The 72,089-nt window shown below is 45.7% G+C and overlaps 1 protein-coding gene across 1 annotated transcript; it reads right to left on the bottom strand.

Annotated features, from left to right (window-relative positions):
* Nucleotides 1–26,312: 26,312 nt before the first annotated feature.
* LOC140375965 (complexin-1-like) lies at nt 26,313–71,980 on the bottom strand. The gene is made up of 4 exons (XM_072461959.1): nt 71,932–71,980; nt 69,923–70,031; nt 31,581–31,756; nt 26,313–26,606 (listed from the first exon to the last, which is right to left on the bottom strand). The coding sequence occupies exons 2-4, from the start codon at nt 69,951–69,953 to the stop codon at nt 26,412–26,414; spliced, it is 402 nt and encodes a 133-aa protein (XP_072318060.1). The 5' UTR covers nt 69,954–70,031; nt 71,932–71,980; the 3' UTR covers nt 26,313–26,411.
* Nucleotides 71,981–72,089: the final 109 nt, after the last annotated feature.

The following is a 72,089-nucleotide window of genomic DNA, read 5'->3' as shown; positions in this document are numbered from 1 at the left end:
GAGCCACTCCCCCTGAGCCACTCCCCCAAAGCCATTCCCACAGTGCCACTTCCCCACAATCAGAGGTTGTTACGATTTCCATCGACATAATTTTTTTAGCCGCAGTGAGCCCGCAAATAGTAGGCGATGCTCATTAATCGTTAGAATCATGTCAGAAGTATCATTTAATACAAGTAACCTCGGAGTGTGGAGTATGGCCCGGCCTATGATCCTTGACAAATGTATTGAAATGTTTTCCCAGAAACTATTGACCTCGGGGCATTGCCAAATCAAATATGGAGAAAGGTTCCAGTGGTATTGTCTGAGCAGTGCTCACAATATGGATTATCTTTATCTTCATTTTGTATAGTCTCCTGGGGTGTAAATAAGACCTGTGAATACATGTATAATGAATCATTTGGTGATTTGGATTTCTTGATGTTAAGGATATGTTTGACAAATTTTTTCTGGAGCTGCTGAGCGATGCAGCTGGACCCGGGTGTCAGCGTGATCCAGTGGAGAGACGCTGTGGCGCGGGAGGAGCCACGTGAAGGAGACGGCCCGACGCTCGATGCGGAGGAGAGGCGGCGCGGTGCCGCGGCGTGCGCGGGAGCGGCTGATGATTTCCTGGTTCCTGCCGCGGGGCGCGCGGCTGGGAAGCGTTTCGAGCGAAAGTGAGGAGTTCTCGTAATGAGAGAACGCGGCGAGCCGGCTCAGCTCTTCCACCGGGTCCGGTGGATGCGCTCTTCCGAGCCGGAGGACCACGGGAGAACCCGGGGCCCCCCTGAAAGGACGGGGAGCCTTGAGTGGAGGGTCCTCTGATTTGAAATCTGATTTGAAATCTGACATAATATAAGTCGCAGATACAGTTTGAAGCGACTGAGCCATCTGCCTGAGGGCTTAAATGCGACCGCCTGGGCGCTGATTGGGAGCGGGGAGGAGTGACTTGAGCGTTGATTGTGAATGAGGAGCAGGTGCGGGGGCCATGATGCAGACGTCCCCTGTCCTTTCACCCTCCTTCTTGGCCGGGAAAAACTGCATAACCTCTTTGGGATAAGTGCAGAAACCTGGAAGAGTCCATGGTGAAGTGAGGGATCTGACTCTCACAGACGGAACAGGCGGACGCCGCTTGAGTGCGATGATGGAGCTGGGGAGAGGGGTCCTTCCATGGAGGCCGACGCAGATTTAAGTTAGGTCTTCCAGGTGAATTTACGCAGGCTTCATTAGTTATGGAGTGCAGAGTGCTATCACAATTATCATTGACCACAGTGTTTCATTTAGAATGTATATAGACACCCAGGTATTTCATATTTTGCACAACATTGAAAGAGGACAGATCATTTGTACTTTCACAGAGGCATCAAAGCAGATTTCTTCCAGTTCACCTTATAGCCAGATATTTTCCCAAATTGTTCAAAGGTATTAAGAAGAAAATAAATTGATTTAGTTGGATTGCTTGTGTAAATTAAGATATTATCCGCATAGAGTGAAATGTAGTGAGAGGTTTTTTTGTAATAATTGGCTCTAGGCTCCTTGACTGTCTGATTAATTGTGCTATGGGCTCCAATGAGAGACAGAAAAGCAATGGTGACAACAGGCAACCCTGACGGGATGAACGTTTGGCGTTTTCAACAAGTGTCCTCCACCGTACTCCAGTCAGTGGTTGTACATCTTCGTTTTTAACACTAACTAGATATATTATGCAGTCATAGTCAGGAGAAATTTGGCATTTTCTTTTGCATTTGGCTGAACCGTGCTCTGTGGGAGCAGCCATGTTTGTTATGGTCACGCCTTCGCGATGGTGAGAACGACTCGCTGATTGGTCGCCGTGCTGTTGGAAATGCAGTACGGATTTCTGTTTTAAAACTCTCATACTACAAAAACTAGCAGGAATTAAATGGAGAATGTTTAGATCTTGGATGATATAACGATGGAGAATTAATTTCAATAGTTAGATTTTAGACCCTCTGTCATGATCCTGTGTTTCTGTTCTTATTTGTGTTTTCCCTGGTTCAGCTTTTTTCTGCTCCAGTTCATGTTTTGCTCCTTGTCCTGTTTTCCCTCTCTCTGCAGCTGCCCTTCATTCCAGATCAGTTTGTGGATGCAAAACAACTTTCTCCAGCTGAACTCAGACAAGACAGAAATAATCGTTTTTGGCCCACAGAAAAAAAGAGAAAGTGTTAGCGGTCACCTCCAGAGTCTCGCTGTAAAACCTACAAACCTACATGCTCCCTCTCTCCCTTCATTCCCTCGTTAGTCTATGGGAGGGTATATGTGCTCCCTCTCTCCCTTCATTCCCTTGTTAGTCTATGGGAGGGTATATATGCTCCCTCTCTCCCTTCATTCCCTTGTTACTCTAAGGGAGGGTATATGTGCTCCCTCTCTTCCTTCATTCCCTCGGCTATGGGAGGGTATATGTGACTCGCCACGGCAATTGTCGGACCATGTCGGCCTCGGTGAAACTGAGAAAAACAGCATTTTACTTTTTTCCCCCCAAATTTGTGATTTTCGTTTTTTTGCAGAATGTGCTAGTTGAAGTTATGAATAAGCCCCTGTGTGCGTCAGATAACACTATTGGTTGTCTTAAACGTATACATTAAGCTGTTAAAAATGTGGAGTTTTCGGGTCTTTTTCCTGCTCTCCTGGGGGGCGTCACCTTTTTCTAGCCAACGTATTGTTTACATTTTCCACCAATCAGCTGTGATCCGCATGGCAGCTGCGTGCTCCGTGTTTTCCTCTCATTACTCCAGACCGTCTGCAGAGCACAGTCTTCAGAGCTTACATTTCCTGGACTACATTGCAACGGAACTGTTTACTCAGGTACACTTTTACTTTACTACTAAAATATTGCTTTAACGCTGTGTTTTAAAGCGGTCTCGTGATCACTTTAGAATCTTACTTGTCTGCTCCGGTGGAGCTAATGCTAAGCTAACATGTTGCTTCATTGCACTCTGCAATATGGGCTTAATGTGACTACTTGCTGTTATCACCATGTTATCGGGTTATTTTTCGGCGTGGGTTGGCCCGTGGGTTGTGTGGGTCGTGCTTTGTGTCTATTTTATGGTGCTAAACCGGCTGTTAGGCCCGGAGGTAAACGCAGCTATTCGGAGCTAAGTTGTAATCTAAACTTTGCTATGTTATCGGGTTATTTTTCGGCGTGGGAAGAGAAAAAAACTACAACTCCCGATACCACTTCTGGTCACGTGGCTTACGTACGTTGCACGTCACGCACGCACTGCGTCACTCGAACCAATCACACGCTTGCCTGGCCATTATCAGCTTCCTGTGTGTCTCTCTGTGCACTGTGTTGGGAGAGACAACAGGACGGCTGAACCAGGTAAGCTTTGCGACTAAAACACCCGCTTTTAATCACTTTAATGTGCGCCAGTTTTAAACTCGACTGTATGTTCATGTTTTGCAAGTGTTTTGCTTTTACGAGCCGTGTTATCTCAAGTGAGCTAGCTAGCCCCGCTAGCCGAGGGCAGATGTCCCAATATCTCCGCGTTTTGCATCTTAAATACACAGTTAACGTCACAATGTGAACTGTTGTCTGTGAAGCGTGTTATTCCCATTTTACTGTTAACCCTAATCCTTTTTTTCCACTTTTCAGAATTGGCAAAGACACCCTGACTGACATGACCTGTCTCTACGTGAAGTCTGCTAAGGAGCGTGGTAAGTGTAAAACATTATTTTGGTGATTTTCATGTTTTAATGATTAGAGTATAATTAACCATAAGCAACATCTGTTTCTCAGGTGAGCCTGCAGTTTGTAAATCAAGCTTCAGATCACTGTGGAAACAGCTTCTCCCACAATCAGAAGCTGCAGGCCACGCACAGATCTCTACAACAGAATCTAATGTGCTGTCTTTGGACCCTCACCGCCAGCAAGCAAAGACATCAGGATGCATTACAGCTTTGACTTTGCACAGCAGGTACTAATAATAGTGATAATGCATAATAGCAATTATAGAGACATATACGTCTTAATCAAATGTCATATGTATTAATCTAATCTCCTTTTCTCTCTCTGTCTACTACCCTCTGCAGATGGGGCCAAGCTTCACTACACAATGGACATCCACTTCCTCATTGCTGGCCACACCAAATTCTCCCCTGATTGCGGCTTTGGACTTATCAAGCGAGCATACATGAAGACCAGGGTTGACGCTTTGGAAGACATCAATGAGGTTAGTTTATATTATTTGACTACTGTAATGTGTAAACATTAGCCTGGCAAAACTTCAGTGCTGCTCTCTGCTTAAGATATGTTTCTTCTGTTCTCATTTTTTTTACATTGTCGCCCTTGTCATCAGGTAGTGGAAAACAGCTCTCCTGAGTCTCACCTCAGTATCCCACAGCTTGTTGGAACGGCGGATGGCAAAGTGTTTGTCAAGAACTTGGACTGGCAGAAGCATCTGAGTCCCTTCTTCAGACGGCTTCCAAAGATCAAGAGTTATCAACACTTCAGGTATTTATATTGAAACTCTCACCTTGTGTTAAAAAAAAAAATAGTTAATGAGTGTTTTATGTGAAATAGTTGGCCATTTCTTAAATGTCCTGTTATTTGTTTACAGCTTTGATGCCAAGAGCCGAGAGTCACAGCACAGAAGAGTACATAGACGAAGAAGAGGATGAGGATGTGATCTCTGATGTAATTGGACTCTGGTGGTGTACATATCATATCTATTATCTCATATCTCATATATTCAAAGCCATGGACCCGTTGCAGTTCGTATACCTGGCCCTGGCATCTGTTTATAAGAGTTCTTCTATTAAGAGTGTTTTTTAAACTTCCTATAAGTTACTGTCCTTTCCCCCTGTATCTACTGCGTTGTAACATTAAAGGCTATCTTATCTTATCTTTTGTTGTTTGTGTTGAATGAATCACCTGTGAATTATGTTTATCGACAAATGCAATGAACCCTATTCTCATTCTGATTCTTTGATTCTATTCAGGGCCTTTTGTAATCCAAGTATTTCCATTTTAATATAGTAACTTCTAATTCAGATTCAAGTCCAGTTACCATCAATAACAACACTCCTCTTGAGTCTTCAGTGACAGCTGTAGGGGGAGGTGGTGTCAGTGTTACAGGGGGGAGGGCTTATCTCAATGAGATGCAAATGAGCCCCCCTGTGACTCTGGGCTCACTCCGGTGAGAAACTTTGGAGGCCGTTTTCTCAGTGAATGGGTTTGAGAGTTGTATACATTCAAATGACCACAACTTACTCAAATATTATCAGATCTACATGAGTGAGACATCATTGGAAAGCTTTGAGACACACTTTCAGAATCTGTGAATAACTCAAAATGTCTCCGGGTAGACATGTAACTGGATTAGCCCACACAACCCACGGGCCAACCCACGCTGAAAAATAACCCGATAACATAGCAAAGTTTAGCTTACAACTTAGCTCCGAATAGCTGCGTTTAGCTCCGGGCTGTGGGGCTAACAGCCAGTTTAGCACCATAAAAGAAACACAAAGCACGACCCACACAACCCACGGGCCAACCCACGCCGAAAAATAACCCGATAACATGGTGATAACAGCAAGTAGTCACATTAAGCCCGTATTGCAGAGTGCACTGAAGCAACATGTTAGCTTAGTATTAGCTCCACCGGAGCAGACAAGTAAGATTCTAAAGTGATCACGAGACCGCCTTAAAACACAGCGTTAAAGCAATAATTTAGTAGTAAAGTAAAAGTGTACCTGAGTAAACAGTTCCGTTGCAATGTAGTCCAGGAAATGTAAGCTCTGAAGACTGTGCTCTGAAGACTGTGCTCTGCAGACGGTCTGGAGTAATGAGAAGAAAACACGGAGCACGCAGCTGTAGCCATGCAGATCACAGCTGATTGGTGGAAAATGTAAACAATACGTTGGCTAGAAAAAGGTGACGCCCCCCAGGAGAGCAGGAAAAAGACCCGAAAACTCCACATTTTTAACAGCTTAATGTATACGTTTAAGACAACCAATAGTGTTATCTGAAGCACACAGGGGCTTATTCATAACTTTAACTAGCACATTCTGCAAAAAAAATAAAATGCTGTTTTTCTCAGTTTCACCGAGGCCGACATGGTCCGACAATTGCCGTGGCGGGGCACATATGCTCCCTCTCTCCCTTCATTCCCTCGTTAGTCTATTGGAGGGTATATATGCTCTAGAGATTGAGAGAGATCCAAGATGGCGCCTGTGTTTGGCCACGCCACTGCTCGACTCCTGTTCTTATTAGTGATGATCGTTACAACATATGCAGTCTGTTGTGTTTCTGCTGTACGGGTTTACGACCGAGGCTCACTTTTCCGCATCAAAGTGTCAATGGAGTCGCTTTTTGAGTCATGGGACCGATACAAACAAGCCTTTCCACCACCCCTTGTTTGTCCGCCCACCTCCCCTGATTTTTTGCTGCTGTCCCGAGGCCCGGGGAAAAGAAGGAAGAAGAGGAGAAGAGGCACAAGGTCTGGTGTGCAGGTCAAGCGCAGACAAGCCTTGTGTTCGGAGTGCACGAGCCTGGACAGTAGGAAACGTGCCAGGTGCTCACGTCTGATCCCTCTTCTTGATGTTTGCGTCTGTTCAAGACGCGCACGCCCGTTTCCCCGCTGCTGCACGTCACGCCCAATCCTTTAATCGCAAATACACATTTTAAAACCATTTGCCACTGTTCCTCCAGAATAAGGGTGCACACTTAGAAGCGTCAGTTCTACCAATGAAAAACACGCAAAATCTACTGTTTCACTCACCTGCACGCTGCGTTCCCTCACTCTCCTCCTCACTCTCCTCTCGTGGTGCGTTTTTGGCAAACCATGCATCTATTATATTATCCCGGACACATCCGCGTTTGGGTTTAAATGCCTCAGTCTTTAGTGATCAAATGAGCCACAAATTATTTACATGCACTGTTTTAGCCATATTCCAAGCTTGTTTATTTAGTTTTAAATTTTTCTAAGATAATTATTACATTTTTCTATCTGTTATACTGTGAAAAGTTATCCATTTATTTGTTGAAATGGTGTAAATATTATTTTCATGTCTGTTTTGTAATGTGGGAGGGGCTAACGGGGGTTTAAAGGCGAGCTCTTCAGCTCTGCCTCAGTCTGTGCTAAGCTACAGTGGAGGTAACGTCTGCGTAATGGTTTTGAAAGACTTTGAAGGAGAAGTCTAGGCAAACCTATAAATGCGTGTTTTGTTCCTCAACTTTTTTTCACTGTAAATATTGTCAGAGCACCGTTTTGCACTTGATTTTAACACAATTAAATCACAGAAAAACCATAATCGCCTGATTTTGTTGCCGGACCACAGCCACAATTGTACTGACGCTATGTGCCTATGCGCGATGCATCATGGGTATTTAAAATGGCGTCACCAAAGTGGCCAGCGCTCAGAGCGCTCAGTGCGTGGTTTCGCATAAACGTACTATCTGGAGGCCATATTGCCTTGAAAAAATATGCAAGTGGTGATGGGGATGATACAGTTGAAGATATACTAAACAGACACCTGCCCGACAAAATATGTGACCACGATGTCATGGGAATCACCTGCAGCAGCACCCATGACCGTCTCTGGAGTGGACGCTGTTGAAAATGTCAACTCCGCTGTTCGTGCTCAGAGACTTCGGTGCCAAATTCATCAAATGCTTTCTTTGACATTTATATTTTTCCTGCCTGTCGCCATATTTCCTTGAATTATTATATTAATGTTTTATGAAGAAAAAATCTTCTGAAATTGAAATTATATTTATATTTCATCCGCCTGTTCAATATGTTTCATTTAAAAATCCGTTAACCAAGTAATAAAATAACTGCGGCCTTGTTTAGTGCAAATAAAACAATGGCTGAGTAAAAACTCTCTGTTGCTAAATGCTGACAAAACAGAGACACTGATGATTCCAGGGATAAACCAGTATTTGTGTGTTTTATGCCAGACTGCTTAACCAAGTCTTACAAACTTGGGGATTATCTTTGACAAAGACATGTCTTTAGAGCACCACTCCAAGCTGTTGACGAGGACCTGTTTCATCCAGTTGGGAAAATCTCATAAATCAGGAAAATGCTGTCTCAAAATGATCTGGAACTCATATTTCATGCTTTTGAGTCTTCACGTTTAGACTATTGTAACAGCTGTCTCGTCTGCAGCTGGTTCAGAACTCTGCAGTGAGGATCTTGACCCGCACAAATAGAAAGGCCCATATTTTACCCTTCACTGGCTGCCTGTCTCCATGGATACAGTTTAAAATTCTAGTCCTGACTTTTAGAGCTTTGCATGGTCAGGTCCCTCTGTACATCAGTGATCTGATCACACCTTACACTCCCCCTCGCTCACTGAGGTCTTTGGATCAGGACCTCAGACCGTACACTCCCCCTTGCTCACTGAGGTCTTTGGATCAGGACCTCAGACCGTACACTCCCCCTTGCTCACTGAGGTCTTTGGATCAGGACCTCAGACCGTACACTCCCCCTTGCTCACTGAGGTCTTTGGATCAGGACCTCAGACCGTACACTCGCCCTCGCTCACTCAGGTTTTTGAATCAGAAACTGCAATTGGTTCCTCACACTCGTTTTCGGACCAGAGGAGACAGATCCTTCCAGGCCGTTCCAGACTCTGGAATGATCTTCCGCTCTCCCTACGGTCACTGGATTCTGTTGTTGCTTTTAAAGCTCAAAGCCTTTTTATTTAGTTGAGCCTTTTAATTACATTTGCTTTAGGGGCTGATTTGACTGTATATTGTTGTATGTGTATTGCTCACTGTAAGTTCTTTGTGTTTTTATTGTTTTATTCTGTGTTTTGGTATTCGTGTTACATTATCCATCAGAGGAGATTTAGTTATACATTTTGCCTTTACATCTGACCTGCGTGATACCCTCGTCAGCGGGAACAAACTTGCATGCTAGAAAAACCTGCTTATGGCCTATGAATGTCACTGAATATTGGCTCCATTATTTCTTTGAACAAAAATAGATTGCTTTAAAAAAAAAAAGTAATATTGTTAGTTTAAAGGTATTTACAAGGGTTGCTGAAAGTGATCAGAAAGTGCAATAAAAATATTTCATTTTTTCAACAGCAGACCAAGCCATTAATATATATATATATATATATATATATATATATATAAACTCTTCCTCACCCTCCGCGGGCGGTCTCTATTTTCTCCCCCTTTAAGCTTGGGTCCTCTACCAGAGGCCCCTGGGAGCTTGAGGGTTCTCCAGTTTGGGGGTCACTGCTCCAAGTGCTCCGATCACTACAGGCGCCACCGATACCTTCACGCTCCAGGCCTTCTCCAGCTCCTCTCTGAGGCCTTGGTATTTCTCTAGTTTCTCATGTTCCTTTTCCCGGATGTTTCCATGGCACTGCAATGTCCACCACCACGGCTTTCCTCTGACCCTTGTCGACCACCACTGTGTCCGGCTGGTTCGGTCTGTCTGTATCTGGAAGTCCCAGAGGACCTTGGCTCGGTTGTTCTCCACCACCTTTGCGGGTGTTTTCCACCTTGTCCTTGGGGTCTCCAGCCTGTACTCTGCACAGATGTTTCTGTACACTATGCCAGCCACCTGGTTATGGCGCTCCATGTATGCTGTCCCTGACAGCATCTTACACCCTGCAGTTATATGCGGGATGGTCTCAGGGCCCCCTTTGCACAGCCTACACCTTGGGTCTTGTCTGGTGTGGTAGATCTGGGCCTCTATTGATCTGGTGTTCAGGGCCTGCTCCTGTGCTGCCATGATCAGGGCTTCTGTCCTTCAGACCGGCTCTTTCTAGCCATTGGGAAGATAAGATAATCCTTTAATATCCACACAAGGGGAAATTGTGTTGTTACAACGCAGTAGAACAGGAGGAAAGGACAGATTATAGGAAGTTTTAAAAAAAAAAAAACACTCTTAATAGAACTCTTGGGAATAAAAATATAATAGATAAATAAAAAAATAAAAAGATAAAGATAAAAATAAGACAATAATAATAAAATAATGATAATAGAATAAAGTGAAAATAGCTAGCACAAGACTAGGTAATAGGTAATACTATTAGCAGGTAAGTAAACAGAATAAAAACAAAATAGAACACTCTTATTTACAGGTATTGCACATGGTTACATCAGTCAGCACATGTTCAGGGCTAGCAGTGTTTGTTATAAAGTCTGACAGCAGCAGAAGGAAGACAAAACCTTTCCTTCACACAGCGAGGGTGGATCAGTCTCTCACTGAAGCTGCTCTCCAGAGCGGACAGAGTGTCCCGCAGGGGGTGACACTCATGGTCCAGCATAGATGTGAACCTAGCCAGGACCCTCCTGTCCCCCACCTCCTGCACCGAGTCCAGAGCACAGCCCAGGACGGAGCTGGACTTCTTGATGACTTTGTCCAGCTTCTTCCTCTCCCTCTCTGTGATGCTGCTGCTCCAGCAGGCCACACCGTACAGGAGGGCTGATGCCACCACAGAGTCGTAGACGGTCTTCAGGAGTGGCCCTGTCACTCCTGAAGACCGTCTGAGTCATCTCAGGAGGTAGAGCCGACTCTGGCTCTTCCTGTACAGTGTGTCTGTGTTATGAGTCCAGTCCAGTTTGGGTTTCAGATGAACACCCAGGTACTTGTATGAGTCCACTCTCTCAATGTCCCGTCCCTGGATGTTCACTGGTGAGGGGCCAGCAGAGTGGCGTCTACGGAAGTCCACCACCATCTCCTTGGTCTTTCCCGCGTTGATGAGGAGGTGGTTCCGCTGACACCAGTCCACAAAGTCCTGCTCAAGGCCTCTGTACTCCGCATCATCGTCGTCCGTGATGAGTCCGATGATGGTAGAGTCGTCAGAGAACTTCTGCAGGACACAGCTGCCCGTGTCGTGTCTGAGGTCTGCAGTGTAGAGGGTGAAGAGAAAGGGCGCGAGGACAGTGCCCTGGTAGTATTTCGTGATATCAGCCACTTCAGTTATGTTGCGGTGGTACAGTAGGGGCGTGTCCTCCCATGATGGTCCCTCCAGCACCTCATCATCCTCTGTTCCCCATTGTCTGAGACATTCACTGAGCACGTCATCTGTAGGAGCCTTGTCCTTAATCCTAAATCTCAAAATAAAATCAAAGACTACGTTATCACTTTAGGGGAGCGAATGCAAAAACTTATTTTTTTGGGGGTCGCAACTGAAAAAGATTGAGAACCACTGCTCTAGGCAATATCAGATAGCACCCGGGCGGCAAATCCAAAACCTACTTCCGGCTATTTGCCAGTGTCCTATTCCTGTTGACCTGGACCGTATTCATGGAATACCTCTGGATGTGGTTTCTGACCATGGTCCCAGTCTGTTTCCGGAGCCAGCAAACATTTTTGCTCAGCCTGGGGAGCCAAGGTGAGTCTATCTTCTGGGTTCCATCCTCAGGCTAACGGCCAGTGCAAGACCTTGAAGCTGCTCTCCGCTGTGTTGCTGGTCAGGAACCGAATAATTGGTGGAGTATGCTCATAATTCTCTTACCTCATCTGCCACTGGCTTGGCTCCTTTTGAATTTGGGAGCGTCTACAGAGCCGTGGCGCGCGGCCAAAACTGCTAGGGCAGGGGCGCCTTTCAATCCGGCCCGCCAAGCTTGTCCAAGTAATATTAAAAAAAAAATCCTTTTTTGCCCTCAGGCATCTGTCTGCACTTGTATCCTTAAAAAATATAACGTGTAATGAATTAAAGAATATATTCAATAGCCTATAGTTGACAGAAAAGTGATATTTTATTTGATATTTAATTTTTGGGATTTTTTTTTTTTCACACCAATGATCGCGGGCCGGCCCTCCGCTACTTGCCTGGATTCGAATATGGCCCTCGGAGGAAAATAATTGCCCACCCCTGTGCTAGGCTATTTTGTGCCGCGGCTCCTGAAACTGCTGGGCTAACTGACCGCGCCGGGTTAGACCGCGCCGGGTTAGACCGCGCCGGGTTAGACCGCGCGGTTAGACCGCGCCGGGTTAGGGTTAAGGTTAGGGTTAAGGTTAAGGTTAGGGTTAGGGTTAGGGTTAAGGTTAGGGTTAAGGTTAAGGTTAAGGTTAGGGTTAGGGTTAGCCATGCCGCGGCTCCTGAAACTGCTGGGCTATTTGACCGCGCCGCGGCTCTGTAGCCATGGCCTTTGAATTTAGGACACTGTCTAAAGGACAAGGTCCTCTGCTTGATAGAGGACATTGCAGTTCTGTCAGTTAAGAACAACCTGCTCTGCTGTCGCTGATTTGGGCTGCTTTACTTTGTTCAGCTGAACAAAATTACAGACAAACAATGTGGTTAGAAAGTTTGGCTTTTATCCAGAGACATTCCTTCAAAGGTGGATTCTAAGAAACTTGTTCCACGCTATATGGAACCATTTGAATTTGAGAACGTTCTCATACCAACTGTCATATCTTTGAAGCTCCCTTCATCTCTTTGCATAAACCTCGGTCCAGTCAACTGCATGCCTTGAATCCTGTCTGCCTGCCCTGTTACCTGCCTGTACTGGTTCTTTCCTTCTCACATTCACAAACCAGAAATCCTGACACATCCAACTCCACCTGCAAAATCATTATCTTCACCCTTTTTTGTAACTGTTTACTTACTGCTGTCTTGTTCCTCTGAATCATTTTGCATTGTGACAAAAATAAGGTGTAATAAAAAAATGCAGTATCATTAAAGTAGCAAGAATAGAAAAATGTTCAAATAAGACAAAAATAAATATGCACAAGCAGAAAAGTAAATAACATATATTTCTACATATACTACGACTCTACAAGCTGAGGGATAAGAAGAGACAGTGCAAATATGAAAATGGTGCTTTAACCTGACATTAGGTTATCAAGGACTGAATATCAGATCTGCCACACACCCAACAACTGAGTAATGTTACATCACAACCACAAGCTCATTCCCCACTCTATTTAACTGTGGTGGAGCTCAGATTTGCCCAAAATCAGGCCTTGTCTGCATTTCTGCACTCCAACTGCATCCACTACAACAGTCCTATATTAACAGGATAACCCAGCCTAAATAACTGCTAAATTATTTTCTTTTCATAGAAAAGAATCAGAATCAGCGAACAATTCACAAACCAGGAACTTACCTTTGCATTAAGGTGCAACATAAACCAATATATAATAATAAAAGTATGTAATAAATAAATGTAATAATACAATCATGTAAATGTATATGAGCATTAAGCAGCTTTAGTGCTGTCTCTTGCAGGTGTAATTCGCTGGAGGTTTTTGTCAGACTAGGCAAAGTGTCTCCAAATGGTCATGTTTCTGGGCAGGGAAACTGTGCAGGTCTCTGAAATGACTAAACATAAGCTGTTCCCTATTCAAACTGTCCAAAGTAAAGATGTGTTGTTATACGGGCGTTTATTCCAGCCTGATCTGAGCTGTAATCAGAAGCGTCCTGAATGTGCCATAGCAGCTATCAGCAGTAGCAGCTGGACTATAGTTTACTGTGCTTGGCTCTTTCGGAGCTGGTTTGTCACAGGCGCTGAAAGGTGCTCTGTGCTGCCCTTATCTCTACTCTGCAACACCGTCTTGGCGTTGTGCCATTTACTGATGTGTTCTGTTGATTTGTGAGACAAACCAGACTGACCGACTTTTACAATTTTTCTCTTTTTTCCCTCTTCTTGTTTTTCCTCAATTTGCTCTTTTGCTTTTTTTTGGGGCCCCAAATAAAAAGTTATAACTGAGGAGTAAACAATGACAAATATGCAGTACTCGTGTACTATGGGTTACAGACTCAGTACTCGTATACTACGGGGTACAGACTCAGTACTCGCGTACTCTGGGGTACAGACTCAGTACTCGTGTACTCCAGAAATGCATCTATGTGAGAAGATTCCTCTGGGCCTCAAGTCTGAAGGGGCCTTCACACCAAAGAGTCCAGTTTACATTCAAAGTCTAACACCTCCTGCGTTTTCCGCGGCGCAATTCCTGCTTTTTTGGCGTCGAGCGCGGTGCGTCGGGGGCGTTTTGGCATTTTCCGCTCTCGACGCTTTGACGGGCGTCCGAGGCTTCGTGGCGTCCAAAGTGTTCGCCGCAGAAAAGTTCAGCTTTGTCCAACTTTTCTGCGGCGAGGCGGCGCAGTAGCCAATCAGAGATGACGCTCCAGTGACTTGTACGCATTTCTCCCCGGGAAGAAGTTCCTCATAGGGCTAAAGTGAAGGTGCATAGACGGCATCGGGATGTAGTCAGTCTGTAAAGTGCGCCCGAAGCATGAAGACGCGCACTGGGGCTCGTCACAACGTTTAGTGTCCCAGCTGCTCACAGGTGGCACCCCAAGTTGTACTGTGTATATAAAAATAACAAGGGAACATCTTGAATTCGCCACTCTATGCCTTCATTTAATCATAAGTATAGAAATACGCGTGATCCGATCACCGTAGATTGGTAGTCAATAAGGCAATTCAGCTTTTGAAGAATGCCTACTAGAAAACAGTTTAATCAGTTCATTAATTGATTAATAATACAATAAGGAGCTCAGGCTATGCAGAGAAACAAGTCGGTTATGGAAAATACTTGAGTTTAAACATAAAAAGTGCATTAAAAAGCCAGTATGAAGGGCAAAGGGAGGCGAGGAGAGCCCGCTGAGCCGACACACACATGTGCGTAGACAGCGGACACGTGTCTGTTCATTTATTTTTGACTCGCTTCCGGGGCGTCGAGAATGCGCAGGCGTCCAACTTCTGCGTCGAGCGTGAATTTGACGCCGCGGTGTGAAGGCTCCTTGAGAGCTCATGACTGCAAACAGCCCCTCTCCCACCTGTGCCCGCTCTCACATACCTGAACCCCCCCTTCATCGCCCATGTCTGCTCTTGCACACCTGCCCCTCCCCTACATCTGCCCTCTCTTGCACACCTGCCCCTCCCCCACATCTGCCCTCTCTCGTACACCTGCCCCTCACCCACACGTGCCCTCTCTCGCACACCTGTCCCTCCCCCACACGTGCCCTCTCTCGCACACCTGCCCCTCACCCACACGTGCCCTCTCTCGCACACCTGTCCCTCCCCCACACGTGCCCTCTCTCGCACACCTGCCCCTCACCCACACGTGCCCTCTCTCGCACACCTGTCCCTCCCCCACACGTGCCCTCTCTCGCACACCTGTCCCTCACCCACATGTGCCCTCTCTCGCACACCTGTCCCTCCCCCACACGTGCCCTCTCTCGCACACCTGTCCCTCACCCACATGTGCCCTCTCTCGCACACCTGTCCCTCCCCCACACGTGCCCTCTCCCGCACACCTGCCCCTCACCCACACCTGCCCTCTCTCGCACACCTGCCCCTCACCCACACGTGCCCTCTCTCGCACACCTGCCCCACCATTATAGGCTGCATTCACATTTTAGAATAAAAGTCATAATCCCAGATGGAGGCGGGACCTATGAAATCATTATTAGTTTATTAAAGTCCTTTCAGCTGACAACAATCACATCTTTAGAGTTGAATACTGGCACCAACTTACGTTTTATTTATGCTAACAGAAGAGTGATTTTTTTTGCCAGTTTTTGTTTCATCTTAATTAGCCCAATGATTACAGAGATATGGACCATGAACCAGGACAATAAATCTGCAATCTCAGTTAAACTGGGGTTTAAACTGGAAAATCTGCAATATTGACACGATATTTCTCCAAGTGCCCTTATTCACCAATAATGTAAGCCAACCGATATATCGGTCGAACCCCTAGAGAGGAGACAAAAAATGGCAAGCTTATCAAGTGGCTTGATTTGCTGACGAGCTGATGGCCAGGAGAAAAGAGCCCTCAAAGTGGGCGGGACAGTAGAGCTCCTTTGTGTCCACTTTTCGTGTGTATTAAGCCTTAACTCCTCGAACACACGGTGATCAGATTGTCAGTCGGCACTAAGGCCACTGCAAAGTCCAGGAAGAGCCTGGGGCACCTGCCCACTGGTCAAGAGCCAGTTTTAACACTAAAAGCTTTGATCGAGTTTTGTCTGGGACACTTAGTTTAGCAAAAGCTAAATCTAGGGAGGGGCAGATGAGACTGGGTTTTGTCGTTAAAGATACAAAAGCTCCACACATAAGGTGTAGGCGTCGACCAGAGAGTCATGGTAAAAGATATATACGCTCAGCACAGACGTGTGCAGAGGCAGATAGCGCGCTGATTTCTAGGGAAGGTCAAGCATAGGAAAGAATCAATCTAAAAGCGATCTGCCCATCCTGGAGGCGCCTGTCATACTGGCAATGTCAAATAAATATGAGAAAGAATGTCTGGAGTGTCTGCCAGTTTGGGCCAATAGATTTGGTTTTCCATCTGGAAAATCACGAAGCACGGACAAAATGCATGATTCATGTCAGCAAAATTGTTAAATTGAATGAATAGAAAGAAAGGTTTTGTGATTTATTTCATATCTTTATTTATTTGCATGTGATTTCAATATATTTTTTTTCCTGTTGTGTTAAGCACTTTGAATTACCTTGTGTATGAATTGTGCTCTACAAATAGCCTTGCCTTGCCTTAACTCCATCACAGAAACATAACCTGTCCTCTGGTCTGCATGTGTGTAATGCAGTCAGTATGCAGGTGGGGGGGTGTCTGGTGGAGGCATGGGACGCTCTCTCACAGCTGTTATCCCTTTGGAGCTCCCTTTGAACATGATGCCACAGTTCAGACACGGTGGGGTCCGGAGAAATGAGGTCTGTCCAGAACAGTCCAAGACTCACTCAGGGGACAAGCTCAGGCTGTGTCCCCGGCTGACATGGGCCTGCACTACTATTGGATGACAGTGAATCTGCTCTGGGGAAGTCAGCTTTGAAGTATTTGGGCTCATCCTCAGGGAGCTTCTTGCAGATTAAGCCTCTCTGAACCGATTCGAAGCTCTGCTGGATTCAAACTAGCGTGTTGTTCATCCGGGGTTTTATTTTTGGATGTTATTTAATTACAGAACCCAGGGTAGTTGTTAAGTTTCCATCATCCTATTGATAATGTGCATTTTGAAGTATGGCAAAGTAACGGGAGGTGGAAATACCAAACATTGCATTGTGCTAACTCTTCCAAAATTAACGCCTACTTTCTAAACACTGTGGTCATTCCAATCCATTTTCAATGGGAGAGTTAGCGATAGCTGCCAAACATTGCAAACTATGAAAATGTAGGTAAAACCGCTCAACCATACGAAAGTAACACCAGAGCCTCATTAGATTGTTTTGTTTATTGATATTAATATAAATGATCAAGATCATGTAATAATAATGATAAAATAATCTGCGTCTTTGAGTGTCTTGAAAAGTGCTAATTAAAGAAAATGCAATATCATTAATAATAATAATAATAATATTTGTATGTTTTCTCCATGCGCAAAATGACAATATTCATGTTTTTATTTTCCATCCATCCAGCCTGTTCCCTTCGGGTAACTGGAGCCTATCCCAGTGACTTTGGGCCTTAGGCGGGGCACACCCTGGACAGTGGCCAACTTGTCGCAGAGCTGACACAGAGACATAGACATTACAGACAATTATTCACTCTCACATTCATTCACTAGGGCCAATTTAGAATCACCAACGTTTACCTAACACATGCATGTCTTTGGACGGTGGGAGGAAGCCGGAGAACCCGGGGAGAATCTGGAGAGAACCCACGGTAACACGGGGAGAACATGCAGACTCCACCCAGAGAGATCATGTGATGATGGTCTGGTCTTGCCACCGTCCAGGCCAAATATTTTACTGTTACTTGTACTTCAGTAGTAGTTTCACCAAATATCTTTTTACTCTCGCTTTAGTCATTTTGGACCACTAACTTGTACTTCTACTTACTTCAGAAATATAATTTTGAAGTGACAGTAAAATATTTTGTCTTCTCTAACCAGCTCTGCTCAGATGTCACTATTGTGTTCAGGCTATCATCACCGCAGCTCCATTCAAACATGGGCTCTGCTGCCCAGTCCACAGGAGCCACAGGAGCCACAGGAGCCACATGAGCTGCTCAGCTGAACCTCAAGGGCCCTCCTCTAGTACAATGAGCCCAGGCTTCATGCAGACAGCTCCATGTCGAGCCCCAGGGGCCTGGGGGCCTGGATAACCCGGCACCATTACTTATCGGATGTGACTTCATGTCCTGTGAATGAAAAGCAGATTTGATCCAGATTTGAAAGCTTGTGCTGGTGTCTGTGTTCAGCAGCCCGGTGTGTCCACCTGCTCAGTATGTCTTTATATGTCAATAATCTGAAGTATGGGTGGGAGGAAGGGCCCCGCGTTAAGTTAGGCCCAGTGGGCAGTGGGTAATGGACATCGACTGTTGGTGGCCTCAGGAGTCACAGGGGGCTCAGAGCTGTGAATACTAATGCCATCGATCCACTGCTCCTTCCTGCAGCAACCTGGGCTTTCACATCAGTGCACTCGACACTGCTGCTCGCTGCTGCGAGTAGCTGCTGCTCGCTGCTGCGAGTAGCTGCTGCTCGCTGTTGAACTATACTCCAAGCAGTCATTTACAGAAAGTTCATATAATGGGAATAAATAAAGAGTGACTTTATCAAGGTAAGAGGATAGAACAAACATAGCATCAGCTGTTTCCTGTTTATCTACGCATAGCACTTGGGTCAAGAAAACATTTCCAGAGCAGAAAGAAAGGTTGAAACACAGAAACATTAAAACATTAACGAAAACGTACAAAGAGATGCAGACAAGTAAAATAAATGCAGGAACTAAAGCTTGACTAAATATCTTTCTTTGAAAATCTGCCTCAGGGTGGTAAAGTATAATTTAGATTTTTTACAGAGAATAAACCTTTGTTATGTTTGGATTACGTCAGTTGTTCATGTAGCAGAGCCAGGACCATAAGCATAGAGCAGTCTGCAATGAACTGAACCATTCCAAAGGGCCCAAAAGTGAACTGGTCCTGGGGGCCAGGGCCCATCAAAACATTTGTTGTTGACCATGCCCTTGTGTACAGTACAGTAAAAGTGCAGTAACAGTGCAGTAACAGTGCAGTCAGTAACAGTGCAGTAAAAGTGGAGTAACAGTGCAGTAAAAGTGCAGTAACAATGCAGTAACAGTGCAGTAAAAGTGCAGTAACAATGCAGTAACAGTGCAGTAAAAGTGCAGTAACAGTACAGTAACAGTGCAGTCAGTAACAGTGCAGTAAAAGTGCAGTAACAGTGCAGTAAAAGTGCAGTAACAGTGCAGTAAAAGTGCAGTAACAGTGCAGTCAGTAACAGTGCAGTAAAAGTGCAGTAACAGTGCAATAACAGTGCAGTAAAAGTGCAGTAACAGTGCAGTAACAGTGCAGTAAAAGTGCAGTAACAGTGCAGTAACAGTGCAGTAAAAGTGCAGTAAAAGTGCAGTAACAGTGCAGTAACAGTGCAGTCAGTAACAGTGCAGTAAAAGTGCAGTAACAGTGCAGTAACAGTGCAGTAACAGTGCAGTAACAGTGCAGTAACAGTGCAGTCAGTAACAGTGCAGTAACAGTGCAGTAAAAGTGCAGTAACAGTGCAATAACAGTGCAGTAAAAGTGCAGTAACAGTGCAATAACAGTGCAGTAAAAGTGCAGTAACAGTGCAGTAACAGTGCAGTAACAGTGCAGTAACAGTGCAGTAACAGTGCAGTCAGTAACAGTGCAGTAACAGTGCAGTAACAGTGCAGTAACAGTGCAGTCAGTAACAGTGCAGTAACAGTGCAGTAACAGTGCAGTAACAGTGCAGTAAAAGTGCAGTAACAGTGCAATAACAGTGCAGTAAAAGTGCAGTAACAGTGCAGTAACAGTGCAGTCAGTAACAGTGCAGTAACAGTGCAGTAACAGTGCAGTAACAGTGCAGTCAGTAACAGTGCAGTAACAGTGCAGTAACAGTGCAGTAACAGTGCAGTCAGTAACAGTGCAGTAACAGTGCAGTAACAGTGCAGTAACAGTGCAGTCAGTAACAGTGCAGTAACAGTGCAGTAACAGTGCAGTAACAGTGCAGTAAAAGTGCAGTAACAGTGCAATAACAGTGCAGTAAAAGTGCAGTAACAGTGCAATAACAGTGCAGTAAAAGTGCAGTAACAGTGCAGTAACAGTGCAGTAACAGTGCAGTAACAGTGCAGTAACAGTGCAGTCAGTAACAGTGCAGTAACAGTGCAGTCAGTAACAGTGCAGTAACAGTGCAATAACAGTGCGAGTGGAGCTCCGAGCCCTTGCGCTTTAGGCATTTCACATGTTGAAACTAACCTGTGATGTATTGTAACGAGTTTATGCATTTGTGAAACAGTCCATATGAATGTAATAATCCAATAAGCTGTGAATACACTGTTATTACGGTATTTGCTTGGTCACAGAAGTAGTATTAACTCTTTGTGCTAGCGCAGGAAGTTTAGCTACTAAATCTCAAGTCTACTCTTAGGATCCGTGTAACTTACCCATTACACACGACACGGTGACAGGACCTTTCTGTGTGGAGTTTGCATGTTCTCCCCATGTCTGCTCCAGTTTTACCACTAACAACATGTTCAAGTGTGTGGTGTGTTGTGAGAGTGAAGGTGGGATTAAGGCTGGAAATGATCACATGATTAACATGTACTGTCCACACCAACATGAAAACGGACAAAAGTACTTTATACTTTAACTTCACTGCATTTGAGAGACGTTATCTGAACAATCTACTTCATTACGTGTTTGAACTGGACTGAAAAGTGAAGTACATGTCTTAACGAGTTGTTTCGTTCTTGCAGGTTCATGGTGATATCCTGTCTTAAAGTTGTGAGGGAAAGTGTGGTTTGAGCAAAAAATATCAATAAGCTGCACACTTAAACAGTTATCACAATGTATGTCAAATACATTTACCTTTTAAGGTAGATGGTACTTCAATATTTTTGCCTCAGAAGATTTTATGATTGTGATATTTTTACTTGAGTAGTTTTTGCTCCTGTATCTGTGCTCTGTACTGTCTGGAGGACCACTGTGCAGGAGTACATGACGCACTGAATTGTTCATGACATTGAATTCACGCCTTAAAGCAACAGAGCATGAAAAAAGACGTGTTGTTTCATTTCTCATAAATACCCTCCTTTTCATGGCTTTTACACACAGGTCTGTCAGCAGCGTCTGTGGAACACCAGGACTGAGGAGTTGAAGCGTGTGGAGGAACTGATGTGCTGGTGAAAGTTCAGAGCTGTTGCATGAATGCACATGTCAAGAACAGAGTGATTTGTGCGTCTGAAGCTCCTTCCTCCCATTACACCACTGTTCTCCTTTAGCACAGGGAACTCGGGAGGACAGACTTCACTTCTGACAGATCCACGGCCGCCTCGCTGAAGCTGTCCACACTGAATACAGACTGGAACTGGACCGATCCACATACGATGCCATTGGAGAATGTTTCCAGGTGAAAAGTGGCAGCTCCCGTCAGAATGCTGCGTGTCAAGTAAATACACCATCTGCTCTTTAAAACAGACATTTAAAGGTTTCTTATGAAATGAAAACAATATTGTATTATGTCCACAGAAAAGTCGCAAACATGGCAAAGAATATCATGGGGAAAATAAACACTCTAACAAGAAGATGGGATTAACATCCCATGTTGTTAATCCCATGATCTCAAATCAAAACACATTTAACATGTATTTTGATTTGAGATCATGTTTTGTCAGTGTAATATGTTTTTAAGATGTGGCCCTCAAGAATATAGCCATGAACCTGTGATGTATTGTAACGAGATTATGCATTTGTGAAACAGTCCATATGAATGTAATAATCCAATAAACTGTTAATAGACTGTTATTACGGTATTTGCTTAGTCGCAAATACCAAACATGCTGAGCAGTTTCAGCAAATGGGAATGAGTTTAATTGGAAATCAAAAACAAAATGCTGCTTATTCTAAAGAGATAATAATTAATTGCTCCCTTTCTTCATAAGTTAAAACAAAATTACTTCCTCTTTTTCATTTATTTTTAATACATTTAGTAGACTGACTGTCCAAATTGTTCATGCATTTATATAATTTAGATCTTATCCCGCTTGAAAGTTCTGATTTATAAACCTTTGGAATTTTCTTAAATCTTTAAATCTAATGCGGGTTAGGCTCAAAAAGTGTCGTTGTTTTATAATTCTAGCTCTGGTGGAAGCTTCAGTTGTGTGAAAATGATACCCATGTTATTAAAGAATAGCTAACGTTTAAGGTTTATGATTTATGATTTCACTTCCTGTTTGTAATTGATGACATCACACTAGGAAATTACCCAGCCAACACCGGGCCAAAGCTAACCTAGCTCACCTAATTGACAAATACAAATATATGAGAGCGACTTTATTTGGTTTAATTAATGTTTATAGGTTATAGAAGTTGTTTATTTGTGTAAATTCTAAACTTTGACTGGAATGAGGAATCCTGGTGTGATGTCACTTCCTGTCACAAATACCTGCTTGAATGGTGTAAAACTATAATTCATACGGTATGTACGACAGGTATTAATACACCAAATAAAGCCACAAATAGACCATCGTAAAAACCTGTCAGAGGCACTTTAAATAAGGTAGGATACTATAAAATATAAAATAAATATAACTATTTATATTATAAATCATCAAATCTAGAATGAATATAAATATAAACACAGCAAAAAGCAAGACAAAAGCACAAAGAGATTCTATGAAATCACTTTATTCTGAGCGTGAGGTGATTCCACTTTTGCAGTATAGTTACACACTGGATCCTGGCTCTACAAGGCATGCAGCGAGGTGGACACACGGGACAAAACACACCGGTCTACAGCGCACAGCAGAGCATGCACACGTCACATACGGAGAGACTGTGCACAGACTGGTATCAATACACAACACCAAGACAGAACCACGACCAGTACAGACAAAAGAACCATCTCTGCAACTACAGCGACAAAAAAGAGAACACACAACGTTCAAGTCACAGCAAAAGTGGCACGTTTCTGGGCAGTTGGACGTTAGAGAGTGGACAGACAGAAATCGGTCATGATCTCGACAGAGTACTTTGGCAGTGAATAATAACGGGGCATTCATGTGGTCTTTGTAAACTCTGGAAAAGGTTTTTGTTGTTGAAAGTCTGGCCGACCTCCACGCTTCGTAGAAACATCTAAAATGTCACTGAACATTTCACTTTTCAGAAGGCTAGGAACAGTCGATCTGATTAACTGGCTGAATAGCAATCACAAACCAGTGAGTAAGTGAGTTTATATTCAACAAGAAATCCAGACTTTATTTATAATAACCCATGAACGCTCACAAATCGGAGCAGCAACTTCTCATATCAGACACACACATGAATGAGCCCAAAGCCTTTCGCGGTGCATTTCAGGATCATGACAATAGTTTAAAAGGCAGTGGAGGATGGACATTCAGAGTTTCACCTATAAATGGCTCCATGGAGGACATTGAAGATGGAAGTACTTTTCTGAGGGAACGATTTAGTCTTGGACAGTACATTTTCAGACTTCAAAGTTCCAAAGTTAAGACAACCTGATAATGTCTAAAATGGTCCACAGATGCGAGACAGGCGAGGTCTAGCTCTTTGGTCCAGCTCTCTGGAGATGGTTTGGGCAGTGGTTTTGGCAGAAGACACAGAACATGTTTAGGGCATTTCATATAGAAGTCAGGACGTGTGCAGTTCAGTTGAGAACACTGAACTTTTTCACCAAAAGTGACAGAAATCAACTACAAACATTGTCAGCCCTTTGCCGCCACAGCACGACACGGTCATCGATCATGGCAGCTAAAAGCAGTTTGAAATACTCCGGCCTCGTGCGGGTCCAACAGAGTGGACTTTCCAGCACCAGAGCAGTGGAATGTCTCGAGTATGTGGAATGTAAGAACTCACAGTGGAACAAAGCCTGGCCAGAAAGTCTTGTGAAAAGAATCTGGAGCTTTTGTGCCATTGCAGCGTCTGCCTGTAGCCTGGACATGTGGGGGCGCTAGTGTCCATGTCAGCACCACTACAGGTGTAAACTCGGGGGCAGCTTTGTGCTAAAATCTTAAATACATAATTGATTTGAGGTACACTGGAAGTTTACTGTTGACAGCCTCGCAAAGCCATTTGGTAACCTCCGGTGCAAAGGCCGCAGCTCGAATGGAAGGTCACATTTGTAACATCATTTAGACAATGTTAGTTGAATGTAAATATGATGTTCATGATGCAGGGCGGGGTGATGTGCCACAAAAAGAGCACTGATCACAATCTGTAGTTTATTATATTTCTGGTACACTTTGTAGCTTTTTATTGCCTTTCAGTGTAACTTAGTTCACACTTTCACAAAAACGGCATCAAAAATGCAACTAAACTGGAACTAAACCTGGAACTAACATAACAAACACTAAAGCCACTTACAGACATGACTTTCTGGGTGAAAGCTTGGGAGACAAGCAACAGTAGAACAGTAGAACTGTAGACAACAAATACAGTAGAATGTCCACCGAAGAGTCACAATGAGAGAACGCTCTCATCCAACAGGCCCATGTGGAATCCAGCCAGCACCAAACAAAGTGTGAACACACCAATGCAAAAGCTTTTTTTCTCCAAATCATCTGTGACTGGTTAAATCCGCCTTGGACACTAACCAATAGGATGATCCTGTTATCGCCTTGCTCCTTCATGACAAGCAGAAACACCATGAAGATCGTGTTATTGCTGTTCCACCAGGACCACGTACTTTCATTCTCCGGACCCTTCATATTGCACCACCAGGACCACGTACTTTCACTCTCCTGACCCTTCATATTGCACCACAAGGACCACGTACTTTCACTCTCCTGACCCTTCATATTGCACCACCAGGACCACGTACTTTCACTCTCCTGACCCTTCATATTGCACCACAAGGACCACGTACTTTCACTCTCCTGACCCTTCATATTGCACCACCAGGACCACGTACTTTCACTCTCCTGACCCTTCAAATTGCACCACCAGGACCACGTACTTTCACTCTCCTGACCCTTCAAATTGCACCACAAGGACCACGTACTTTCACTCTCCTGACCCTTCATATTGCACCACAAGGACCACGTACTTTCACTCTCCTGACCCTTCAAATTGCACAAGGACCACGTACTTTCACTCTCCTGACCCTTCATATTGCACCACAAGGACCACGTACGTTCACTCTCCTGACCCTTCATATTGCACCACAAGGACCACGTACTTTCACTCTCCTGACCCTTCATATTGCACCACAAGGACCACGTACGTTCACTCTCCTGACCCTTAATATTGCACCACAAGGACCACGTACTTTCACTCTCCTGACCCTTCAAATTGCACCACCAGGACCACGTACGTTCACTCTCCTGACCCTTCATATTGCACCACAAGGACCACGTACTTTCACTCTCCTGACCCTTCATATTGCACCATCGTCGCTCTCGTCACACTTTGGATGAAGATTTCCCATAAGTTGATGGAAGCAAATGAAAATGGAATGAGATTTTATTGATCTCAGCCAACAGGCTCTGGACAGACTTTAGTGGAAGAACATTTGAGTTCGCTTTTAAGTTCAAGAGAAAATGGAAATCAATTGTTATTGCTACCAATATCTGGCCATAATTAAATGTACATACATCAGCTGTACTTGACATTTACATGCGTGGACATGAGAGGGTCCATGAAGTGCCCGTCACAGTAAACACCACAGAACATCTGCCACAGCCGTGTGCAGGACCAAACAGCACCTGCCACAGCCGTGTGCAGGACCAAACAGCACCGGCAACCACGCACAGCAGGAGTCACATTCAGATATGATTTGGACAGTTGTATCAAGATAAAAATATGGCTTATAATCTTACTAATATTGATATACATCATATTTTACCCATATACATAAAACCGTTTTCATATGTACAAACTCAAAAGTGTGAGTGTTACGGAGATGAACACTGCAAACAGGAAATGCACTGGAGTTCAAATCATTTCACATTATATTTGATGACATTGAATGCATTTAGTGTGCAGGTCGAGCATGTTTTATTTGCTAATGTCTAACTTTATTTCATTATTATCACATTTGGAGTGGAGTAATACATTTTAAGTTACTCCATGAACAGAAGACAGCGAATAACAAGACAAGCTGCAAAGTGCCAAAGGGAAAACTAATCTTGATTTGAGGGTCTTGCTTTTTTAAACAAACTTCCAATATTTGTTTTTCTAATTTTATGAATGAAAATGTGCACTTAAAATGAGACAAAAGATGAACATGAACCGATGATTAAGCCAAAAACAAGAAAGCAAAGAGTTAAAATGACTCAAATATATTTAAATTGTTTGTTTGTTTGTTTGTTTGTTTGTTTGTACTTCCTTATGTTATACAATTTCACTTAAAATAAGACAAAATAGCTCAAATAAAGAAGTACAAATACAAAAACAGAAAACAAATAGACCAAAAGAAACTAAATAAATCAAAGTCAAAAATAGAACTATCAACTCAAGTAAACGTTTGCTTTTTGGAGTTCTGAGAGTGCACTAGAGCGCCCCCTGCAGCCCAGCAGAAGACAGGAGGGTGCGGACGACTGCTGTTGTCTTTTTTTACTTTTTCCCGAACATGTCCATGAGTGGGGCGGGGATGAATTTCATGACGGTGTCCACGATGCTCTCCTCCTCCTCCTCGTCGCCACAGCCGGTCGGGACAGCCTTCTTGGGGCGGGTCAAGCTGCCCTCAGAGGCCTGCTCCATGGCTGCCGCCGCCTCAGCCTCCTTCTCCTCCCTCTTCTTGATGCCGTACTGTAAAAACAAGGCTTTGAGTGAAATGAAACCCCTCCCACTTCCATTCTTCCAACTTTCATTGCGCGGCTCAAATGGTGCCCCAGGGAAGCTTTTTTTATTTATTTGACAAAACGCATATGATTTCATGTAATCTGATTTTGGGTGATCATTTACTATGTTTAGCCGCCTCAAACACAGGTAGAAATAAGGATGCACAGATTCAGGAGATAATATGGTTTTGACATCGCTTCCTTTCTACAGTTCCTCATGAGAACACTAATACCTCATACCTCAGCTGAAATACTTTTATAGTTACCATCAACATTTTCATATGTATGTTTCGGTGCGTAGGCTTAATTCAACAAGAATGGAAATGAGACTGGGGACTGACATGCAGCAAACTGACGAGAGCCAGACTTGAGCTCACGTCGCCGTGGTCTGCACCATACAGCAGGCGCATGGGCTTTCCATGGGCAGAATCGTGGTTAGAGCGCTCTTCTACACTCCAAAGTGGTATTCATTGCAAAATGTGTACATTCCTTGTTTTATGTTAGATAATACAGATGATACATTATATTTGTCCTTTAGCTTTATTGGGTTAAACATCAGCTTGTAGGGCTCAGATTAAGGATTTTCACTTGTATAGCGGTGCTGCTAAACAATCCGTTAATTTTCCGAAATTTGTATAGCAATTTCATAATTGCATAGCAAAACACGAAAGTGACTAACAATCAATATTTTCCAACACTATCATTTATTTAAATGTATTTGTAAACATTCTATTAAAGAAAACTCTTAACAAAATAACTTTTAAACACTTTTAAAACATTTTTTTTTTAAATAAAACTTGCAAATAAAATTAATTGTTGAACAAATTAATCAACAGAAATTCAGATGGCCTTATTTACAACTTTCTTCCATATCATCATCAATCAGATGACTATTTGCAGGAGTCTCATTTACATATTAATTGTCATTACACCCACAAAAAAAATGTGTTAAGCTTCTGATGGAAAAATAAAGGTTGCTGTGGTGACCATCATGGTGTATTTTATGTGTTATTCAAATTGTACCGCTCTATTTGACGTTCCATTCCATTTTTCATTTTTCTACTTGATGACAGTCCCTACGTACTCTCGTCACCGCTCCGGCTGCACATTTGATGACGGTCCCTAAGCGCGATACCGCTTATTCTGAACCCTGGCTTGAGCCTTTACTTTAGCATCTCGGTTTAAACAAATGCTAGCTTTTCTCTGACATCCAATGCAGCCACGCAGTTGTAATTATTGTGATTAGACAGTAGAAGTGTGTGTGAGTGTGTGTGTGTGTGTGTGTGTGTGCGTGCATGTGTGTGTGTGCGCGTGTGTGTGTGTGTGTGTGCGTCTGTGTGCGTGTGTGTGTGTGTGCGTGTGTGTGTGTGACAGGCCTAAACACAGTGAGGTGATTGTTTTACATGATCCTGTGTGAATAAGAGACATCAGAAGACAGAAAAAAACAATAAGTTGATGTTCTCTAGTCCTTGATAAGCCTCATTTAATCCATTCATCGCTCCATTTCCATTGTCGTGGTGCTGCCTTCTGCCTCACTCTGTGACTAAAGCATTTGTCTGGCTCTGTCGGGAGAAAGGAGGGGAATGGCCCAGATCATTGGAAAAACAATTGAATTGTTTTTTGGTTGGATTTAGAATATAATAAAACACTAAAAATGAGGAATATGTTGTCAGACCCTAAATAATTCTGGGTAATCATGTCCCATAATGCTTGAAAACAGATTTAGCATCCCATGTCAGGGTTTTTTAGTGCTATATAAAAAAGACACATGTAATGGTCAGTGTATGCCTCAGGCCAGTCCCACATATGTAATGGTCAGTGTATGCCTCAGGCCAGTCCCACATATGTAATGGTCAGTGTATGCCTCAGGCCAGTCCCATAGATGTAATGGTCAGTGTATGCCTCAGGCCAGTCCCATAGATGTAATGGTCAGTGTATGCCTCAGGCCAGTCCCACAGTTGTAATGGTCAGTGTATGCCTCAGGCCAGTCCCACATATGTAATGGTCAGTGTATGCCTCAGGCCAGTCCCACAGTTGTAATGGTCAGTGTATGCCTCAGGCCAGTCCCATAGATGTAATGGTCAGTGTATGCCTCAGGCCAGTCCCACAGTTGTAATGGTCAGTGTATGCCTCAGGCCAGTCCCACAGTTGTAATGGTCAGTGTATGCCTCAGGCCAGTCCCATAGATGTAATGGTCAGTGTATGCCTCAGGCCAGTCCCACAGTTGTAATGGTCAGTGTATGCCTCAGGCCAGTCCCACATATGTAATGGTCAGTGTATGCCTCAGGCCAGTCCCACAGTTGTAATGGTCAGTGTATGCCTCAGGCCAGTCCCACACCGTGATCACACGCTTTAATCAGGTGCACGTGTGAGTGAGTGTATGACACACACATGTCGCATGTGTATGTAAGACGAGACAGGCAAAACCCTTTTCAAGACATCAGTAGGTTTTGGAAAGTTTGAATTCTTACTATAAAAGTTTTGTTAGACATTGGCCCTGCTCTGCAGACTGACTTTGAAACAATGTATCAGCTGGACTCATCTGCAGATCTTAGTCTAGTCTTGGTCAGGACCTCAGCTTTACCCTACAGCAGATCTTGGTCTAGTCTGGGTCAGGACCTCAGCTGGACTCATCTGCAGATCTTGGTCTTGTCTGGGTCAGGACCTCAGCTGGACTCATCTGCAGATCTTGGTCTAGTCTGGGTCAGGACCTCAGCTGGACTCATCGGCAGATCTTGGTCTAGTCTGGGTCAGGACCTCAGCTGGACTCATCTGCAGATCTTGGTCTAGTCTGGGTCAGGACCTCAGCTGGACTCATCTGCAGATCTTGGACTAGTCTGGGTCAGGACCTCAGCTGGACTCATCTGCAGATCTTGGTCTTGTCTTGGTCAGGACCTCAGCTGGACTCATCTGCAGATCTTGGTCTAGTCTGGGTCAGGACCTCAGCTGGACTCATCTGCAGATCTTGGTCTTGTCTGGGTCAGGACCTCAGCTTGACCCTACTACAGATCTTGGTCTTGGACTCATCTGCAGATCTTGGTCTTGTCTTGGTCAGGACCTCAGCTTTACCCTACAGCAGATCTTGGTCTAGTCTGGGTCAGGACCTCAGCTGGACTCATCTGCAGATCTTGGTCTTGTCTGGGTCAGGACCTCAGCTGGACTCATCTGCAGATCTTGGTCTAGTCTGGGTCAGGACCTCAGCTGGACTCATCGGCAGATCTTGGTCTAGTCTGGGTCAGGACCTCAGCTGGACTCATCTGCAGATCTTGGTCTAGTCTGGGTCAGGACCTCAGCTGGACTCATCGGCAGATCTTGGTCTAATCTGGGTCAGGACCTCAACTGGACTCATCTGCAGATCTTGGTCTAGTCTTGGTCAGGACCTCAGCTGGACTCATCTGCCGATATTTGTCTAGTCTTGGTCAGGACCTCAGCTGGACTCATCTGCAGATCTAGTCTGGGTCAGAACCTCAGCTGGACTAATCTGCAGATCTTAGTCTAGTCTTGGTCAGGACCTCAGCTGGACTCATCTCCAGATCTTAGTCTAGTCTTGGTTAGGACCACAGCTTCAACGTACTGCAGATCTTGGTCTTGTCAGGGTCAGGACCTCAGCTAGACTCATCTGCAGATTTTGGTCTAGTCTTGGTCAGGACCTCAGCTGGACTCATCTGCAGATCTTGGACTAGTCTGGGTCAGGACCTCAGCTGGACTCATCTGCAGATCTTGGTCTTGTCTTGGTCAGGACCTCAGCTGGACTCATCTGCAGATCTTGGTCTAGTCTGGGTCAGGACCTCAGCTGGACTCATCTGCAGATCTTGGTCTTGTCTGGGTCAGGACCTCAGCTTGACCCTACTGCAGATCTTGGTCTTGGTCTTGGACTCATCTGCAGATCTTGGTCTTGTCTTGGTCAGGACCTCAGCTGGACTCATCTGCAGATCTTGGTCTAGTCTTGGTCAGGACCTCACCTGGACTCATCTGCAGATCTTGGTCTTGTCTGGGTCAGGACCTCAGCTTGACCCTACTGCAGATCTGGGTCTAGTCTGGGTCAGGACCTCAGCTGGACTCATCTGCAGATCTTAGTCTAGTCTTGGTCAGGACCTCAGCTGGACTCATCTGCAGATCTTGGTCTTGTCAGGGTCAGGACCTCAGCTGGACTCATCTGCAGATCTTGGACTAGTCTGGGTCAGGACCTCAGCTGGACTCATCTGCAGATCTTGGTCTTGTCTTGGTCAGGACCTCAGCTGGACTCATCTGCAGATCTTGGTCTAGTCTGGGTCAGGACCTCAGCTGGACTCATCTGCAGATCTTGGTCTTGTCTGGGTCAGGACCTCAGCTTGACCCTACTACAGATCTTGGTCTTGGACTCATCTGCAGATCTTGGTCTTGTCTTGGTCAGGACCTCAGCTGGACTCATCTGCAGATCTTGGTCTTGTCTTGGTCAGGACCTCAGCTGGACTCATCTGCAGATCTTGGACTAGTCTGGGTCAAGACCTCAGCTGGACTCATCTGCAGATCTTGGTCTTGTCTTGGTCAGGACCTCAGCTGGACTCATCTGCAGATCTTGGTCTTGTCTTGGTCAGGACCTCAGCTGGACTCATCTGTAGATCTTGGACTAGTCTGGGTCAAGACCTCAGCTGGACTCATCTGCAGATCTTGGACTAGTCTGGGTCAGGACCTCAGCTGGACTCATCTGCAGATCTTGGTCTTGTCTTGGTCAGGACCTTTTTTTCAAATTGGTGGGGCACCTGACCAATCCTGCGTCTCCACCTGCAGCACCTCCCACTATCCAAGGACACTTTTGAAATTTTACAATTCATGTCATCAGTTAAACTTGTTAGCTGTTTAACTTGTATATAGCTCCTGTTTTTTTATTCATTCTTATTTACATCCAGTTCGTTTACAGCTTTATTTCACATTTAACATCTGTGTTTGTTACTTGGTGTACCTTGTCGCGGATGCCTTGGCGGAGGTTCTCTCGCTCGGCCTCCATGCGTGCGTACTTGGCCTTCCTCTCCTCTTCCTGCTGCCTGAGGGCCTCCAGCCGCTCCTCTTCTTTCTTGGATGCGTCGGGGTCCTTCTCCTCCTCACCTCCCAGCATCTTGCCCATGTCTTTTGTGGCCCCTGTGAGACAAAGCGGCACAAACATCAACACACCTGGTAGTGAGAGGGCATTAGACGAGCATGCCTATGTTGCTCTGAGTACGCTCTAGGTGTCTCGTTTCTCCTGAGAACCGGTCAAACCACTTTCTAAATTTGGTCTTCTGATGATTGATTTAAAAGGTTCTGACTTTTTGCTTTGTTTACCTGTTTTGGCTGCTCACTTGCAATCTTCTTCACTGTCACTTGATGTTGCTGTGACCTGTCTGGTCACGACAGCACCATCTGCAGTCCGAATTCTTCCCGACAGTATCCCAGGTGTGCGAGAGTAAAAAGGCCCCATCATTTTGGTTTATAGTCATATGGGCACGTTTCCTCCTTAGAGTGTGTTCAGACTATGGCGTCCAAATTTGCGCTGGATCAGACACTTGTACATTTGAGGGCAAGTGCTTTGGGTCCTTTGGATCCTGGGTGTCCTGACGTCTTGGACGCGTGTCCAAAGAATAAACTCCACAGCAGACGCACGTCTGAAGTGTCCAGCACACATGCTCAGTGGAGGAGTTGTTGTGTTTCCTGGTGTTGCTGTCCTCTTGGTGCGATGGCAATGAATATCATCATATCCAAGAGTTGCGTCTGGATGATTTTTTCTGATGTGGGGTTTGATTTGGTCCTTCTTCCGGGTAGTGAAATGCGTAGGTACGTCACTAGAACGGAATCTCTGATTGATTGCTGCGCTGCGTCATCCGCAAAAAGTTAATCTTTTTCCAATTGTCGGCGCAAATGTTTAAGAATGTTCCATAATGTGTACATTTGGTTCGTGGAGATGCCGTGCGAGCGACATAATAATGACATTTTGCTGCACGGACCCTTGCGAACCTTGCGGATGCATCAAGCATAAACTGAACTTTCCTCTCTTTCCTCTATATGGAGTACTGTCTTGAAGATGTTGGACTGCAGATGGCGCTGTTGTCCAACCTTTACTAGTGGGAAGAGGCAAAACCTGTGTAAATCAGTTTACACGACACGCCACAGCAATATCACAACACTCTGATGAAGACTGCAAGTGTAAGTCCGGTGCTACATTCAAGTTATATGCACTCCTCCCTGGAAACACAAGCTCGTTCAGCAAGGAGGGCACACATTTGAGCCACTGCTGCTTGAACAGCATTGAGAACATGGCCAAACACATTTACTCATTTCCTGGATACTTCTTGCTCAGTGCAACATGCCTTTTGTAAATCCTTGAAATGTGTTTTTCTTATCGTATATGTGAACATAGTGATAATATCCTTATATTTAGCTGCTTCTGTCAGGATTTGTCAAAGGACACATATTTTGCAGCATTGTCCTTGTCCTTTAAACCTGCTGTTGTTAGGTCTCGGTATTGCCAAGACACTCGCGATGCGATACGTATCCCAATACTTGTATATTCCGATACAATTCCCTCATTACGATACGTATCCCGATACATTTTTGAAAAAAGGGTCTTAAAAATGTACCAAATGGGTCATGTTTTTAAGAAAATGTATGAAATTTCATGTTTATCCACAAAGCACTTATTTATAAATCCATTCTGCTCTAATAACTTCATACATTCAACCAACTGAACCAAATAGAAATATATGGAACACATTCTAGTAAAGTATTGCATGTTTCTTGCCAAACCATTGGCCTGGTCTGAACATGCTGCAGCAGCATCTCTGATCAGATCCACAGCTCCTTCTAACCTCGGCCCAGAGGGGCTTCTGATCAGGTCCACAGCTCCTTCTAACCTCGGCCCAGAGGAGCTTCTGATCAGGTCCACAGCTCCTTCTCACCTCGGCCCAGAGGAGCGCAGCACAAACAGCATATCAAAAGTACTATTCCACCTCGTTTAAAGCCTACGGGCCACAACAATCTTTAATATATATATATATATATATATATATTAAAGATTTTTGTGGCCAGTTTTATATATATATATATATATATATATATATATATATATATATATATAATATATAACTATATATATATATATATATATATATATATATATATATATATATATATATATATATATATATATATATATATATATATAACTGACGATATATTGCTGTATTGATATTTTGAACACAACCCTAGCTCTTGTAAAACTCCATCTCCTGGCAACAGAGAGGATTACCAATGGCAAATAACAAAAACCAGCTCCCCTGACATGCTAATGTAAGTATGCAATTGTAATGAACGTGATTTGATCAGAAATGTTCCGAATGAGCCTGGTGATGATTTATGGACAGCACAGGAGGCTTCTGGATCTCTGCCTCTGACATCACAAATCTGAGTTAAATACAACTGCAGGTGTGTTTTTGATAAGTGAACAATGTTTTTACATGGATAAAAGAGAGGAAAAGTCAATATTTAATGATATAATGTTAAAATCATAATGTAAAGAGAAAAAAAAAGGTTTGCCTGAATAAATTTATCTAAATGAGAATAAATTCCACTTTGAAGTCATAACCAGTCGCACTTTCTAGACACTTGCTCCTACATTTTCAGCATTTTTCATAAAATGAGGCCCAAATTCAAAAATGTGTGTTTTTTCCTAGCCACAAACTCAGCATAACACCACAGAACACTCACTGTATCATAAATATCAGACTTGGGTTCAAAAGCGTCATCACAAAGACCACCATGTCACATATAAGTTAATTCAAAGTCAATACAATTGGATTTTTCTTTTCATATTTGAAATAAGCACATACTTGTTTTATTATTTTTTTGTATGGCATTTGTAGCTGAACCAGTAATTATACTGAACATATATTAAAAGTGCCATAAATGTGAACATATTGAAATGAAATTACTTCTAGATATCAATTAAATCAGAGTGAAGAGCAAAACATTTCGATTTATGCATAAACCATTGGTAACATCAATCCATCTTCTTCTGCTTATCCGGGGCCTGGTCACGGGGGCAACAGTCTAAGCAGGGACTCCCAGACTTCGTCCTCCCCAGACACTTCTTCCAACTCCTCCGGGGGGATTCCGAGCCGTTCCCAGGCCAGCCGAGAGACATAGTCCCTCCAGTGTGTCCTGGGTCTTCCCCGGGGCCTCTTCCCGGTGGGACATGCCCGAAACACCTCCCCAGGGAGGCGCCCAGGAGGCATCCAGAACATATGCCCGAGCCACCTCAGCTGGAGGAGCAACGGCTCTACTCCGAGCTCCTCCCGTGTGACTGAGCTTCTCAACCTATCTCTCAACCTCTTGTCCTTAGTCATTACCCAAAGCTCATGACCTTAGGTGAGGGCAGGAACGTAGATTGACCGGTAAATATATATAAAAACAGAAAGTAATTTCTACACGATTTTGCCTTCAATTTACTTTGCTTTAGATTAAAAAAATCCTATTTAAGGGCAGACCCAAAAACACCCTTTTGTAGTTATGGAATTGGATTTTACTAACTTTAATGTTTCTGAAATTGGTTCAAAATGAAAAAATAAATAAAATATAAAATAGCCTAAACAATAATCTGCAACGATGGACAGACTGATACTGATACTGACATATTATAGTTGTTAAAGCTGGGGAAATTTCCTTTTTCTTTGAATTTGTAAATATGTTTTTTCCTCAAAGGGCCATTTGTAAAAGCAGGACTGTGACAAAAATGGGGCTGATCTAAAAACAAAGTATTTTATTTTTAGTAAAGCTGGAAGTAAGAAGGGAGCACCTCTCTGATTGGCTGCGCTTGGGCGGACCGCCGCGTTTTACTTTATTGTCTGAATAAAGCATTATTTGCACATCCCTAAAATGAATACATGACGATATTAACGATGTGCCAAAGGGTTAGAGAGAACTAAGAATGGTTTAAATACCTACTTCATCTTTTCACCAGTTTTAACGTCTCTGGAACACAAAAGGCATCGATTTCGCAGAGTGAGTTGGAGAGCTGGCATTAAAAACAGCCGTGTGATAAAGCAGGAACACTCCCAGCAGGCGGAGGTGAGGTGTCAGAAAAGGCAACAGATCTGGGGCTAAAAATGGAGGTGTAATGTTCACTGTTAGCAGGTCTTGGAGGTGCTTAACCCTTTTACTTTCAAATTCACTTCTATCTTGCATTTGAAGAAATCTTGAAATCCGTTCCTGTATTTCCATCCACACTTCATGCATATCTTTTCAAACATTTGCATTTGAAAAGTGTGCAACAATCGTGAATCTAAATCACCAGCCGACATGTTGGATCCACAGTTACCTGGCTACGGAAGCAGTCTGTCGGATCTGCTGTTGTTTAGCTGTCGGCTGCAGACATTAGCCAGCCATGAATAACAATGATTTACATTTACATGTACAGGTCTTCTCAAGATTCAGATTTCAAATGTCATAAACTTGAACAATCTGTGATCCGAGGTGAAAAGGTAAAATCAAATGCACTACAACAGCTTTAACTGATAAAAATGTTAAGAATTAATTCATTCTTAATTACATTACAAAGGTTTGCTGAAACTCCAAAAGAGAGGATTTATCTCATAAAGCCTGAGCAAACCTCCACGACAAGGCGGCCTTCATGGCCTGAATCAAAATATGAAAATGTGCATTCCTGGTTCACAACCGATCCTTTCAGTAAAAAGCCTGTGTATTTGGAGCAGAATTTAGACTTTGGAGGAAGACATTCAATTATTTGTGTTTTAAAACATAAACGTTTATTTTGATCAGGAAATTAATATTGAAAGCTATGGATTTTTTTAAAGGAAGATAAAATATGTTTAAATTAAACCGCGCGCGGCGATAAAGGCCCTACTACTTCATTCAACATTTTACATTTTTTGTTTTCAAAATGGTAAAAAGGATGTCTGTGCCATGTTTAATCTATGCCAAACAAAATTTGTTGACTTACTTCAAAGGGGGGAGCTGTAGAGCCTTTGTAAAATATAGCTATACATATTATATGTTATGTCATTATGCACAAAACGTATATTAATTCCGGAAAATAGGACATCTCATGCCAGAGAAATGCAAGTTTTGACACTTAAAAATTGCTATTTTTGTTAACGAGCGGCAAGCTCGTTCCACATTCGGAATTAGGCTCCTACTGATGAAGTGTTCAGTGAATGTCTCAGACACTGGGGAAAAGAGGATGAAAAGGTGCTGGGACCATCATGGGAGGACAAGCCCCTACATGGGATGTACCACCGGAACATAACTGAAGTGGCCGATATCAAGAAATCTTAGCTATGGCTAGAAAGAGCCGGTCTGAAGGACAGAGGCCCTGATCATGGCAGCACAGGAGCAGGTCCTGAACACCAGATCAATTGAAGCCCAGATCTACCACACCAGACAAGACCCAAGGTGTAGGCTGTGCAAAGGGGGCACTGAGACCTGAGGCATAACTGCAGGGTGTAAGATGCTGCAGGGACAGCATACATGGAGCGCCATAACCAGTTGGCTGGCATAGTGAACAGAAACATCTGTGCAGAGTACAGGCTGGAGAACCCAAGGACAAGGGGGGAAACACCTCCAAAGGTGGTGGAGAATGACCGAGCCAAGGTCCTCTGGGACTTCCAGATACAGACAGACAGAATGGTAATGGACATAACCTACTGGACATAGTGGTGGTCTCAAGGGTCAGAGGAAAGCCGTTGTGGTGGACATTGCAGTGCCATGGGATGGAAACATCCGGAAAAAGGAACATGAGAAACTAGAGAAATACTAAGGCATCAGAGAGGAGCTGGAGAATGCCTGGAGCGTGAAAGTATCGGTGGTGCCGTAGTGATCGGAGCACTTGGGGCAGTGAGACCACCCGCGGAGGGTGAGAGTTTTTTTTTTAATATGTACATATAGTACCTGATAAACATTAGAATGCCCTGGGCGTGGACAAAGATTGCCTCCTGAAAGTGGAGTTTTCGCCGATTTGAGAACTCAAGCGACTGTTAGTCCCTTTTTAAAAAATGCGTGTGCCGCACATTCACCCCCCATCCTCCTGTTCTTTCCAAGAAAACCTTGTGCGTGAGCATGCAACAGCCCCGCTGCTACACGTGCGATCGCATCATCTCGTCGTCTCCGCAGATTTCCGTCTCTTCTGAGCTTGAACACAGTTTTTCTCTATGGTCATGTTTGTTCTGTACACTGAAGCAACTCACTACACACACACCGACATATCAACCACGCATGTGCAGCCAGGGAAATGTGATGCTATCCCGGGAACGAGGCTGCAGGTATGCAGTAGCACGCAAGGAATGATTGACATGTGGGAGAACTACTCGGCTGTCCACAAGGAAATGAGACTCAGATTGCGCGCCAAAAAATCTCTATTATTCCTTTAAGGAAGCAATCTTTGTTAAAAAAGATAATCCTTCCTTAAACCGAAATGGAGGTTTAAGATTCAACCTTGTGTGGTATATAATAGTGTTTTGAAATCCTGGAGCGGGAGACGCCCGGGGAAACTGTCGGCAGTGCATTATTAATTTCAGTCCAAAACTTGTGACCAACAGGACAATCCCAAAACACATGATAGTGGTTTGCCTCCTGCTGCCACATCCTCTCCAACAGTCTGCCTCCTGCTGCCACATCCTCTCCAACAGCCTGTCTCCTGCTGCCACATCCTCTCCAACAGTCTGCCTCCTGCTGCCACATCCTCTCCAACAGTCTGCCTCCTGCTGCCACATCCTCTCCAACAGTCTGCCTCCTGCTGCCACATCCTCTCCAACAGCCTGCCTCCTGCTGCCACATCCTCTCCAACAGTCTGCCTCCTGCTGCCACATCCTCTCCAACAGTCTGCCTCCTGCTGCCACATCCTCTCCAACAGTCTGCCCCCTGCTGCCACATCCTCTCCAACAGCCTGCCTCCTGCTGCCACATCCTCTCCAACAGTCTGCCTCCTGCTGCCACATCCTCTCCAACAGTCTGCCTCCTGCTGCCACATCCTCTCCAACAGCCTGTCTCCTGCTGCCACATCCTCTCCAACAGTCTGCCTCCTGCTGCCACATCCTCTCCAACAGTCTGCCTCCTGCTGCCACATCCTCTCCAACAGCCTGTCTCCTGCTGCCACATCCTCTCCAACAGTCTGCCTCCTGTTTCCACATCCTCTCCAACAGTCTGCTTCCTGCTGCCACATCCTCTCCAACAGTCTGCCTCCTGCTGCCACATCCTCTCCAACAGCCTGCCTCCTGTTTCCACATCCTCTCCAACAGCCTGTCTCCTGCTGCCACATCCTCTCCAACAGTCTGCCTCCTGCTGCCACATCCTCTCCAACAGCCTGCCTCCTGCTGCCACATCCTCTCCAACAGCCTGTCTCCTGCTGCCACATCCTCTCCAACAGTCTGCCTCCTGTTTCCACATCCTCTCCAACAGTCTGCTTCCTGCTGCCACATCCTCTCCAACAGTCTGCCTCCTGCTGCCACATCCTCTCCAACAGTCTGCCTCCTGCTGCCACATCCTCTCCAACAGCCTGCCTCCTGTTTCCACATCCTCTCCAACAGTCTGCCTCCTGCTGCCACATCCTCTCCAACAGTCTGCCTCCTGCTGCCACATCCTCTCCAACAGCCTGTCTCCTGCTGCCACATCCTCTCCAACAGTCTGCCTCCTGCTGCCACATCCTCTCCAACAGTCTGCCTCCTGCTGCCACATCCTCTCCAACAGCCTGCCTCCTGCTGCCACATCCTCTCCAACAGTCTGCCTCCTGCTGCCACATCCTCTCCAACAGCCTGTCTCCTGCTGCCACATCCTCTCCAACAGTCTGCCTCCTGCTGCCACATCCTCTCCAACAGCCTGTCTCCTGCTGCCACATCCTCTCCAACAGTCTGCCTCCTGCTGCCACATCCTCTCCAACAGCCTGTCTCCTGCTGCCACATCCTCTCCAACAGTCTGCCTCCTGCTGCCACATCCTCTCCAACAGTCTGCCTCCTGCTGCCACATCCTCTCCAACAGTCTGCCTCCTGCTGCCACATCCTCTCCAACAGCCTGCCTCCTGCTGCCACATCCTCTCCAACAGTCTGCCTCCTGCTGCCACATCCTCTCCAACAGTCTGCCTCCTGCTGCCACATCCTCTCCAACAGTCTGCCTCCTGCTGCCACATCCTCTCCAACAGTCTGCCTCCTGCTGCCACATCCTCTCCAACAGCCTGTCTCCTGCTGCCACATCCTCTCCAACAGTCTGCCTCCTGCTGCCACATCCTCTCCAACAGTCTGCCTCCTGCTGCCACATCCTCTCCAACAGCCTGCCTCCTGCTGCCACATCCTCTCCAACAGTCTGCCTCCTGCTGCCACATCCTCTCCAACAGTCTGCCTCCTGCTGCCACATCCTCTCCAACAGCCTGTCTCCTGCTGCCACATCCTCTCCAACAGTCTGCCTCCTGTTTCCACATCCTCTCCAACAGCCTGCTTCCTGCTGCCACATCCTCTCCAACAGTCTGCCTCCTGCTGCCACATCCTCTCCAACAGTCTGCCTCCTGCTGCCACATCCTCTCCAACAGCCTGCCTCCTGTTTCCACATCCTCTCCAACAGTCTGCCTCCTGCTGCCACATCCTCTCCAACAGTCTGCTTCCTGCTGCCACATCCTCTCCAACAGTCTGCCTCCTGCTGCCACATCCTCTCCAACAGTCTGCCTCCTGCTGCCACATCCTCTCCAACAGCCTGCCTCCTGTTTCCACATCCTCTCCAACAGTCTGCCTCCTGCTGCCACATCCTCTCCAACAGTCTGCCTCCTGCTGCCACATCCTCTCCAACAGCCTGTCTCCTGCTGCCACATCCTCTCCAACAGTCTGCCTCCTGCTGCCACATCCTCTCCAACAGTCTGCCTCCTGCTGCCACATCCTCTCCAACAGTCTGCCTCCTGCTGCCACATCCTCTCCAACAGCCTGTCTCCTGCTGCCACATCCTCTCCAACAGTCTGCCTCCTGCTGCCACATCCTCTCCAACAGTCTGCCTCCTGCTGCCACATCCTCTCCAGACATGTGATCCTGTTGTTCTCCAGTGAGTAGTATATTCATTTTCCCATTATTCGTCAGTCAAATTGAAATGACCCTCTCTTTCCCATTGATTTAATTGGCCTCATTATCAAGGAGAGAGACACAAAAGAGTGAAAGAATGAAAGTGCAAACTGAGGTCAATGTTATAAACGGGAGCATTAGAAGAAACATTTTAAAAACACATCAAATAAAACCGCATCATGCACCTAAGTAAATGGGCAGTGGCCTGGTAAAGACGAACCTCGAAGATTCACCATAATTCACCTCCAACTTCAGGAAATCACAATAAGAGGATTCAACTGATTCAAATGAGTAGATGCCAGTGACCTAACGCAAACATACGTGTTAAAAATCGGAAGCACACGTAGTAAAACAACATCTATTTATTTTCAATTTTAGTTTGTGTCATATAGAAAGTAAATTGAAACAACAAAACCAACATCATCATTAAGATAATAAAAGAGTTTATCTGGAGGCCTAAAGTGAAGCCTGTGCTTGTATTCCACTACAGCCTGGGGCCACACTCTTGTATTACTGAGCCCAGTGGTGTCCAGCCGCTGGTAAAAGCGTGGCGGCGTTCTCCAGATCTCCCACTGCACTGAGCACCATCTGAGAGCAGGAACACGGTACTTACACTGAGCTCAACCACAGCTTAGTTGAGTGTGTAGGTTATGGAGCGTCCATATTACAATCCACCAGCAGTTATCGTACAAAAAGATTCAGTTGTAGTCATTTGGACGCTGTTTTTGAAGTTCAGACGATACAACCGATTCTTTTTGTACAATTAAACACTTCTGGACGAATGAGGATTACACCGACCATCGCTTATTGTATTGTTTTTAACAAGGCCACTCACTCCAGTCTCATCCTCATGTTGCTCCGCCTCCTCATGTAACAACAGCAGAGACAGTCTCTCCTCCTCAGACTGTGATCACGCACTCAGTCTCTCCTCCTCAGACTCTCACACACTCAGTCTCTCCTCCTCAGACTCTCACACACTCAGTCTCTCCTCCTCAGACTCTCACACACTCAGTCTCTCCTCCTCAGACTCTCACACACTCAGTCTCTCCTCCTCAGACTCTCACACACTCAGTCTCTCCTCCTCAAACTCTCACACACTCAGTCTCTCCTCCTCAGACTCTGATCACACACTCAGTCTCTCCTCCTCAGACTCTGTATCACACGCTCAGTCTCTCCTCCTCAGACTCTGATCACACACTCAGTCTCTCCTCCTCAGACTATGATCACACACTCAGTCTCTCCTCCTCAGACTCTGATCACACACTCAGTTTCTCCTCCTCAGACTCTGATCACACACTCAGTCTCTCCTCCTCAGACTCTGATCACACACTCAGTCTCTCCTCCTCAGACTCTGACACACTCAGTCTCTCCTCCTCAGACTCTCACACACTCAGTCTCTCCTCCTCAGACTCTCACACATTCAGTCTCTCCTCCTCAGACTCTCACACACTCAGTCTCTCCTCCTCAGACTCTCACACACCCAGTCTCTCCTCCTCAGACTATGATCACACACTCAGTCTCTCCTCCTCAGACTCTGTATCACACACTCAGTCTCTCCTCCTCAGACTCTCACACACTCAGACTCTCACACACTCAGTCTCTCCTCCTCACACTCTCACACACTCAGTCTCTCCTCCTCACACTCTGATCACACACTCAGTCTCTCCTCCTCAGACTGTGATCACACACTCAGTCTCTCCTCTTCAGACTCTGTATCACACGCTCAGTCTCTCCTCCTCAGACTATGATCACACACTCAGTCTCTCCTCCTCAGACTCTGATCACATACTCAGTCTCTCCTCCACAGACTCTGATCACGCACTCAGTCTCTCCTCCTCAGACTCTGATCACACACTCAGTTTCTCCTCCTCAGACTCTGATCACATACTCAGTCTCTCCTCCTCAGACTCTGATCACGCACTCAGTCTCTCCTTCTCAGACTCTGATCACACACTCAGTTTCTCCTCCTCAGACTCTGATCACACACTCAGTCTCTCCTCCACAGACTCTGATCACGCACTCAGTCTCTCCTCCTCAGACTCTGATCACACACTCAGTTTCTCCTCCTCAGACTCTGATCACATACTCAGTCTCTCCTCCTCAGACTCTGATCACGCACTCAGTCTCTCCTTCTCAGACTCTGATCACACACTCAGTTTCTCCTCCTCAGACTCTGATCACACACTCAGTCTCTCCTCCTCAGACTATGATCACACACTCAGTCTCTCCTCCTCAGACTCTGATCACACACTCAGTCTCTCCTCCTCAGACTCTCACACACTCAGTCTCTCCTCCTCACACTCTGATCACACACTCAGTTTCTCCTCCTCAGACTCTGATCAAGCACTCAGTCTCTCCTCCTCAGATTCTGATCACACACTCAGTCTTTCCTCCTCAGACTCTCACACACTCAGTCTCTCCTCCTCACACTCTGATCACACACCCAGTCCCTCCTCCTCAGACTATGATCACACACTCAGTTTCTCCTCCTCAGACTCTGATCACACACTCAGTCTCTCCTCCTCAGACTCTGTATCACACACTCAGTCTCTCCTCCTCAGACTCTGTATCACACACTCAGTCTCTCCTCCTCAGACTCTGATCACACACTCAGTCTCTCCTCCTCAGACTCTCACACACTCAGTCTCTCCTCCTCATATTCTGATCACACACTCAGTCTCTCCTCCTCAGACTCTCACACACTCAGTCTCTCCTCCTCATACTCTGATCACACTCAGTCTCTCCTCTTGAATGTCATCTGTCACAGCACATTCACAAAAAAGTTATAATTAGTGCATGTCCAACTGTGTTTGCTAAACCTTAAACACTGAGTGGAGAGCTGCACATGTGGATAATGAAAAGTATGAAACGTGGTCCATGTTTGAGCACACACAGCAGGACTCGCAGCCCCAGAACCACTGAGGCAGTTCAGAGCTTAATCTACAGGGACTCTGTGGGGGCCATTTCATTTAAAGGCGCATTTCTAATGGACTGGAAATGGGGTGGTTGATATGCCAAAATGTTCATTCCATTGTATTGAACTATAACATAAGAAGATCATAATTTTAATTATGATCTACTTATTTTCATTATAAACTGCCATATTGATCCAAAATGGCTTAGTAATAGAAACAGGTCCATTGACTTCCTGTTCAAAACTGCTAACTACAACAGCTAGCTGCTAACTGCAACAGCTAGCTGCTAACAGCACCTTTAATAATGTGTTTAGGAGGGGACAAAAGCGACCTGCTGCATCAGTAAGTTCATACTTGAGTGAGATGGGTTCTTTCACCTGTCACTCAGAGCTTGACAGGGACCACAGGGATCACAGAGATCACAGGGATCACAGGGATCACAGGGATCACAGGGATCACAGGGATCAGGGCAGGATTCCATTTGTATCGTCATACCACACAGTCCGACTGCACTAATATTACCATTAATGGGATGATCCTAAACAATATTGGAACAATACATCTGAGCAGCGCTGCTTCAGTTACGTGGGAGTCCAGACAGAGAGTGATTCAGACTCTTCAGGAAAGTCTAAATAAGCAGTGTGAATGGAGTGAGCTGTTCCTTAAATGTCCCTGATCAGATAATAGAGCGTTACATAAGTGCGGTGCAAACTGCTGTGTCATTAGAGATCCACTGCAGAGAGAACCAGGGCTGAGCAATTTGGGGGAAAATATCTAATTGTGACTTTATAAAAAAAATATAGTAATTGCAAACCAAGATTCATGCAGTATAAAAGACACATTTTACCAAAACAAATTACATAATTTCATGCATTGTAGAGGTTTGACTGCAGGAGAAACACATTAAGGACTGGATTATAGCTCCTGAATAACACAGTACATTGGGATCAGTACTATTCTGCAGTACTATTCTGCACCTATCACAAGAGCTCCAAATCAAATCAAATCAAATCAATTTATTTTTGTAAGGCCCAAAATCACAACAACAGTTGCCTCTGAGGGCCACAGGGAGAAATGAATCAACAATGTCTGTGGTGGCGAGGGACGATGTCCCAGGGTCCTCTGTCCTTAGACTCTCCTTCTCGGCCAGGAAAAACTACAAAAAAAAACACTCTGCCAAAGCCTTCAGCCCCGTCACCGGCGAGAAGAAATGAGCAAATGTACATACGCAAAGGCTCAAGATGCTAAACAAATCAAACATTTACAATAATCAACCATTTGCCAATATTTTTTTACTAATGTCCTGAGCAAATACTTTTTATCTTTGGCTGATCCGAGACTCCTTTTATAATATAACAAAGCATTTTGAATCAATAATCAATGAGTGATTTGGATCAGTCTCTGGATTAGGACACGTTCAACTTTCAGGGCTAATCATTTAATTGTAAATGTTAATGTAAATGTAAGTGGACAGAGGCAAGGTAAATAGAGAAAAGAACCAGTGGATCAGCGTTACAAAACTAAATCGAATTGAATTGAACTGATTGAAAAGGCCTTTTGAAAAGATAAATCATATTTCAAAGCATACTGAATATGCCCAGCCGTTCCCAGAGTGACTCAGATTGGTTTAAAGGAAGTCAAACAAAAGCACAGAATCTCATCTTAAAACGCTCAGTGCTCCAGGCGAACGAGGATTCTCACACCCACACAAGCAGACATCCCACTTCAAACGAGCCAGATGGATAAATATTTAAGGAGTCTCTTATTCACAACAGACCGGTGACAGCACATTCAATATTCCAAGTCAGATACATTACTATTTGATGAGAGAAAAAAGCGTATTTGCAGTTGGCTTGCAGGCTGGAATTGTGCCTCCAAACATGGAACATTTTGGAACTAATGATGTGGGCCGTGAGACAAGCTGAAATCACGCTCTCCTATGGGAAAAACGATGACTGAAACAGGTTTGGTTCACGTGAAAGTAAGTAAGCTGTTCTGAGTGGTTTAATCTCACAAACTGCCATAGCCGAGGTGAATATGTAAAACCTGTTTGCTCTGTGTTTGCTGTCCAAGAATTCGTTATCTCTGTTATAACCAAAGCTAGTTCGTCCTAACAATAGCGCATGTGTTTACCTGTTGCTATGGTGATGTCCAAGCGGTGATTAACTGCGGACGGAACTACGGCCCTGTCCCAATACCGTACTTTTCGGACTTTAAACCGCTACTTTTTGCTCACACTTTGAACCCTGCGGTCATTACAACGGTGCGTCTAATTTATAGAAGCACGATACTATACTGGCTAACGGCCACCAGGGGGCACGCTAGCAGGAAGCACAAGTGTTTGACACACTATAGAAGAAGACGTCAGTGAACACATCGTGTTTTCTATATTTTAAGCTTCAAAACGCTGTTTTTTATTACTATCAGACTCATATTTATGGGATTAAATGAGTCCAATGACCACACGTGAATATTTAATAATATGTGATATACGGGTCTGCAAAACCTGCCACATTGAAATTACCTGATTCATGAGTCAAAAGACAACATGTGCATCACTACATGGAACATATTTCTGTGTAAATATATCTTATGTTACAACGTAACACTCACTCAATAAGAACGAGCTCAGGAGCAGATGAACCAGATGTGAAGACGCGAAGACTCTTGGAAAGAACAGGAGGGTGGGGGTGAGGGTGAGTGTGGAGGCATTTTAAAAAAGGGACAAACAGTCGCTGATTTCTCAAATTGGCAAAAAATCCTCTATTCAACCTTTAATGTTCACGTTTTAAGATAATGAGCTGGCTATCTCAATAAAATGTTAATCCACAGTATGACAGTATGTCATATTTTCTTATAAGCTTTTGTTTGGTATTTCTGCCTGTAACATTTACTTGTGTGGTTATATTTTTGGGCAATTTAAATATTTATTGTGTTGGATTCCATATAGTTACATTTCTGCAGAGTACTTTGTACAGTTTATTGGTTGAGGAACAAAATATAAAACTGCAATATAATAGTGCATGTCTGTGGGTTCATATAACAAACACTGCTAGCCCGGAACACTTGCAATACTGACTTAACCATGTGCAATACCGTCATATTCATGTGCAATTACTGTCATACTCACATGTAATAATGTCATATTCATGTGCACATAACTGATGAGGGTTTATTTTACCATTATTATTAGTATTATCTTGTCTTACGCTAGTTGTTTTTATTTTATTTTGTCTTTATTTTCCCCCTCCATTCCTTCTTAAGAAATGAGATGTTTTGTCTATAGGAGTTTTTGTTTATAAAGAGTTTTGTTTATAACTTCTTTTATTTTATTTATTATTTATTTTATTATTATTTATCTTCTTCTATTAAGAGTGTTTTTACAAGAGTTTTGTTTATAAGAGTTCTTCTATTAAGAGTGTTTTTTAAACTTCCTATAAGTTATCTGTCCTTTTCCTCTGTATCTACCTGTGTTGCAACAATGAAATTTCCCCATGTGTGGACAACAAAGGAATATCTTATTTTATCTTATATATCACAAGCTAGTTAGCAGGCTAACTGCTGGTTATTGCTAACATACACAAATAACACAATACATTTTGGATCCCTTTAACAAACACATAGAGATATAATATTTACATGATTGTCATGAAGCAACTAAATAAATCAATAACTTTGTATTTCTAAATTACGGCCACTGTGTGGAGCCATTCACCCTAAGCAGAGGAAAACTCGTGCTGATTGCAGAAATAATACTTCATTTTAGCAGCTGTTTGTGCGTGTGAAACAATGACGTACAACTTCTCTCATTCCAAACTGTTTCCAGAGATGTTGATTTCGTGCTATATGTGGTTGATGGTCAGGCAGTGGTCAGGCAGTGGTCTCTTCATTCTTGCTGCAGTGATCGGACTCTGGGGAGGGCACCCCCCCTCAAATTGCCTACTAGGTAATATGTTTGTTTGGTGCGCAGGTGGAGCTGGACCCCAAAGGTCTTTCCCTCCGTCTAAGATTAAGAAATCAAATCCCACAGTGTCCTTAACACAACCTATTGAATTTGCAATAAGGGTTGGAGTTTTCAAAATGACACTTTTAGAAAGAGGTTGTGGTCAGGCCCATTGGGAACAGGAGTAGAACTGTCACATGACAAATTGCTTTAGAAAATGAAGCTGGCAGAAGCCTGATTGATACGTGCAGCACTTTATTAATCTGTAAAGGCTCCGGCGGAGAGCGAGCGGGAAAAGGGAACGCTCAGTCGAGTAGCCAGCTACTGACTAGATGAAGCCACACACCACAGCAGGACAAGAGATCATGATTTTCAAAACCTCGTTCAGAGGAGAACCCTTTCTCATACAAAAGTGCTTCTGTATTTCAAGTTAATAGCAGTTCAGGGGCCTCAACCACATTGCCGCACAGTGATTGGTCCAATGGATCAGATCAACCAAAGGACTGGAGCTCAGAAAAAACAGGACACAAATGATCCCAAGGTCAGAGACAATTCTAAGGCAAACTGTTAGAACTAGTAATGGCAACAGTTGGTTACAGTATCACGATATCACAGACTGGGGCATTAAAAGTGTAACGCACGGCTCCTTGTTGGTCAGTCCATAGACAAGCCTTTTTTTAAATGAAGAATATCGTAAATACATGAGCTTCAGAGAATGAACAGCACAATAAAAGTTTAATGGAACCACAATATCCGATACCAATACTTAAGCGCCACAGCTTGAAGATAAACAAAAATATAAACATATTTTTAAAATGACTTGATTCATAATTAATGCTTTTTTCTTTTAAGATTTGAGAACTTTGAGAAAGTATAGATATTTTTGCAGAAGAATCGATACTTTTATACCTCAGTCAGTATCGATATATCCATGTTTCATATCGGGCGCCCATCACTACTCAGCTCACATCGCAATGCTACTGCTGAAGACAAGAAAAGAGTCGAACAATTCATATAGTGCCAACAGAGAGTAGATACAGTAGATGACAGGCGTCATACTTAGCCTGTTGGGGGCAGTGTGGTCATACTTGGCCTGTTGGGGGCAGTGTGGTCATACTTAGCCTGTTGGGGGCAGTGTGGTGCAGTGGCTCATTCTGTCCTTCCTTGACCATCACTGCACTTAGTTTTCATTGTCAGAGCTCAGACAGTTGCGGGCAGGCCACTGACCAGGCCATCTTTTACCATTAAGCAGGAGTCAAATATAGCACCGCCCAGGCCCCAGAGGAGCAGAGGGCGACGGGAGGGGAGGGCGATGGGAGGGGAGGGCGAAGGGGAGTGGAGGGCGATGGGAGTGGAGGGCGAAGGGGAGGGCAACGGGAGTGGAGGGCGACGGGAGTGGAGGGCGACAGGAGGGTAGGGCGGCGGGAGTGGAGGGCAACGGGAGGGGAGGGCGACAGGAGGGTAGGGCGACGGGAGTGGAGGGCAACGGGAGGGGAGGGCGACGGGAGTGGAGGGCGACGGGAGTGGAGGGCGACAGGAGGGTAGGGCGACGGGAGTGGAGGGCAACGGGAGGGGAGGGCGACGGGAGTGGAGGGCGACAGGAGGGGAGGGCGACGGGAGTGGAGGGCAACGGGAGGGGAGGGCGATGGGAGGGCGACGGGAGTGGAAGGCTATGGAAGTGTAGGGCGACGGGAGGGCGACAGGAGGGCGACGGGAGGGGAGGGCGACAGGACGATGGGAGGGGAGGGCGACGGGAGGGCGATGGGAGGGCGACGGGAGTGGAAGGCGATGGAAGTGTAGGGCGACGGGAGGGCGACAGGAGGGCGACGGGAGGGGAGGGCGACAGGAGGACAATGGGAGGGGAGGGCGATGGGAGTGGAGGGCGAAGGGCAGGGCGACGGGAGGGGAGGGCAACAGGAGGGTAGGGCGGCGGGAGTGGAGGGCAACGGGAGGGGAGGGCGACAGGAGGGTAGGGCGACGGGAGTGGAGGGCAACGGGAGGGGAGGGCGACGGGAGTGGAGGGCGACGGGAGTGGAGGGCGACAGGAGGGTAGGGCGACGGGAGTGGAGGGCAACGGGAGGGGAGGGCGACGGGAGTGGAGGGCGACAGGAGGGTAGGGCGGCGGGAGTGGAGGGCAACGGGAGGGGAGGGCGACAGGAGGGTAGGGCGACGGGAGTGGAGGGCAACGGGAGGGGAGGGCGACGGGAGTGGAGGGCGACGGGAGTGGAGGGCGACAGGAGGGTAGGGCGACGGGAGTGGAGGGCAACGGGAGGGGAGGGCGACGGGAGTGGAGGGCGACAGGAGGGGAGGGCGACGGGAGTGGAGGGCAACGGGAGGGGAGGGCGATGGGAGTGGAAGGCTATGGAAGTGTAGGGCGACGGGAGGGCGACAGGAGGGCGACGGGAGGGGAGGGCGACAGGACGATGGGAGGGGAGGGCGACGGGAGGGCGATGGGAGGGCGACGGGAGTGGAAGGCGATGGAAGTGTAGGGCGACGGGAGGGCGACAGGAGGGCGACGGGAGGGGAGGGCGACAGGAGGACAATGGGAGGGGAGGGCGATGGGAGTGGAGGGCGAAGGGCAGGGCGACGGGAGGGGAGGGCAACAGGAGGGTAGGGCGGCGGGAGTGGAGGGCAACGGGAGGGGAGGGCGACAGGAGGGTAGGGCGACGGGAGTGGAGGGCAACGGGAGTGGAGGGCGACGGGAGTGGAGGGCGACAGGAGGGTAGGGCGACGGGAGTGGAGGGCAACGGGAGGGGAGGGCGACGGGAGTGGAGGGCGACAGGAGGGGAGGGCGACGGGAGTGGAGGGCAACGGGAGGGGAGGGCGATGGGAGGGCGACGGGAGTGGAAGGCGATGGAAGTGTAGGGCGACGGGAGGGCGACAGGAGGGCGATGGGAGGGGAGGGCGACGGGAGGGCGATGGGAGGGCGACGGGAGTGGAAGGCGATGGAAGTGTAGGGCGACGGGAGGGCGACAGGAGGGCGACGGGAGGGGAGGGCGACAGGAGGACAATGGGAGGGGAGGGCGATGGGAGTGGAGGGCGAAGGGCGAAGGGCAGGGCGACGGGAGGGGAGGGCAACAGGAGGGTAGGGCGACGGGAGTGGAGGGCGACGGGAGGGGAGGGCGATGGGAGGGCGACGGGAGTGGAAGGCGATGGGAGTGTAGGGCGACGGGAGGGCGACAGGAGGACGACGGGAGGGGAGGGCGATGGGAGTGGAGGGCGAAGGGGAGGGCGACGGGAGGGGAGGGCAGCAGGAGCGGATGTCGATGGGAGGGCAACAGGAGGGGAGGGCGACGGGAGCACAGAGCGACAGGAGCGACAGGAGGGGAGGGCGACGGGAGCGACAAGAGCACAGAGCGACAGGAGCACAGAGCGACAGGAGCACAGAGCGACAGGAGCACAGAGCGACAGGAGCACAGAGCGACAGGAGCACAGAGCAACAGGAGCACAGAGCGACAGGAGCACAGAGCGACAGGAGCGACAGGAGGGGAGGGCGACGGGAGCGACAAGAGCACAGAGCGACAGGAGCACAGAGCGACAGGAGCACAGAGCGACAGGAGCACAGAGCGACAGGAGCACAGATTGCCTGTAGCCCGTGTGACCTTGAGCTGCCCCGGAGCATAATGATGAGACCGTGATCGGTGTTTCAATCATGTCTGCTGTGTCACATTTTAAATTGGTGTCACGCTCGACGCTGGAGGAGGGTGTTCAGGGAGGCTCCTCTCTCCCCCGTCTCTCTCTCACCCCTCTCACCCCTCTCACCCCTCTCACCCCTCTCACCTCTCTCACCTCTCTCACCCCTCTCACCCCTCTCACCTCTCTCACCCCTCTCACCCCTCTCACCCCTCTCACCCCTCTCACCCCTCTCACCCCTCTCACCCCTCTCACCCCTCTCACCTCTCTCACCCCTCTCACCCCTCTCACCTCTCTCACCCCTCTCACCCCTCTCACCCCTCTCACCCCTCTCACCCCTCTCACCTCTCTCACCTCTCTCACCCCTCTCACCCCTCTCACACCTCTCACCTCTCTCACCCCTCTCACCCCTCTCACCTCTCTCACCCCTCTCACCTCTCTCACCTCTCTCACCCCTCTCACCTCTCTCACCTCTCTCACCCCTCTCACCCCTAAGTAAGTAAATGAGTAAATGTCAGCTCGGGGGAAAAGGGCAGCTCGCCTCACGCTGGTTGAAGCTGGTGATCGCACCGTATGAAAATGGAATCGAATGGAATGGAACTCACATCGCTGCTCAACAGGCTGACACAACATGATGGAGTGGAGGCAGAACAGATGTCGTGCTGCCCGGTGGTCCAGTGGTTAAGGCAGCAGCACAAATGCCAGGCTCTAGCCACACCAGCTCTGACAATGTACTGGATGTCCTCCTCCTCTCTCCCCCATTTCATGCTCAGTTGTCCTGTCTAATAAAGCCTACAGGCCAAAAAATCCTTTAAAAAAAGCAGAGCTGTGTTAACAAAGCAGCTCTAGGTCCAGAACGACGTCTCTGACTGAACACTTAGAAACGAGAGGAATATATATGGAATATAAAATGAACTAGTTCTGTTTTTCACATTAGTCTCTCCACTCAAAGGAAACGCACTACAAAGACCAACCCCTCAAACCAATGAATAATTCTTATATGTTGAGACCTGAAAAATCATTGATTTATCAAATAATCTTGAGATCACTTGCCTCAGCAGGTTAAAGGAGACGTACATGCTTTTTGCAGGTATTTTTTGAGCACTGGAGCCTCAGTATCACGACAATTTACAGGATTACGCAAACATGCATAAATCAATCAATCAATCAATCAAAATACAACTTTGAGAACACACAGATGAGGAAACACTGTTGTCACAGGGTTGAAAGCTCAAAGTTAAAGCTGATTTAGCCTCTCCTGCAGCTCAGGGCTGAGCTGTCACGGAGCTGTTCTGCATTGAGCCGAGCCGAGAGGACCTTCCAACTCCTCACGGCTGTGCTGGATCTGTCACGCTACCACCCCTCTCCCCTTCCCAGACAAGCCCCTCTGTCACCTACTATGCACCCACACATGTAAAATGTCACTCACTATCTAACAAAAGTTTTCATACCCCTGAAACTTTTCCATATTTTGTCAGGTCACAGTCACAGAAACTTAAATAAACTGTATTTTTAGTGAAAGTGCAACACAAAAAGGCACACAGTTGTTCAGATGTTTTAACATGTTTGATATTTCCAGTATATAAGTGTACAACTCTGGTGTGTGTGTGTGTGTGTGTGTGCGCGTGCGCGCTCGGTACCATCCAAACATCTGCGTCAATGTATTTTGGATTGGAGAGTTAGCATCAGCACCTCAAAACATCACCAACGATGAAACAACAGGTGTGTCCTGTTTTGGGGACTTACGACCTCGACCCCACGTGAGTAACACACGAGCCTCATTAGGAAACATTACCAAGTTAGCAATTAGCACTGATATTAATATACATGTTCACGAACATGCAAAACACATCTCACATTAAATCTAATGTAATACTGGACGAAGTGCACCAAAAATATAGTGGACCACAACGATTTGACATTGACATTCAAACCGAACACCACAAATCCTAAAATTAAAGGTATCAACTGTTAAACCTTTGGCAAAACAACAGCAATTTTTGTCTTTGTTGCCTCATAATCAGTGTTAATCATGTAATTTGGTACATTTACCAATTATATTATGATATTAAAATAGCCGCAAACTCCAAACACATGTGACTCCTGCTGATGCCATCCGTTTGAATCCCTTCAAATAGCCTTCAAATCCACCCATTATGGCACTTTGTGGAGAGAGAAAAGTATAAGACTAACAGTTTTGGATTGGTCTCTTTCTTTAGCCAATCGCACTTTTTAATTCCTCTACTAACTCGTCCAGCAGAGAAAGTGAAAGTAAAAGCCAAATTATCTTTGCCTACACTATCTTTGCCTACGTTATCTTTGCCTACAATAGTGCTTCACATTTATTTTCTGATAAGCCCCCCATAGGAAGAATTAAACACTTTGTGCCCCCCTACTCTTCGCCGCGACTATAAATACGGTGAGTGTATAAACCCTGCACCTCAGATATGTTAGCGAAGCAAAGTGTGCGTTTTATTGATGTATAATTTATTTGGCTTCATGCTGTCCACTGCCAACATTTTGAGTAGACTTTCCTTGTCTTAGTCACAGTGAAGCCAAGCTGTGCAATTACACTTTATTCTATACCCTTTTACTTTCAAAATGAGAATAATAGTGCGTCCAGAATTCGTGCTGGATGCTGGAGTTGCATGCCTGTACATTTGAAAGCAGACGCCCAGAACATGCGTCCAAGGCGTCCAGAAAATAAACTCACCAGCAGACGCGCGTCCAAGGCATCCAGCGCACATGCGCCACGGAGGAGTAGTTTTGTTCCCCGGTGTCGCCATGGATCTATTGTTTTTCTCTTGGTGCAATGGCAGAACAGGTGGAGGAAGTGGCTTTGGTATATTTACTCTACAAAGTCCAAACCGAGGCTATCGGCTCGGGGGCTTGTCTGGGTCCAGATTCTTCAGAGGTGAGCAGAGCTTAGTGAAGATCATCATTTGCTCCAAGAGCTGCATCTGGATGATTTTTTTATCAGTGCAGGCTTTGTTTTGGTCCTTCTTCCGGGTAGTGCGTAGCACGTCACTGGAGCCTCGGATGCTCAAACACCCCCGGCGCAGGATTCACGCTGCAAAAACGCTCAAAACGTGCCACAAAAACGCTGGGCGCCCAGGGGCGCGTCCACATAGACTTTTAATGTAAACTGGATGCAGAGGATGTACTTCCTGCAGCAGCTGGGGAAAGTCAAAATGACAGCGGAGATGATGGTGCAGTTCTACACGGCCAGTGTGTGGTACACAGGAGCCACAGCCAGGGACAAACAGAGACTACAGCGCCCTCTGCTGAGAAGGTGATCGGCTGCAGACTTACATCTCTGCAGGACCTGTACATTTCCAGGACTCTGGGAAGAGCAGGTCTGATCACAGCCGACCCTTCTCACCCTGGACACGGACTATTTGAGCCACTCCCCTCAGGCAGGAGGCCACTCCCCTCAGGCAGGAGGCCACTCCCCTCGGGCAGGAGGCCACTCCCCTCGGGCAAGAGGCCACTCCCCTCGGGCAGGAGGCCACTCCCCTCAGGCAGGAGAACTTCCCGCCACAAGAACAGTTTATTTCCCTTTGCCATTGGACTCATGAACACTTCCTAACACCTGTCATTTTAACTATATTTTAATCAATCACTCACTGCACTGTTCACTAGAACTGATGGGATTTGATTTCATGATTTTTGTTATGTTTTGGCACATTCATTGTAATAACGTTTAAATGCTGATAAATTCTACAGCCCTAAAGAAGACACAATATGCAAAGAGCAGTCATTTACGTTATTGTGTGACTGTGTAATGACACAGTCACTATTTTTTCCCGTAGTTCTTTACTTTTATTTTAATATTTTTTCATCTTTTATTATACCAACTCGTTTTTCGGCACGTATCACAGGTTGTACCTTTGTCTGATTTTTGTCCTTCAAAGTTTGTTTTGTAGATAATCTTCTTCAAGTGATTTGTGTTAATTTCAATATCACTCAGTCTTGCCGTTTTTGTGGGGATTGGTCGTCAAATTTGGGATATTTCCCTATCTCTTAGAGTGGCGGAATGTTGGTGATTGGTGACATCGTCGTCACGGCAACTGTACAGGATACGGCTATGCATTTTGCAGTCACTCGTAATGGCGTGTTGCCGTTGCACAGCTTCTAGTTAACATCATTTCCAGTCATTATTAACATAGGAAGTCATAGGAAGTCAATGGACATGTTTCCATAGTTACATTTCTTTAGATCGATAGTGCGCTTTACAAAAACTATATTTACAATTCTCCAATTTTGTGTAAAAATTCTACTTGCGGGCCATGGATCTAGTAAAAGTAGTAGTCTTAAACCTGTCATGAGTCACCTCCAGTGGTCAGTCTATGGAACTGCAATGAAAAAAATCCACAGTCCAGAAAGCACTTCCCATAGGGTCAGTACTAGATCAGACCCCCGCTGGCTCGGGGAAGTCAGAATTCGCTCCAATATGGCGGCCCTCGTGGCGGCCCAAAAAGACAATAATGGCGGCCCTCGATACGCTTCAGACACTGGGTTAGGGTGACTCAATTGAACTTAAATGTCTGGCAAAGGCTACAACTGACAGATAACATTTGAACTCTTTCTGCTTTTTTAAATTATAAACATAAAGTCAAGCTAACGACAAACATGATTGCCTCAAATTGAGCAAATGACTAAAATTTGGGAATAAAAACATATTAAAGAAGGATCAAGTATATCTTGAATCTGGATATTTTTAGAAGCGGCTCCAGCATTATACCATGACTGAAGAGTGTTGAGCCGTCCTCTCCACGCCTCAGTGTCTCCGGCCCACTATCATCACACCGCATCAATTTGGACGGATTACACGTCTTCTCCAGGCTCATTTCCCAGGCATTGCTTTAAATAGGTTGTTATAGCCCATAAAACATTATTCTAGGCCACCGTGTCAGCTGAAAGTATCAAAGTGTGAAGACCTCATTTGAATTTTTCACGGAGGGCAGTTTTTTTCCTTTTTGTATTATGGGAAGCAGCAGGAAGCCGGCTTTATCTGGAAGAGGCATGTCATCCAATCCCTGAACATGGAACATGGGTAATGCTGCCGAGCGGCGGAGCGCAGGTTTATGGCTTCATAAAAACGAAGGGCGTTCGAAAGGGAATGAAGACCTGATGCATTTACAGTATAATCATTTTGCACCAGGAGTGAAGAAAGGTCTTCACAGCCAGAGGAGCCAGGATGAAGTTGAAGGAGACGTAGCCTACTTTTCTCTGCTGCTTCATATTGGACCATTACAGAAGTAAATCCTCATTTTACACTGTGTCCATTGATTGAAAACCGTAATCTTGATCTGAAACAACTAAAAGAAACAGGTCCATTGACTTCCTGTTCAAAACTGCAGAAGTGATATGCCTTCATAGTGACATTTCACTGTAAAAGGAGATTGTTATTCACATGTTTTTGCCATTTTAAAACGTTTTGTTATTTTTTAAAATAATCATATCTAACTACAAGGGTGAGGGCGGGGATAAGGGGTAGGTGAAAACAGGACCTTTTTTACTGAAACAAGCCAGAATCAATCAAAATGCAACTTTGAAGAAACAAATGTACAGTATTTGTGTCTGCAGGTCTCAACAACCAAAACAACTGTTAGCTAATGCTAATGCTAGCATGCAGAATCAGATCACCTGTTGTAGTTTCTACTAAGTCAGTTCTTTGTGGTCAAATTGTGTTTAAAAAAAAAAAGCTCAGATTAAAGTCTAACTTGAGAAACAGAGCAGTGCATCCAGTTAGCTTCACAACCCCAGCCAATGTGGATGAAGGGTATTAATGATTGTATTATTTTAATGTAAGAATATGGATATTACAAGCAAGAAACAGACTTTTCCAGCTTAACATTTGTATTAAAGCTTCACAAAAAGTGATACAACTTTAAACACAGTAACAAATTAACTGTCAACATGTCTGTCGGTCTTTGATAATGTCCTATTACATAAGACTCTATACAAGTTCTATTTTATTGTAAAAGACATGTTTATTAACTCAGTAACCATGACAATAGCACATAAGCCCAATTAAAGCATTGCGAGGCTGTGTTGTGTGACTTGGAGGAGTGATGCCTTCAGGGCTGGAGGGGCCGCTGTCCCCGGGGCCCGCACACATACACAGAGGACTGCCGCACCAAAGGTTAATGAACCTGTTTGTCAGGCAGCGCTTACTGTGAGCTGTCAATCAAACTGCACGGGAACAAAAACACTCGTTAGCCGTCGTTGGTGGTCTTTCAAACGTTTTACCATCATTGATGATAAACACGAACAGGACTGACTCTGTAATCTCCATTTCCATCATATTTTATCATCTGGTTTTTGCTCACATTTGTAGGATTTTACTCCTACTCATAGATCTGTGCTGAGACTAAACAAGTACTAAACCAGGTCTAAACTGGAACTAATCCAGGTCTAAATGGACCCAGAGTCAGGACTAAACATGAAGAATCAGACTTTCAGTTTTATGTAGCTAAGATCTTCCTGAAGGAAACTAAAACAATGTTCAAATGTAGACTAAAGTCAGTTGTTTTGGCTTTCACTTGTTCTTGTAAATGAAGATTAAAATTATAATTAATGTTTTTATTTGATTGCTTTGTTATTGTAGTTTTACTATATTTTGTCAGTAAAGCACATTGAATTGCATTTTGTAAAACTTGTGCCTTACAAATAGCCTACATTTTTGATTGATTGATTGATTAATTGATTGATAAACTATCGCTAAACCAAAACTAAGCATGGGTCGGAAGAAGGTCTTTAGTTTCTCTGTGAACCTGTTCCTACCGCTGACCTTTTGAATTACGCTAACGTTATTAATGTCAACAAAAGCAACAATTCACTCTCACACAATGCTTTATTAGCTGTAAATGTAATAACACTGTCTGGGTTAATAAACTAACTAAATTGGATCCACATTTTGGCTGATAGGAGCACTGTACTACGGTAGTTTGAGAGGACAAATGGAGCATTAGCATCAGTGGAAATACACTGTGTGCATTCTCTCTTGTCCAATCATCTGGCTGGGCCGTGGAGCGCCTCTTTAGCTCAAATCCACCTGGAGCCTAAGAGAGAAGACTGCTTTGGGAGCTAGAGATCGCTTTGGGAGCTAGTACCTCTTGTAAAACAGCCCAGTACGATTCCCTTTGGACAGTGGAAAGTACTTTGGACCATACTGACCCTCTTAACATTGGACCAATGCAAACAAGATTAAAGACTCGTTCTGTCTGTCAGCCCCAGGGCGGTGGTGGTAATATATCTCATCATCGATCCCAACTGAACCTAAAGAGGGAGGGTCTGAGGAGAGAGAGGTGTGTCTGTTTCTGCTGCTGCCATGGCAACCTGCTCTTAAAGGCAAACCATTGATATTCATTGCCACAATTCTCTATCCCTGCCCATTGCACAAACTCGATCACTTTCCCATGCTATCGGGAGTAAAGGACAGGGCTGTTAGCGTGCTTGTTGTTGTTAGCTTTAGCGTGTGTGTCATTGTGGTGAATAATTAGGATGCTCAGAAGGCACTGTGATGCTAACTCACTCTGCTGTGATGCTAACTTGCTCTGCTGTGACGTCAACTCACCCAGGATTCTCTAAAATGGTCATTAAAAGTGTGGACAGAGGTTAAGAAGCTGGACAAACTTCTCGTGGATTTATCAGAGCTTTGGCTGTAAGTTTAACAGTAGTAGCATTTTTCACGTAATACAATTGATTGTTAGGCAGAAATATCACAATGTGCCATTGTTTGTGCATCTTTGTCAAAGATGAAAATAGAGAGTTTTAGCCCAGATACTGTTTCCAGTACTTCCTCTGGTCATTTTCATTGGCCGCTGGGTTCCGTGTTTTTGGAAGTGTCACTAAACAGTCTGCTATACCGGAGCAAGGCCAAAGTCGTCTTTATTATATGTTTAAATGCTACTGGGCTATAGTCATGCCTTTCTGTGAACACTTTGTGATGTAAGTCCAGTTGTAACAGCTCCACAAGACGAGACTGAAGCAGCTGCAATGGTTTTCAACTCGAGATGACTGGGACTGATTCGAGAGAAACAGCTGTTTAATTGATAGCTTTTTGCCTCCCAGGACAAAAAGACTGATGTCACTGAGAATGGTCCATAATAAGAAGTGTTTAACCAAATAGACTCTATATCAGTGGTCCCCAAACTCTTTGACTCGAGGGCCACATTAGGTTCTAAAATTTGGCCGAGGGGCCGGGCCAGGAAAATATGGTGTGTTTGTGTGAACTAATGAATTACTATAAATTACACGCACGATTTGACCTGTAACTTGTAACAAAGCAACAAATGCAAGGCTCAATGTACAAATTGTTTTCCAAATGCATTAAATAATGATTAATTATCTACCGTCTTCTACTGTCCACAAGAGTCTTCTACTGTCCACAAGAGTCTTCTTATGTGTGTCAAACACTTGCACTACCTGCTTGATTGGCCCCGGTGGCCGTTTGTGGTGAATTTTATTTTCTGCGCGCCATAAATTTTCTTGTGCGCGCACTATGTGCGAGCAGTGCACTATGTGCGAGCAGTGCACTATGTGCGAGCAGTGCACTATGTGCGAGCAGTGCACTATGTGCGAGCAGTGCACTATGTGCGAGCAGGGCACTATGTGCGAGAAGTGCACTATGTGCGAGAAGTGCGCAGGGAGCTTAGAGGGAACAGTGACCATCTCTTGGGGAAATGTGGGCATTACAGGCGAAAGGTAAAATGAACGGCCAGCCACAGTATCGTGAGTTTGAATCCCGATTCCGATATTTGCTGCATGTCCTTCTTTCTCTCTCATCATTCCCCTTCCTTTCTTTCTCATTCCTTCTACTGTCTAATAAAGCCTATGAAAAAAATGCTTTTTAATAGCTTGGCGGGCCAGATTGAAAGGCCCAACGGGCTGGATGTGGCCCACGGGCCGTAGTTTGGGAACCACTGCTCTATATGGTTAAAAGCTTCTTGAAGTAAATTTTGCACATTAGGTCTCCCTCAATAGTTTTCATTATGAATGATGTACTCGATATATACATTCTGCACATCTGCACAACAACTGCACATCTGCACAACAACTTCCTACCTCTATTATTGACTATTCACAACTGGTGTTTTTTGCAGGCTAATGCTAACAGTTATAAGACAAATACATGTTCTAAACTTCCTGGACTAGCTGAGTGGCTGAGTGATCGATGGCATGAACATGGAATGGCGCGTAGACCTGCTAATTATATGTCAATGTTACACACAGCTAGTGCCCCTCCTCTCACTCATCCTCTCTTTTCTCTCTCTCTCTCTCTCTCTCTCTCTCTCTCTGGCTGGTGAAGGGTCCTGGTCCTGTAGATTTACAGTTATAGTTGTTGGAGATTCAGGGGATATACATTGTAAATGGAAGCAGAGGCGGGAACAGTGGGTTGGGGGGGGGGCATTCATAAAAATACTACTGACAACACCGTGACAAGAATGAAATATATTATTGATGTCTTGTGCAAAAAAAATGGCAGATCAGATGGAGAAGAGATGTTATGAGGGCTTTGCTGCTTGTCTCCATGGAGATGGTATCGCTTTGCATGGAAACATAAGATAAACTTAACCATCCCCATGGAGACTGCAGCTCATTGTAAGAATGCACGTTTTATAACTAAAACACTTTAATATATATATATATATATATATATATATATATATATATATATATATACATATATATATATATGCAATCAAATTCAGGCAACATTTTATTTTAATTTTAATGCAATACTGTGGAACATTCCAGACTCTAAGTGACTCCAAGTCACCCATTTTGCTACTCGTAAGTGTGTCAGAGGCTTGTGCCACACTACAGACCAGCGTAATAAACCAGGACACAGACGATTCCTATAAGGACACGGACGATTCCTATCAGGACATGATTGACCACTCCTGTTTTACCTGGACATGATTGACCACTCCTGTTTTGACGCCGCAGTCAGAATGTTGCATTACTAACAGCGGATTGGCTGAAAAAACAAAACCGATAATTGACCATTACAAATGACTGAATCTCAATGTGGATGGAAGTCACATGATTACAGAGCCTCAGTGGGAGGAGATCTGTTACTCACGGCGACAGCTTCATGAAGAACATGAGCAGAAGTGTCACATTCTGGTGGTGGGTCAGAACCAGCACCAAAGCACAAACCAATGGTTTGCGATTTCGACCATTCCCACAGTTTCACACGAGCCCTAAAGTCATGACGCCCACATGGACATCGTAGGGCACCACCACCAGCTTGACCAGCCCGTATGGATTGAATGAAAGTGGCTTATTGTGCAGCAGCTCAAATGACCCCAGCTTTTAAAATACAACTTAAGAAAAATACAAAAAAGGGCCTCCTATGAAAAGAAAGAAGAAAGAATACGCTTCTACAGAGCAATGTGTATCACTTGAACACGGAGCACGGATTTTACTTTCCTAGTACGGAACGATTCCGAGTTTAGGTCAGAGTTGATAACCCTAACATTCAGGATATCCCATTGATGTACACAGGAGTAACTCTGTTTGCTCACACATGTAAACAGGTATTTCAGAATGTTTTAGAAAGTGGAATATGTGCATTCTGGTGAGACAATATTTATTATTTTAGATCAATATTGAAGTATCTAAGGAACTAAATGTAAAATAATCATCTACTTGTGAAACAAATGATCAAGATAATAATAATAATATGTCTTTTTTAGAGCATATACACATACTTTGCCTGGTTACAGTCGGGAGGTAAATGCAGCACACTTTCGGACACGAGAGCTGCTCTTTGTGAAGCAGTGGAACGGAGCTGTGGTGTGGCTTTCACCTCTGAGCGTGCTCACAACCTCGGGATGATGGCTTACAGCTAATCCTTCATTCTCTCTCACTCTCAGAGCATCTCCTCAGAAACGCACGGCCATGATACTGGCCATGATTGTTCTGGTGGAATCATGTACATTTGGACTTGTACAATGGGCTGTTAGATTCAGGAGTTCAAAGCCACGTTTTGACTGGCCCCCAGACGGTTCACTTTTGAGTGATCTGGAGCGTCTCCATGCTCAGGGCCTGACTCTTTGTTCAGAGGCAAAGCTCATGAGCAGTTGATGTTACCCAAACATGTTTAAGAAATAAAACCTACATCGTACCCTAATTATATTTTTTTAATTCTAAGGCTTCTCTCTTCTCTCTAATCTCAGCAATTCACAAAACGCGTTAATCCTTCCAAGTGTGTGGCGCTGTGAGAAGCTTCTACACCGCGTTTTAAACCTCTCTTCATGTAAAGCATTGGGTTTGGATAATGTTAGATGCATTATGAACAGGAAATGTCATATTTTGGGTCGTGACGTGAGTGAGTGTGTCGATAAACAGTAAAGAGTACACTTATTGTGCAAGCAACATTTTAAAACTGCCAAACTGCCAAAATGTCACTTGTGAATGAGACTTGTATGTGTGTATGTGAATGGTTATATGAGCTTGATAGTGTTGATTAATTGTGCTATTCTTGTACACATTCTGCATGTGGGAGCAGCAAAACTCACGACTCAAGGTGTTGTGTAATCTAACTGAGCTAAACAAAGAGTGTAAAATGTGTGTGGTATGGGACACGAGCTCCAGGGTTGGTGGTCCGCAGTGCCCCTCTCAACTCATTACACATCTGCCTTTTCATAAACAGATCAGCTTCATGTGTGCTCACTCCTCCGGGCCACTCCTTTGGGCAGCTCCTCCGGGCCGCTCCTCCAGTCGCCCTTCAATCGCTCCTCCAGTCGCTCTTCAGTCACTCCTCCAGTCGCTCCTCAGTCGCTCTTCAGTCACTCCTCCAGTCGCTCCTCCAGTCGCACTTCAATCGCTCTTCAAAAGCCCCCCTCGCTTTTCACCTGGTATCTCCCATAGATAGGATGCACTGGGTGTCAGCATTGCCAGGACTTATTGTCATATTGAAAATCAAACCAACCCGGGGCCCTGTGTAATAATACCCCAACCTAGTACTATTTCTGTAGTCACATCATACAGATGGGAAAACAAAATGCGAGTCAGGCGGCCCAATCTGAGAAATTTGATTCATATTCCCTGTGAAAAGATAAGGCCCAGTCCCACTGAAACTAGTCTGAAACTTGCTGTGCTAAATGTCAGATCCTTATGTAACAAATCACTCTTGATTAATAATTTTATATCTTCTTATAATCTTGATTTATGTTTTTAACTGAAACATGGCTTGACAAAAACACAGGAAATGTAGTTCTGATAGAATCTGCTCCACCTAACTTTAAGTTTGAATCTGAAACACGAGAAAACAAAAAAGGGGGTGGAGTCTGTGCTGTCTTTAGAGATGAAATAATGACCCGCAGGTTGTCTTTTGGGGTGTTTTCATCATTTGAGTATGTATCCTTTAAAATGGAGCGAAAACAGTCTCCATCCATTCTCTTCATTGTTCTATACAAGCCTCTCCAGCACTGCCAACGTTTTATTGATTATTTTACTGAGATTCGTTTTCAGTCGTATGCACAGACTTTGATGGTTTGGTCATTACAGGTGATTTCAATGTGCATGTCAATGTGGTCGATGCTGCTCTGTCTGATAATTTCTGTCTTCTTTGACCTGTCTGTTTTTCCCAAACCACCAGCTGGTCCTGCAGTTGTTCAAAGGCTGGTCCTGCAGTTGTTCAGAGGAGACACATAAAAGATGGCACAGGTGCACTGTTTATGGAAATGATAAACTTTGAAAATGTCTCATGTTCTAATATAAATGATTTGTTGAACTCTGTTACATCTAGTGTTTTGAATGTTCTGGACACCATCTAAAGGCTAAAATGGTTAAAAATAAGCCAAAGGCGCCGTGGAGAAATGATGATTCGGTCAGGGCACAGAAAAGGGAGTGCTGCAGGGCCGAACGGAAATGGCGCAAGTCAAAGCTCCAGGTTCAAAAAGAGATTTACAAAGAGAAGCTGAACATGTACAACCTAATTTTATGTAGAACTAGAGAAAGATATATTTATTGGAAGCAGCAGTAACAACTGGCACGTCCTGTTTGCCACAGTAACAGATGAACAAAACCTCCAGCTCAGCTGCCGTTAGAACTCATTTCCACATCCAAGTGTAATGAGTTTGCATTATTCTTTAATGACAAAGTCCAGGGCATTAAAAATGCTATAAATCCCACAATGCAAAAGAATACCCTAAAACCACCAAGACACTTAGAGCTAACTCACTTTGCACCTGTAACTGACAAAGCTGTCCATCTACATGCTGCCTCGATGTGTTACCCACCAGATTTCTAAAGTCTGTGCTGAACAGTTTGTTAGCACCATTCACTCACATAGTTCACATGTCGCTTCAATCTGGAACATTCCCAATGTCTTTGAAAACTGCGGTCATAAAGCCTCTCCTAAAGAAGAGCAGTATTGATGCTGCAGTACTGAGTCATTACCGGCCCGTCTCTAATCTGACATTTTGGGGCAAAGTCCTTGAAAAGGTTGTTTACAACAACTCACAGATTTCCTCTTAATAAACAACTCATTTGATGTTTTTCAGTCAGGTTTTAGACCTCATCACAGCACTGAGACTGCTCTTGTCAAGGTGACAAATGACATCCGCCTGAACACTGACACGGGCAAAGCCTCAGTCCTAATTCTGTTAGATCTGAGTGCTGCTTCTGACACTGTCCATCATGGGACCCTCTTACAGAGACTAGAGGACTGGGTGGGCATCACTGGCACTGCCCTAAACTGGTTAAGGTCCTATCTGGAAGACAGGAAGTACTTTGTTGAAATTGGTAGCTATGTCTCAGACCACATGCCCCTGACCTGTGGAGTGCCCCAAGGGTCAGTGCTGGGACCCCTTCTGTTCAACCTCTACATGCTGCCGTTAGGTCAGTTGATACACAGTGAAAATGTGTCCTATCACAATTATGCAGACGACACTCAGATCTATGTTTCACTATCGGCAGGTGACTATGGACCAGTGGATTCACTCTGTCACTGCATCCAACAGATCAGTTTGTGGATGCAAAACAACGTTCTCCAGCTGAACTCAGACAAGACTGAAATCGTTTTTGGCCCACAGAAACAAAGAGAAGTGTTAGCGGTCACCTCCAGAGTCTCGCTCTAAAACCTACAAACCAAATTAGAAATCTGGGGGTAATAATGGAATCAGACTTGAACTTTAATAGCCACGTCAAATCAATAACATCAGCAGCTTTTTACCGTCTAAAAAACATTGCCAAAATCAAAAATATAGAGTCTAAACCAGATTTGGAGAGACTTATCCAAGCCTTTGTCTCCAGTAGATTAGACTACTGTAACGGCCTGCTCACTGGCCTCTCCAAACGAGCTGTAAAACAGCTGCAGTACATCCAGAACGCTGCTGCTCGGGTCCTGACTAGAACCAGGAAGTAGGATCACATTAGTCCTGTTCTCAGGTCTCTGCACTGGCCCCCTGTGGCTCAGAGAATAGACTCCAGCCTCCTGCTGGTGCCAAGAATCAGGACTAAACATGGACCGGCCTCCTGCTGGTGCCAGAGTCAGGACTAAACATGGGGAATCTGCATTTCAGTTTTATGCAGCTAAAATCTGGAACAGTCTTCCTGAAGATGTGAGACAGGTTCTACTCTGACAATGTTCAAATCTAAGTTAAAAACAGTTTTGTTTAGCTGTGCATATGACTGAAAGGATTTTTCTTTGCACTCTTCTCTTTTCTGACTGAAAAATTGTTTTGTGATTTCATTATTTTAGACAATATTTTGGACTGATTTAAAAGGGAATTGGACTCCAAAAACACGTTACCCTTTGTGGCTAGGTGTTTTTTTATTTATCCCAATTAGTTAATTTTATTGTATTTCTGTTTCTGTTATCTCTTTGTGATTTTAATGCATTTTCCTGCTGTTGTGAAGCACTTTGAATTGCCTTGTGTATGAAATGTGCTCTACAAATAAACTTGCCTTGCCTTACAGCACCTTCACTATAGCACTTGTATGGATCATTCCTACTGCGTTTTTACTGTATCATGGATATTTGTTGGCGCAGCAGCAACTGACTTATTTCCCTTGAGGATCAATCATTCTGATTCTGATCGCCATGGGGACAGCAGAGGACACGCCCTTCCGTCAAATAAAATGACGGAAATAGCGAGCCTCATGCGGTCTCAGAGGATTTATAGGGACAGCAGCGTCTTGATTTTCACAGAGACCTGGTTAACAGCAGAAATGCCAGACTCTATTGTAGGTTTGGACAATTTTCATCTGCTGCGGGCGGACAGAACGAAAGAATGCTTGAAGAAAAGAGGTGGAGGTCTGGCGGTGTATGTGAACACGAGATGGTCCAAACCCGAACACTGCACAGTGAGGGAGCAGCTATGTAACAAGGATATTGAACTATTGGCTATTGGCATGAGGCCATACTATCTGCCCCGGGAGTTCTCACATGTGATTTTGATCGCAGTCTATGTGGCCCCGTCTGCCAATGCTGAAAATGTTTGTGAAGCACTGCTCTCCTGCACTTGTAGGCTGCAAACACAGCATCCACAGGCTCTCTTCCTCATCTCTGGTGACTTTAACCACGCTTCTCCCTCTTCTGTTCTACCAACATACACCCAGTATGTTACCTGCCCCACCAGAGAGAATAGAACATTGGACTTGTTTTTTGCCAACACCAAGGAGGCTTATTCTTCTTCCCCCCTCCCTCCCCTGGGCAGCTCGGACCACAACCTTGTACATCTGAGGCCTGTGTATGAACCCATCGTGCGCAGGCAGCCTGTGGTGCCCCGTGAGGTGAGGATGTGGTCTGCTGAGAGCGAGGAGGCTCTGAGGAACTGCTTCAGCACCACTGTCTGGACTGAGCTTTATGACCCACATGGGGAGGACATCAACACCATCACAGAGTGCATCACGGACTACATCAACTTCTGTTTTGAGAACATTGTTCCCTCCCGGACGGTGCGGTGTTTTCCAAACAACAAGCCATGGATTAACCGTGAACTGAAGGCTCTGCTGAAGGAGAAGAAGAGAGCCTTCAGGTCAGGGAACAAGGAGGAGCTGAGGACTGTGCAGAAGGAGCTGAGGAGGAAGATCAGGCAGGCTGAGGCCGGCTACAAGAGGAGGATGGAGGAGCAGCTGCAGCAAAAGAACATTCAGGGAGTGTGGAGGAGCCTGAAAACCATCTCGGGCTTCAAAATCCCCCCTGCCCAGACAGAGGGGGATCTACAGTGGGTGAATGATTTAAATGCTCACTTCTTGAGGTTTGATCGGTCACCCGCCCCTCCCCCTGCACAGCTGCATGCTCCCTCTTCCACACCTGGACAATGCCCTGCATCTGTTCCTCTTCGCTTATCTGCCCCGGACCATCGGCTCCCCACTTCGCCTGGACTCACCCATCCCCCCAGCACACAGTCCCCCTGCCAACCACTGACTGTCACAGCAGCACAGGTGAGGAGTGAGCTGAAGAGGATTAAAGTGAGGAAGGCAGCAGGACCTGATGGCATCAGCCCCAGGCTCCTTAAGTCCTGCGCAGATGAACTGTGTGGAGTTATGGAGCATGTCTTCAACATGAGCCTGAAGCTGAGGGTGGTACCACAGGTCTGGAAGACCTCATGTCTGGTACCTGTGCCTAAGACACCGCGCCCCAAAGACCTCAACAGCTTCAGGCCAGTGGCTCTCACGTCCCACCTGATGAAGACACTGGAGCGGCTAGTCCTGGACCACCTCCGCTCCACCGTGAGCTCAGCCATGGACCTGCTGCAGTTTGCATATCGGTCTGGCATCGGAGTGGAGGACGCCGTCATCTCCCTGCTGCACCGCTCTCTCTCTCACCTGGAAAAGCCTGGCAGCTCTGTGAGGATTCTGTTCTTCGATCTTTCCAGCGCCTTCAACACCATCCAGCCGCTGCTCCTGAGGGACAAGCTGGAGACGGCTGGTGTGGAGTATGACCTGGCAGAGTGGATCCTGGACTACCTCACAGACCGACCCCAGTTTGTGAGAGCCCGGAACTGTGTGTCTGACACTCGGACCTGCAGTGTGGGGGCGCCCCAGGGCACTGTCCTCGCGCCCTTTCTCTTCACCCTTTACACTGCAGACTTCAGACATGACACGGACAGCTGTGTCCTGCAGAAGTTCTCTGACGACTCTGCCATCATTGGACTCATCACGGACGACGATGACGCGGAGTACAGAGGACTGGCGCAGGACTTTGTGGACTGGTGTCAGCGGAACCACCTCCTCATCAACGCGGGGAAGACCAAGGAGATGGTGGTGGATTTCCGCAGACGCCACCCCACTGCCCCCTCACCAGTGAACATCCAGGGACGGGACATTGAGAGAGTGGACTCATACAAGTACCTGGGTGTTCATCTGAACCACAAACTGGACTGGACTCATAACACGGACGCACTGTACAGGAAGAGCCAGAGTCGGCTCTACCTCCTGAGGAGACTCAGGTCTTTTGGAGTGACAGGGCCACTCCTGAAGACCTTCTACGACTCTGTGGTGGCATCATCCCTCCTGTACGGTGTGGCCTGCTGGAGCAGCAGCATCACAGAGAGGGAGAGGAAGAAGCTGGACAGAGTCATCAAGAAGTCCAGCTCCGTCCTGGGCTGTGCTCTGGACTCGGTGCAGGAGGTGGGGGACAGGAGGGTCCTGGCTAGATTCACATCTATGCTGGACCATGAGTGTCACCCCCTGCAGGACACTCTCTCCGCTCTGGAGAGCAGCTTCAGTGAGAGACTGATCCACCCTTGATGTGCGAAGGAAAGGTTCCGTAGGTCTTTCCTTCCTGCTGCTGTCAGACTTTATAACAAAAACTGTTAGTACTGAACACTCGCAATACTGACCTAACCATGTGCAATTCTGTCATATGTGCAATTGCTGTTGGAATTCATGTGCAATTCATGTGCAACCTATGTGCTGTCGTGACACATATTCATGTGCAATTACTGTCGTGATCACATGCAATGGTATTTATGTATTTATTTATTTATTTGTCTATGGGAGTTTTTATTTATTTATAGGAGATCTTCTACTGAAAGTGTTTTTCAGACTTCCTATAAGTGATCTGTTCTTCTGTATCTACCTCTGTATCTACCTGCGTTGCACCAATGAAATTTCCCCATGTGGGACAATAAAGGAATATCTTATCTTATCTTATCTTATCTTCACCAGAGAAGTGACATGGTGCATCTTTATCTTCTGACAGAAATCATTTCAAATCATCTTGTTTTAGTCATGTCCCAGTAATCCTGCTCCTCCACCCCCTGATCCTCCTGCTCCTCCTCCCTCTGCTCTCCCTGCTCCTCCTCCCTCTGCTCTCCCTGCTCCTTCTCCCTCTGCTCTCCCTGCTCCTTCTCCCTCTGCTCTCCCTGCTCCTCCTCCCTCTGCTCTCCCTGCTCCTTCTCCCTCTGCTCTCCCTGCTCCTTCTCCCTCTGCTCTCCCTGCTCCTTCTCCCTCTGCTCTCCCTGCTCCTTCTCCCTCTGCTCTCCCTGCTCCTCCTCCCTCTGCTCTCCCTGCTCCTTCTCCCTCTGCTCTCCCTGCTCCTTCTCCCTCTGCTCTCCCTGCTCCTTCTCCCTCTGCTCCCCCTGCTTCTCCTGACTCTACTCCTCCTCCCCCTCCTCCCTCTGCTCCTCCTCCTTCCTCTGCTCCCCCTTCTCCTCTTCCTCCCTCTGCTCCTCCTGCCCCTCCTCCCCCTCCCTCTGCTCTCCCTGCTCCTCCTTCCCCTCCTGCTCATGTGGCTCTAGCGTCTGCACTTGCTGCACACTTACCTCCAAGCGCTTGCTTCATAACAAAGTTCATGGTGATGGCTTTGATCCCGGCCTTCTGAGTCCAAACGATGTCGCATTCACTAGATCCAGAAAGTGTTCAGCTCCAGATCTGTGAGAGACGTGGAAGTGTGAGCAGATCTGTGAGAGACATGGAAGTGTGAGCAGATCTGTGAGAGACATGGAAGTGTGAGCAGATCTGTGAGAGACGTGGAAGTGTGAGCAGATCTGTGAGAGACGTGGAAGTGTGAGCAGATCTGTGAGAGACGTGGAAGTGTGAGCAGATCTGTGAGAGACGTGGAAGTGTGAGCAGATCTGTGAGAGACGTGGAAGTGTGAGCAGATCTGTGAGAGACGTGGAAGTGTGAGCAGATCTGTGAGAGACGTGGAAGTGTGAGCAGATCTGTGAGAGACGTGGAAGTGTGAGCAGATCTGTGAGAGACGTGGAAGTGTGAGCAGATCTGTGAGAGACGTGGAAGTGTGAGCAGATCTGTGAGAGACGTGGAAGTGTGAGCAGATCTGTGAGAGACGTGGAAGTGTGAGCAGATCTGTGAGAGACGTGGAAGTGTGAGCCAAATGTACGTCAAGTCTGTACTTTTGACCTGAGGAAGGAAACTGCAGCGATGACATGCAGAGTAAGAGTGTTTCACTGAAGGCCCTCGAAAGCGGCTTTGAAACATGGATCACACAGAGACATGAGACATACGCATCATGGTCTTCATGATTGTCTCTTGCTTTCAGGACAATGTGAAACATGAAGATGGTGAGATGAGTCCACAGGTCAGGCAGCTGTCTGACCTCTCAGTGGAGTGAGGCGCACACAGCTCACACTGCAGACAAGAGCCAATCAGAAGGTTCTAAACGCTCAATCGCCCGAGACAGTGTTTTAGACGGCTCTGGTTGTGGCGATTGTCAGAACTGATGAAGCACAGTTCTGTCACACGGTGGGCGGGGCTAGTCCGTAGTGAGGAAGAAAACATCTTCTTGGGCATCATGCACCGCTCAAGCCTTGGGAGCCCTGATCATTCTTCCACATCTAGTCAGACCTCATGTAAAGATGACCGGGAACATTTCATCTGTGACCTAAATCTGTGAGATTATTTTCTAATTTCTAAAATTAAGATCTATTACTCCAAACGGGTCAAATCTCTGTCCTGCAGGGTTCCTTTATCTTAGAGCTGCACAGTATGTCACAGACAGAATGTGAGTAGGAGCAATAATGACCTCACAAATAGAGCCTTAATGAGAATGTCCACTGTACACAACAACATTGACTTATTTTCTGAGAAGCCCAGAGGCCCTGAATGTTTTAGTCTTTTCCCACATGTTAATACTCCTGTGCACTCTGAGAGGATCCTCCACAGCCTCTGCAAACGCAATCACAATCCTCCTTTCTATCTTTACAATGACTCTTTTCAGATCGTTTATCTCTCATTTCCATGGGAGCGGACTTGACTAGAACCAAACCGAAGATGCGCCGCGCGGTGTCTGCGCCGCGTGAAGGACACTGAGGTCACGAGGACAAGAGCAGCGCAGGTGGAGTCCCGCAACGACCCGCTCGGCCCCGCGGTGTGCGTGTAATAACGAGCCGCTGCTGCCCATGGACGAGAGACCTAGACATACAGAAGTCTCTCTCTCTCTCTATATATATATATGTATATGTATATATACATTTGGACGATGCTTCATGAGCACATGGTGAACGTTTTGAACGTGCTTATAGATTTGTACATGTTGAACCGTGAATAAACATCTCACTTCACGCGGGCGTCTCACAATCGTTAGAGTTTCCGTTGAGCCTAAATCAACAGACTGTATTTCGCTGTCCGTGAACGTGGACGTCCGAGCGGCGGCGTGAGCGCGGTCCTCATGAACGATACAGCAGAAAACTTTGAACCGATAGTGAGCGAAAGCCGCGGAGAAACGGTGTCCACGCACGGCACCGCGAGAGCGGAAACGCGACCGATCGAGCCACGGTAACGGACCGCCAGAACGGCACGGCACGGCACTCACCTCCGCTGCGGCCGGTCCTGTGTCTCTGCGGCTCTCTCGGGGAGAATGTGCTGCTTCTGACCGCGCACACGCTTCACCGGCTGCTTCGGCTACGGAAGGAAAGGACGTACTGTGTGTTTCCTCTGCTGCGTTTGTCTCCCGCTCATCACGCACCCTCA

This window comes from Eucyclogobius newberryi, unplaced genomic scaffold, assembly GCF_026437365.1.
Source record: "Eucyclogobius newberryi isolate DKJ021-1_F unplaced genomic scaffold, fEucNew1.0.hap1 SCAF_36, whole genome shotgun sequence".
NCBI classification, from domain to species: Eukaryota; Metazoa; Chordata; class Actinopteri; order Gobiiformes; family Gobiidae; genus Eucyclogobius; species Eucyclogobius newberryi.
Note: the sequence above shows the minus strand (reverse complement) of the source record. Positions and strands in the feature narration are given on the sequence as shown.

Excerpts from the sequence above, each read along its gene's own strand:
- LOC140375965 (XM_072461959.1), bottom strand. The coding sequence starts at position 69,953 with ATGAACTTTGTTATGAAGCAAGCGCTTGGAG. Across the intron at positions 31,757-69,922 it reads TATGAAGCAAGCGCTTGGAG|GGGCCACAAAAGACATGGGC; the intron begins GTAAGTGTGCAG and ends TTTGTCTCACAG. Across the intron at positions 26,607-31,580 it reads GCCAAGGCATCCGCGACAAG|TACGGCATCAAGAAGAGGGA; the intron begins GTACACCAAGTA and ends TTGTTTTTACAG.